Source organism: Ostrea edulis, chromosome 3, assembly GCF_947568905.1.
Source record: "Ostrea edulis chromosome 3, xbOstEdul1.1, whole genome shotgun sequence".
NCBI classification, from domain to species: Eukaryota; Metazoa; Mollusca; class Bivalvia; order Ostreida; family Ostreidae; genus Ostrea; species Ostrea edulis.
This window is the reverse complement of record NC_079166.1, coordinates 59,649,242-59,710,542: the sequence shown is the minus strand read 5'-3', so window position 1 is coordinate 59,710,542 and position 61,301 is coordinate 59,649,242. Positions and strand designations below refer to the sequence as shown.

General features: G+C 36.0%; 1 protein-coding gene across 7 annotated transcripts; it reads right to left on the bottom strand.

Annotated features, from left to right (window-relative positions):
* Positions 1-1,657: 1,657 nt before the first annotated feature.
* Positions 1,658-60,368, bottom strand: LOC125673260 (multiple epidermal growth factor-like domains protein 11). 7 transcript variants are annotated; one of them, XR_007369375.2, is made up of 12 exons: positions 60,238-60,368; positions 17,485-17,733; positions 8,646-8,856; positions 8,040-8,177; positions 7,780-7,920; positions 6,930-7,067; positions 6,459-6,593; positions 6,239-6,376; positions 4,402-4,545; positions 3,872-3,974; positions 3,478-3,697; positions 2,614-2,752 (listed from the first exon to the last, which is right to left on the bottom strand). XR_007369375.2 is itself a non-coding variant. In XM_048909761.2 (11 exons), the coding sequence occupies exons 2-11, from the start codon at positions 17,485-17,487 to the stop codon at positions 2,620-2,622; spliced, it is 1,284 nt and encodes a 427-aa protein (XP_048765718.1). In that variant the 5' UTR covers positions 17,488-17,733; positions 60,238-60,368; the 3' UTR covers positions 1,658-2,619. The 7 variants fall into 7 exon arrangements, 6 of the variants coding, with proteins under 6 accessions (XP_048765718.1, XP_048765717.2, XP_056014344.1 ...); XM_048909761.2 differs by lacking the exon at positions 3,478-3,697 and having other exon boundaries at positions 1,658-2,752; XM_048909760.2 differs by lacking the exon at positions 2,614-2,752 and having other exon boundaries at positions 3,346-3,697.
* Positions 60,369-61,301: the final 933 nt, after the last annotated feature.

Genomic DNA, 61,301 nt, shown 5'->3' with positions numbered 1-61,301 from the left:
ATTTTTATATATAGTTTGTGCACGAAAGACTGTAAAGGAATCTTTACATCACTTTGTGACCTTGATATCGCCCCCGATGTGTATAGTCATTTGGAATAAAGAAAACCAACGCATGTACATATCGACTCGGTACAGGTGAAATATGACGATATTTTATTTCGATCAAGGCATATTCAGAAAGGTAACTAGTTGCAGATTTATGATGTTGATACGGAAGGTACACTATTTTGCCTCGTTTAGATACGATTTGGATGTGAATGTGGAAAATGCCCAACATTTGAGTTGAGATTATGGAAATTGCTATATTTGAGAGGATATTGTACCGATCCGTATCATTCTTTAAATTTACCATATCAATGTCGACATATGAAGCCCAAACTGTAAATGATTTGAATGCATCTTTCACCTGTACTAAGATGATAAATAACTAAAAGTCTAGCGGATAAAAGTAGCTCTACGTCACTTGTATGACGACGTAATAGTTAAGCAAAGGATTTCCCCACGTGATACGTTGTTTGTTTATGTATTGACAAACAATTTTTACTAAAAAATATGCGACGCTTGAAAGAACTTTACTTTTTTATGAATATGCTGTTATTACTTGTTATTTTACTCGGGACACCTTAACTCCGCTGTGAAGGCGACTCGATATATCGCAGTGAATTCGAAATAAAGGACACTCCAGATTCCTCAGCATGTCTTTCATACTTGGATATTTTATTGAAATATAGTCAATGACATACTGAAAGCACGATTTCATAACAAATCAGATGATTTCAGATTTTACATCGTCAATTTCCCATATTTGGGTAGCAATATTACATTATCAACAATATTTCTTTCAATTGATTCAATACCAAAATGATTTACAGATTAGATAATTTTACCAATATCTTCGGTGTGCGATTAATGTTTTAATAGATACAGGTGCTGATGATATAAGACGGGTAAGCATGGAAACTTACTGTATCTAAGCACCTGATCCCACCTCTGGTATGCACATCGGTTCATGTTTGTCATTTCTATAGGATTTGTGATGAAACAAATGGAGTAATCAGTTGTCAAAGCATGTGTAACAGGCCTAACAATTGGTATGAGACATGTCAGACAGCATTTTACCCAATGACAGGTTGTATTGGCAAACTAGATCGTTCAAACAACCTTAGAATTTACGAACTGCTGATTTTAAGCGAGACTCTTCAAACCCCTTTAACAATAATTTGTATTGTCCGTAGCCTTCCTGGATTTGAAAACTGATGATGCATAAAACAGGTTATTATGTATCGAATTAGTTGAGAGACAGAAACACCATAAGCAGATTATAATGGAACACTGCTACATAGATAAGAGAAGCGAACGGTGGAGAGGATAAAATGATTCCGTTGATCATAAAGTCGGATTATTAGTTTACCATTAACATCTATGTTCAATAAAATATCAAAGTACGAATTAGATGTAAGACTCCAAGGTGTCTTTTATTTCTAGTTCACGGGCATACATCGATTCGGCATATGGATAATATGATTATTTTCACTTGACACAATGCCGATATATATAAATGTCGAGTGTAAGACCAGGTCAAGGTATTTTTTCTTCTCATATAGAAGCTTTTAAATGAATTCTGCCTCGTAAGAACATAAAAAAACACATAAACTAATAAGGGAGCATAATTCGTTCTCATTGGATTTAATATAAATAATGCATTTTAATGTCAACACCCAATTGATAACATGTTAAAGACTCATTTCCAAGTACAATAGTCTGTAATTGTCAAAATTGAATTATGGAAAAGTGAAAATAACGAGCAATGTTTAGTCTCATATATGATACAAGGAATGAAAATATGGAAGGGAGATATGGATCCCTGGAAATACCAGATGAGAGATCACGTTGATAGGAGTAGTAATTAGTTTAATTTGATCAGCCAGGCCTGTCATGAGTCTTATATCCTCATCAGGCAAGCAGACTAACCAATAGTCAAAATCGCATGCGAAGAACAGCCTAAGAATTGGTGCGAAACACTTCAGACAGCTATTTCCGAATAAAATCACGGTAACAGTCTACCATTTACAAAATATTGACGCCTCTATTGAAATACTTGTATCATAAACTTACTTGTAAGTAACCAGTTTCATTTTAAGAATTGCAAAAATACATGAGTAGCTAATTTGGAACAGAAATATAGTATTTTACGTCACTATTAGGTCGTTATTACGTAGTTTTCTGTTGATCATAAAGTCAACATGTCCGTCGTGATAAAACACACTTAAAATATTTTTTTTTAAAACTCATTCAGTGACACAATTTTCCTTGATTATATCAGAACGTAATACAGGACGGGATTTGTATCAAGGTACCATTGAAAAGGTATTTATTAGGTCAGAAAAAAAACCCAATCAGACATTATGCTATGCGCTAAATGATATTTTATTAAGAAACTGGAAATTGCAATATTGCCAGTAATTTCATAGTGTCCAGGGTCGATGTATGTTCTTTGGAAATATTACACCCTCACATGTTTCCATTGTACTTTGCTGATGCGAAGTAGAACTGTTCTTTGAATATCCATCGTGATTGTGATGTTTGTATATCAAATGGCATCACTGTTGTGGTTAGTGGTTAGGCTGTCAGACTCTCGACCAAAAGGTCGTGGGTTCGAGTCCTGGCCGCGGCAGGACCGACGTTGTGTCCTTGGGAAAAACACTTTACACGAATTTCCTCACTCCATCCAAGTGTAAAATGGGGTACCTGGCTATAGACAGTAAAATATATTATTAGAATGTTAGTGCTCTAGCGCCTGTAACGGCGGTTTGTACTGTATGCTTCCCAGGAATGTGAGGAAGTTCTAGATTAATATAAGGTCTGGATAATACTGTATTGCTAAGCGCTTTGAGCAGCATACGCTGCAAAAGTGCTATATGAAAACCAATCATCATAATTATCATTACTCTTGACATAGTTCCAAAATAGTCGAATCTGCTTGGCACAACAAATTTCTTTTCTCACTTTGCACTTTTCACTCTACTGGTTTTTAAAATTAACGTCATGCGTTCGATTTTGGCAGTCTAACCGTTCTATATCAAATCAAATCAACACTGATGTAAAATATTTGGTGTCTTCAGTCAAACAAAGAAGTGGCCGTGAAAGTAATTTGTGGATCTAATTGAGCCAAACGTAAAGGTTAGAACGGTAACTGAATTGCATTTCATATCAAATCTACATGGGTTACCTTTCCTTTGAATATACAATATACATAAGTTAACCGACTATCCGATTCGAATATTCGATTACAAGTTTATATTCGAATAGCATTTCGTAGAATGAATAGAATATTCGAATATTACAGCGACATTAGTATTTCTATGTAACTGCTTATTTGTGTTTCCGTGTAACTCATTATGTACATTATATACGTAAATCATTAATATATCTCCACATCAGAAACAAGCAAATGCAATTAGAATAACTGTTCCAAACTGATTTGTTGATATCCCATCTCCAACACGTTTTCTCCATGTGGTATTGTCAAACGATGACTTAAGTAGAGGTCACAAATGACAAATTTTGGTAGGAGTTATCGTTCGTTGTTGCATGCAGTTCAAGGTATGCGTTCGTGTCGTCAGTCGTTGTCGTTCGCTGAGTAGAGTAAGTTGTGTAAAGAGAGGGTGGTTTTTCTTCTTTTTTCATGCATCGCCTCCTACAGAATTTATAGAGGGATATCTTAAACAGTATCATGCGATATATTGTAATATATCACGGTTAATATAACACCATGGCTTATATAGGCGCTGATTCCTGCCTAAGTGTAACCCGTATTATATTATACATAACAAAGTCTTTCAATTAAAATTACATCATTTTGTGACATTACCTTAGGAAGATGAATGCACCACATGTTGATATGTTGAGTGTTATCAATGCAACAATTGCAGCTATGTAAGCATATTGGATATCTTTGTCTGGGGAAATCGAGTCTGCCCTCATTAACAGGATTATAAAAAGAAACAATATAAGAAGCTTGTAATTAATGTAAAAATGTTGCTGTTTCGGTTCATGAGTTTTATGGGTCAATTTTACGGACGTGTGAAAGAAAGGGAAGGAGGGAGATAATACTTAATTACTGCTCACCTCTCTAATAGACAACGAACGGGAGGTATAACACACGTGACACGACTAAGCTAATGTCATGAAATGATATATAATAATCACAAGAAAATATCTCCAAACAAGCCTACATAAGCTAATCAAAACTCTGATTCAATGTTCTTGTAATTAGAATATAAATATCTCTATGATGAATGAATTAAACAAAACCGGCGGCGACACTACCCAGTAATATTTTATAGCATTATTTGTTCACCATTAGGTATATAAAGACAGCGAGAAAGAAGCAAAATATACCTTTGAAATCACAATTTGAACCCTTAAATGGGTGTTGACATCCTCTAGGACAGCTGCCATTTGTTCTGTCACATGTGTCATTAAATGCACAGTATGGACTACACCATTGTTCACAGTTTGCTCCGAATAATCCTAAGGGACATTCTGAAACATACGCATAGTGTCAAATAGATAACCCGTAAAATACAAGTTACCCTGAATCGAGTCTCAATATGGGGACCTGCATTTTCATAGTAAAGTATCTCAAAGCAAACATCTTAGAAGGAACATTAGTGATATACAAGTAGTCTATGAAAGGTGAAGATAACGAACAATGATCAATCTCATATAACTCCTATAAGCAATACAAAATAGAGAGTTAGGTAAACACAGACCCCTGGATACACCAGAGGTGGACTCAGGTGCCTAAGAGGAATAAGCATCTCCTGTCGACCGGTCAATCCGCCGTTAGCCCTATATCCTGATCAGGTAAACGGAGTTATCCGTAGTATAAATCAGTGTGTCAAGAACGGTCTAACTATCGGTATGAAACACATCAAACAGCATTTGACCCAATGATAGCTTGTATTGACGAACTAGATCGTTATAACGACCATAGAATTTACGAAATGCTGACTCTAAACGAGTCTGTTGAAATCCATGCACCATCAACTTGTTTGTCAGTAGCTTGTCTCGATTTAAAAACTCACTATACGCATAAGAAGCTCTTGTGTATCGAATCAGTTGAGAGATATAAACACCATATGCAGGTGATAATTAAATATTGCTACATGAATATGGGAAGTTGACGACGAAGAAGCTGAAATTATCCCGTTTGTCATACAGTTGAGTTATTTGATGATCTTGTACAATATCCTTTATTAATCCAAAGACTTAAATGAAATTGTTTGACAGTTCATATGGCTTTGATAGTGGTTGGTATTTTCGTTGTTAAATACAGTTCCTCATAAATTCAATTTTACATAGATTGATTGATTTTATATTGTGTAACGTCCCTCTCAAGAATTTTGCACTCATATGGAGACGTCATTACTGATGAAGGGCGTTAAATGTTAGGCTTATGCTCGACGTTTACCACCTTTTGGCAGACCGAGTTCTTTTTAAAAAAAAATTTCGTGCTACACCTGCTGTAGCATGGGCCTTGGTTTTTTTATAGCCCCATCCGAACAACCGGCCAATTTAGTTGCCTATTACGGCAAACAAGGAGTCTGAGGACCTATTCTAACCGGATAGAAGGTAAATAAGCACACATATTCCAATAAAATACACAACGCACATTGTGTCTGGAAAGCAGTATAAATGATCTGGTTTTTGGTTGTTTGGTTTTTTTTTAATTTGTTTTTGCGCTGAGGATGAATAATTGCACGCAGCATTGCGATGTCCTTCATATCAATGTATTACACTGTACAATACAATGAACAGTAGGATGTTTTGAGAAAATGCATCACCTATTTACAATGTTGTAAGAATTTTGCGTAGCATGCTACTGAAATGAAAAGAAGGTATCAAAGCAATGACAGATTAACAATTTTGAAACTTAAAAATGGGATTTGATTGGCTGTATCCATTTTGTGCGGATGTAAAGGACCGCATCTAGTGAATCCAAGTGTCCGTGTCTGCCCAACTCTCTATATTGTGTTCCTTAAAGGAGTTACTAAAATGATCATTGTTCGTTATATTCACATTTCATTTCAATCTGTAAACACACATGTTGATAAAAATCAGCACAGCATTTTAATAATTGCTTTATACATGAATGTAGATTTCGATGACTATTGTTAATAAATCTTACACATTTGGAAGGTTGGGATCATGAAACATATTTCATATATTTTACCTTTAGTGCAGTTATGTCCCAACCACCCAGTCAAACATCCACGTGTACAATTACCACGTATGTTGTCACATAACTGGTCAATGCAATTGTCACTACATTTCTGTGAACAGTTAAATCCAAACCAGCCAGATTTGCATGCTTGAAGAGATGAAAAAGGTAAAGTGTTATATCAATGTTATTCATGCACGTTAGGATGCAAATTCGAAAATCAATTTAATACATCGATCACATCCTTTTCCGGCGTATCCTTCCGCACATCCATAAATGCATTCTTTCTTGAAACGGTTACAGGCATCATCTATACAATTGGAACATTTGTATGAACAGTTTGGTCCATAAAATCCAGTATTGCAAGCTAGAAAAATAACCTAAACATATTTATTTATACTGCCACAAAATCAAATTTTAATATTTTGATGTCTAAATTCTGCATATGAATACCAGGTAATAAATGCACTATTTACAATTTCATAAGTGATAGCACAAAAGAAAAATGATAAAATGTATTCTTTTAAGAGTCCCATGACACCATTCAAATTCGCATCTCTATGACAACAGTGAAGTAAAAGAGAAACAGCTAATAAATTAAGCTGAAGAAGGATGTTATAAAAATCCTTACACAACAACGAAACTTTATGCACTTTTGAGGTGGTACATATTGTTATCAGCTTTGAATACATTGATCACTTACTATTGTTACAAAAGTTTCCTGTATACCCAGGTGTACAGCTTTGACAAGTTCCATTTGTCTTATCACATGCCATGTTATTCAGGCAGTTGCCACTACAAGCGTATACACAATTAGGACCATGTCTTCCGTCTTCACACTCTAATCACGAAACGCAAAATGTTAGACAATATACAAATGATTAAAACAATGTAAGCAAAATATAATTCTAATTCTGTAGTTTTACTATCAGCTATGATAAAAAAGGAACATTACGAAAAGTGACCAATTCAACTAACTATGAGAAGAAAACAAAGTTGTGATAAGATTAAAAATCGATAAGTATCGAGGATATACGACCACAGTTGTGCATAGTTGATTGCTTATATTCAACATTACCGTCTTGAACATTTTATAACAGTAATGTCATTCTGCATAACCCATCGTATTAAAAAGGTGTAGCATGGTCGATTGATTGGATATTGTTGAAAGTCCCCCTCGAGAATTTTTCACTCACCATTGTTGATGAATGGCTGTAAAACATAAGCTTATGTTCGGTGCTTACGGACATTGGGCAGGGAGGGTTCTTTTTTCGTGTCACACCTGCTGTGACACGTACCTTGGTCTTTGTGGTACATCCAAAGGACAGACCCATTTAGTCGTTTCTTACTACAAGCAATGGGTACTAAGGACCTATTCCTATCTGGATTTCGACAGTGACCATTGTGTGATCTTCATATTGTATGTATAGCAACTATTATTGAGTATCAATTGATCAATGCAGTGACACAAGATACCTATACATCGAATAATGTATTCACCGTATGATGCCATGTACTTTGCTAAAAATAAACATGTAAAAGAGAGTCCGTGCCTTGATTACAGTTTACTCCTTGCCATCCGTTTTCACATCCATTGTTACATTCTCCACTTGTGTGATTACATGAGACTCCATCCCTGCAATGTCCCAGACACCCAGATCTACATTTCATGCCGTAATATCCATCGGGACAAGCTGTTGTCGAGATTAATTGTGTGTACGTTAGCAGAATTATTTAGTTTTCTTATTGTATTTGAAAGGAAGATAATAAACATAGGAGAATATAATTATATATCTAAAATATATAACCATACTTTTGTTACAGAAATGCCCTATCCAACCAGCAGTACAACCAAGGCAAGTTCCATCAACAATATGGCATCTTTGTTCATCACAGTTAGATGGACAGATCAGGTCACATTCTTGTCCATAGCGGCCAGGCGTTTGACAACCTTGTAAACATAATATCAAAGACGGTACACACAAACTATTTTAATTGGCATATATGAGATTTTATCATGTATATTAGCCGCTGGTCTGTAGGTGCATACATCTACTCATAACTTTATCAATACAGTGATCAAAATTTGTGGCATTTCACCTACATTTAGTTATGTCTCGTTATGAGATAACAATTTTCGAAGGAGTGTTCAGCAAATAAATAATTTATGTAAACAAAACTACATGTAGGTGTAAATTTGTCAATGCTTATAGTTTACTTTGCATAGAGTAATTGTGGCTCAACCTTTTGAAATATTAAATCATTCACATTAAGGAATGTCAGCTTACAATTAAATTCATACATGAACTATTCAGAATAGTTGGTTGCATTATTTCATAAACATATGAGAAGTAAAGGAACTGCATTTACATTTGATAGCGTAAACTTCACCTAGAACGATCACTTCACATAATTTTACCAAAGACCCCAATTCGTAACCAGCCGGATATTGCACTCCTGGTTGTCTTTCGTTGTAAAATATAACATAACGCCGTGACTGACACAGGTGGTGATAAAGTCCAAGGGAGGTAAATATGGTCCGTCCTTATAACACAGATAGCCGTTCTCAATGTTAGATGTGTTTGATAGATACAAAGCAAACCCTGCCATTCTTCCCCTTTGTCGAATTTCTGAAATAAAAACATTGACACTGTATGGGTTCTGTCTAAAATTAAAAAAAAAGATGATAATCGCTAAACATGATAAAAATTGTTGTGCATCAATTATGATTTTATTTCCTTACTGATAACTTTCCTGTAAAATATATTGATCATATATTTAATGACGTATAGACAACTATACACTACAATATTTTTTATATAAAGCACAGAAATAGCAATGAACTCTTCACTTAGGGCAGTTATGTTCATTTAAGAGTTCATTGCTATTTCTGTGCTTTATATGAAATATTTCGAATGCAGTGTGTGTCATGTATGATCCTATTAAATGTACGATAAATAACTGTATCCCATTTCCATTCTCAATTGTGTGTGTGTGTGTGTGTGTGTGTGTGTGTGTGTGTGTGTGTGTGTGTGTGCAGAAACGTTGACATCATATACAGTTGCTTCTTACATAAATGGAAAACGCAAATATTCGTATCTAGTGATCAGTCATCCAAAAAACTACTTTGTTAAACACGACTCTGATTCCACGCAAAAGTTCTCTGAAGTTGAAATAAAAAATATGATAATATATTCGTGGTCTTTGGTGATCAAGTCTTCCAACAGTCTGTTGGAATTCCCATGGGCAAGAATTCTACTCCTTTGTTAGCTGATTTGTTTTTTATATTCATATGAAGCAGAATATATTCAAAAACGTTCATGTGAGAAGAAAAAATCGTTTGCTGTGACCTCCAATTCCATATTTATATATATCGACGACGTTTTATCTATTAGCAATAATAACTTTCATTGATATGTCGATTCGATATATCCCTGTGAACTCGAAATAAAAGACACCACAGAGTCATCTGCTTCTGCTTTATACTTAGAAATTTTATTGAAAGTAGAATTTAACAGCAAAACGGACAACTCAACGTTATGACAAACGGGATGATTTCAGCTTCTCCATCGTCAACTTCCCATATTTATGTAGCAATATTCTATTATCATCTGCATTTGGTGTTTATATCTCCAAACTGATTCGATACGCAAGAACTTGTTCTGTGTACGGTCAGTTTTTAAATCAAGGCAAGCTACTGACACATAAGTTGATGGTACAGGGGTTTCAACAGTATCGATAAAAGTCGGCATTTCGCAAATTCTATGGTCGTTATAACGTTCTAGGTTGTCAATACAATCTATCATTGGGACTAATGCTGTCTGACGTGTTTCATACCGATTGTTAGACTGTTCTTGGAACGCTTATTTTAACTACAGATAAATCCATTTAACTGATCAGGGTATAGGGCTCACGGCGGCTGTGACCGGTCGACAGGGGGTGATTATTCCTCCTAGGCAAATGATCCCACCTCGGATGTGTCCAGGGGTCCGTGTTTGCCCAACTATCTATTTTGTATTACTTGAAGGAGTTATGAGATTGATCACTGTTCGCTATGTTCACCTTTCATGTATCCTTACCTAGACCCCCTTTAATAATGTTATTGTATGTATCTATAAGCATGTGCTCATCTGACATTCGTATTCAATTAGAAAAAGAAATCTACAAAGAGAACTGAAAAAAAAACAACAAGATCATGTTACTTTCAAAATAAAATCGAAGAAAATAAGTCTGAACCAAAGAAATTACGGCAACAACTTATAATTTTGCGGCCTCAATAGAGGCTTAAAAATGGGAGTAACCCCAACCTAGGGTAGATCAAAATACAACCTATAAGATTTTATGCCAACTTTGGTCTCGACTATGGATATGATAGTTTTAGTCTGATAAAATATGTTTTACTTATTTTCTGTCACAAAATCACAATTGTTTGGGAAAAAATAAAAAGTGCATTTTGTACTTTTATGGCCAAATTTATGCAGGGGATCAAACAAAGTTGGTTCTAAACCATGCAGCCTGATCCAGCTGATTGTATCACGCCTTTTAGATGCTAGTACTGTACACGTTTTTTTTTAATAATGAAAGAAATGTGTTCTAAAATTGTCAAAAACGTCTGCATTTTGCGTTCCGCGTACCCTCATTTCTTACATTTGACGAAACCATTCATGAATGAAGTTGGATATACTACAAATCAGAAGTTTTGTTATTTACTCTTCTGTCGAATGGTATAGAGTATGCTTGTGTAGCATAATGTATTAGGCTGTAAAACAGCAAAGTAGTATCCCCCTCTCCAAATTCGAGAAACCGCGTAAATGTTCTAGATTTGCATAAAATGGCAGAGAGGTTATTATATGACAATTATATCTAAGTTAAAGTGGTTAGATATGATATGCAGAACTAACATAAATGTGAACAGATTAGGACATGTGAGTTTACATATACATTAGGTAATACTTACAGGGTTATGTATAATTAACATGGTACCACATTACACTTTATAAGCAATGATTTCAAATCAAGATTTTACAGTTTCGCTGGCCTGATTTTGCATGTTTGTGGATATTTATTAATATGTGTTCATATTCGGACACAGAGGCGAGACTGGAAGTCAAAACCGTTGCCGATATAACAAAGCCTGTAAATAAGACCCAATAGAATTCACTCAGTGGTCTTCTTTCGCCGATTGCAAGTGCGAGAAGTCAACCCTGAAGACGTACATAGACACGAGCTGACCACCATATATCCCTCGCTCCTCTGTGATGAAGGGAATATGAAAAAAATCACTAAGTGAGGCGTAGCAAAGAAGCTAGAGGCATCAGTATATTTCAACACTGGCCAATTCAGTGAAATTGTATCATCAGCATACATACTGAATGAAATGTGATTGATACAAGGAATTAAGGACACTATTTGTCACATTTTTCAACCTTGCTGGTGTCTTGATGAAATTTATTATGAACTACTTTGACAGAAATCAGGGTATAGAATCAGTGGCTGTTAAATTTGACAGATATGGCCAAAAGCGTAGTGTTAAGACAGCTGAACGAAACAGGCGTAAAGAAACAGAACAAGCTAAATACGTTATCCAAGCAAATCGTCATGTTCCGAATTACCAACGATTCCTGATTGTATAAGGAAGCATAGCTGTCTATGTAGCCTTTGTATCTGGCCACATTGTCAGTGTTGCACACGGTATGTCATTAGAGAATCCGAGAATAATTCTAGCTGGAGGGGTTCATGAAGGACATACAGCTAAACTTGTCACATCCACAGAGGCAGCTATCATTCCAAGCCTTTTCAGTTTCCAAGAAAAAGCGGATACAGGAATACTACTTCATGTCATTGACCTGTCCCCCACTCATGATCAGTTGGTTGTTCGAAATTATGATACTGATGTTTTGGTGCTGTTGGGCCAAAAATGAAATATATATGTTTGTTTCCTGATACCAAGGCAAAACTTCCAGGTAGATAGGTAAGATTTAAAATTATTAATATTATTGTTTGATTTATAAGCTAACCCGGATCGGAATCAAAACACATTCCGACCAGAAAATAATTTTTGTCCGAAAATGGTCAGAAACAAATCCAAGTCAGAAGCTTTGAGTCCAGGTACATGTACATGTTGTACCTCTGGTAACAATAATTATTATGCTATCGCAGTGATGACGTGCTCACTGATTTTTTGTACATGCTGACAAGTCATAACAGTCGACAAGCAACAGTACATCCCTGTCCATTCCATTGTGGCAGAACTTGAAGTGGAGTTCTTTGAAAATCTCCCAGCAGCACATGCACTTACGGAATGTGACAGGTGAAGATAAAGAACAGTGACCAATGTCATAATTTCCATAAGCAATACAAAATAAGGAGTTGGGCAAACATGGACCCCTGGAGCACAAGCAGTTTATTCCGAATAGGAAAGCGTGTTGCTGACACAAAACTGTAGGAACATGTTCGAAAGGACTTCCATTCACTGACATTTGGAATGCTGACTAATGTGGAAGCAAATGAAAGGTGAAGATAACGAATAGTGATCAATGTCATAACTCCTATAAGGAGTATAAATGAGACAGTTGGGCGAACACGGACTCCTGGGTATACCAGAGGTGGCATCAGGTGCCTTGGAGAAAAAGTATCCCCTGTCGACCGGTCACACCCGCTGTGATCCCTATATCTTGATCAGGTAAACGGAGTAATCTGTAGTCAAAATAAATGTGCTAAGAACGACCTAACAATCGGTATGAAACACGTCTGATAGCATTTGACCCAATGATTGGTTGTATTGACAAACTAAATCATTATAACGCCCATAGAATTCATAAAATACTTTAAATCAGACGGTTGAATGCTGAAACCCCTGTAACATCGTCTTGTTTGTTAGTAGCTTGTATCGATTTAAAAACTGACCATACACAGAACATGATGTGTTTTTTGCACTTTCTTATGTCCTCAAATTGTAAAAAGAAAGAGAAAGAAAGCGAAGACATGTTCTTCCCTGGACCAGCTTTGGTATTTCTAGGCTTCGGCAACAGATAAATTAACCTGACTCCCATTTGCCACTAACAGAAGATGCTTACAGGATGTTCTCAGAGCAAGGTACCAAACCAGCATCTGACGTCAAAGTCACATCCTCAATCTGATCGGCAACATATGGTATGTTTCATATGGTCAGCTTGAACCAGTACTTTATACCAAAGAATCAGCTGCAGTCGAAGTCCGCAATCTCACTCATGCACATATTTACTGCACAGACCGTGGTTGCCGACAATCCAGTAATTGTCGCTGACTGCTGAACAACATTCACCACACTGAGGTTTATTCATGTCACAGTGCACAGCCACTGTTCGAACATTCTAAAGGCTGCAATTGACTCTTACATTGATGTAATTTTGACTGAGAATCTTGACTTGATATAAATTCACAACTTTACTTTTATTATTCACCATATATCTGTTATTTTGTACTTGTGGTACAAATGGATTAAGCTTTTCACTTATGTGGTCATTTGAGCATCACGTGGAAAAATACTATTGTCAGAGAATTAGTGTCTGTTTTATATACTTTTCAATTAACACAAATTATAGTAATCCATGTATTCATTCTGCTAATTGTCCTGCCCATATATTTAACAATGAGTGAAAATATATAGTTATGAGTTACGACATTGTTTGAATATGGATGTATAGCACATATGACATAAGTAATGTGTAAACTTATATAGTTAATACCACTGAAGGATTTGTTTAAATATTGTACAAATATATATCTATAGTTATTTGAAATACCGTATTGATGACAAAGTGAACATGTCACATCAACAGAGTTACGGATTTAGATTTACTAGTGGTGTTAAGGAATTATTTGGTATATTTTCATGTCACAAGCATTAGGAATTCTTAGCATAACTGCACTAGTTCCTTTGAAGTTGTTGGCGAATTCAAAGTATTATAGTGAGATGTTTGATTAGAATGAATCATTGCTATCAAAAAGACACAAATAAGCCATTCTAAACTTGTTGCTATTTGGCTTAAACTCATAAATGGTTATCTAGGATATGGCTTTTAGCATACCAAAATAACTTTAAAATGTAAAAATCTACCAACTCCATCCACTTTCATGTAACTGTGGAGGAAATGCACCTGGTGACTTAGTAGGTGTGCCATACTTTTGATGAACAGCATTAAAAACAATGTATTTAGGCTCTAATACAGCTTTTTCATGCTACTTGTACATTTCTGTGAATGATTAACCACTTTAGCTTTGATATAATTACCATATTATGCAAATCCACAACATTTACGCGGTTTCTCAAATTTGGGAGGGGATAACATTTTGCTGTTTTACAGTCTAATATATTATGCTACACAAGTATACTCTATATCAGTCGACAGAAGAGTAAATGAAAAAACTTTGATGTGTAGTATATACAACTTCTTTCATGAATGGGTCTGTCAGTTGCGAGAAATGAGGGTACGTGGAATGCAAAATGCGGACGTTTTTGACAATTTTAGAACATATTTCTTTCATTATTAAAAAACACGTGTACAGTATTGGTATATAAAAGGCATGATACAATCTGATGGGTCAGACTGCATTGTTTAGAATCAATTTTGTTTGATTCCTTGCATAAAGTCGGTCATAAATGTACAAAATGTACTTTCTATTTTTCCCCCCAAACAATTGTGACTTTTTGACAGAACATCAAAATTTAAGCTAAGTAAAACATATTGTATCAGACTAAAACCATCATTTCCATAATCTAGACAAATTTCTGCATCAAATCAAATAGGTTAGGTTGTACTTTGTTCTACCTTGGGTTGAAGTCATCTTAGAATTTGACCTACTGGTCACTGCACTATTAAGAATATTGGTTATAAGAACAAACAAAAAAAGTAATGAAAATATTGTTTTAAGAACTGATGGACAGGTTGAGCATGAAGGTAAAAGTAGTGCAGATTTTTTTCAACAGCTTTTTTTTTACTACAATTGCATCCAAACTCGTGAGCAAGTTACTTAGTCCTACAAATACGTATAATGTTGTTGCTATTGTATTTAGACAGTTCTATTTTGATAACCATTCAGAAAACAAAAACTGTTGTACTTCAACCTATGACTGAAGAATTTAATCCCCTTTTCAAGGGTTAAGCCCCTTTTCAAAAAGGGAAGTTCACTGGCAGTTGGCAATTATAGGCCAGTTAGCATATATGTACTAAGTATACTGTCAAAGATACTGGTAAAAATATGTCCATGTACAACGTTTACATTTTTTGAACAGTATCAACTTGTTTTATTCTTATCAATCAGGTTTTATAAGCCATTTTTCTACGGATACCTGTTTAATACATATGTTAGATTTCATTAGAAGCAATATCTCCAAATGGTTTCTTCCTGGTATGGTTATGTTGGACTTACAAAAAGCATTTGACACTGTCGATCATTAAATCTTATGTGACAAATTAGCGGTTTTAGAAGTTTTATCCACTGAGTGATTTGTGTCTTATCTATCTGGTAGACTGCAGGAAGTTCATTTCAATAATGTAGCATCCAATTTTAACCCAATATATTGTGGAGTACCTCAGGAGAGCATTTTAGCCCCTCTTCTATTCCTAATTTATGTCAATGATATGTATATAAGTATTGATAAAGACTGTAAGATGATTTTATATGCTGACGATGGAAAATTGCTCTTCATGGCTTGTAGATAACAAACTGTCTCTTCACCTTGGAAAAACAGAAACCGTTTTATTTGGACCACCCCAAAAATTGAAAAATGTTACCAGTTTTAAAATTCTATGTAATGGTCATGAAATCAAAGCTTGTGATATTGTTAAATGTTTAAGTGTATGTAAAACTTATACGGTACCAAATTTGATGCACCAGATGCGCATTTCGACAAATTATGTCACTTCAGTGATGCTCAACCGAAATGTTTGAAATCCGAAATAACAATGAAGTTTGAGAGCTATTATAGGGAAAACCATTGTGCCAAAAAAGTGGAGTCAAATTCGTCTAAGGATAAGAGCTATGCGTGAGGGAGATAATCCTAAACTTTGAAATGAATTTCTAAATTTTATAACAGCAATTAAATATACATGCGTATTTTAAAGCTAGTAACGAAGTACTTAGCTACTGGACTGTAGAGACCCTCGGGGACTAACAGTCCACCAGCAGAGGCCTCGACCCAGGGGTCATAATGCAAAACTTATACGGTACCAATTTTGATTCACCAGATGCAGATCGTCATAATGTGTATGTATATATAAATTTCTCTCATGTGAAAATGTTGTTTCAAGTATCATATTAAAGGTAAATGCTAGATTTGATTTTTTGTACAGAAATGCATCTTACCTAAATTTACAGTCAAGAAAGATTGTGATTATGCATGTTTTTCTTGGTATTGTGGTATTGGTAAACAAGTTAAACAAAAATTGCAAGTAACCCAAAACAAAGTTGTAAGATTAATTATAAATCTAGGTCCTAGAGCTAGCATTTCTAGTGACAGTATATATTATTTGAGCATGTTAAGAGTGGATGACAGAGCTACTCAACAAAGATTGAACCATGTATTAAATATATTTTATGGTAAAGCCCCACATTATCTCTGTGATCAATTTGTTTTAAACAATAATGATACTAGAAGTGCTACAAACAAAACTTTTATCATTCCTAAGAAAAAAGGCAAAGATCTTCTTGGATTTTTTACCGTGCTATCAAGGATTGGAATAATTTACCTTGAAATACAAAAGAGTTGGCAACTAAGCAAAGTTTGAAAAAAAACTGTAAAGTCCTTATTAGCCAGCAAGGCAAAGGGTATAACCAATTTTGTTTAATACTTATTTCTTAACACTTTAGTATTCTATTATAATATATGTCTGAAGTTTGTCATTTTTCAACACATTATGAAACTATAAATCAAAATTTGCCAAAATTCCAATTGTTAGTCATGTAATGTTTATTCTTTTTCTCTGTTGATCATATCTATTATATAAATATAAGGACCCCATTGGAAATAAGCTAATCTAAGCTTTTATGGGTTATCCTTAGGTTATTGTATCATCATTTGGCATGTTATCCATACAGTTACTTATTATTTATCTGTTATAACAACATAGTGTTATATATCATGCCAGGTTTCAATTCGTTATTTTAGATTTATAATCATGGCATTCTGTGATATTTTATACCTGAATAAAATGAAATGAAATAATACATTCCGTTCATGTTACACAGATTTTCACAAACACAGAATGAATAACTACCATACTGTTGCCCGTAGGTCCTGTACTGTACCCTGATGCTGTAGACACTCTTTATGTCATCGAGGTCTACATACCACCATACCGTCTTGTACGGATAACTAGATACAGGGCCGATCATTTCAGTCCTCATACATGTATTGATGTCTCCGTCTACTGCATTGGTTGGTGAGTAAGTTGTACAAGCTGGGTCATTAGCTGGACAACTCCATGTTGTACTCTGATTAGCTCTGCGATCCTTTGATAGATGTTCTTTGTAAAGAAATATATTAAATCACCATATGATAAAACATCACAGAAGATTTAGGAAATGGGTTTTGGTAAGGTAAACACCGATCTAATAGAAAAAAAATGAAGAAATACATGATAAAATTTGACGTAAATGGATAGCTGTTTGATAATCTTAATTTAAACCAAGTCGCTTTTCTTTAGTGTAATATAAGTCTCAGATATGTTTGAATTGATCAATAATTACGTACAGCACAGATGGCACATTTCTGTAAAATGGATTACGTACTTTATAAAAGAAGAAATATATTTAAGTAGCAGTCCACGTAAGAATCATGCAGAAGGTGGCATACTGATAATCTTGGATTTTCATGAAACTTTCCATAACTCTTCATAATAATGATATATGAAGACATGCAGAGTAAAAAAATTGTGCATCAATGGTTGCTATGGAAATTAAAGCATTTGTGTTTCCATAGCAACCACTGTATTGGGTTTTGTAAAGTGCAGAAATACATACTTCTTAAAATTTGTATAAAAATGAAAATAATAATTTTTCAAACATAATGATAATTTATTTAGGCGAGGTAAAGGTTGCTTCAATATAAAAATGTACAATACTAATGAAATACTATTATATGGTATCTGTAGAGGACTTTGGAATAGGCATTGTTTTAATATTTATCAATTTTCTGTAAATTCGACAATTTTAAGATATTTTAAATACATATTACTTTAGTTATCCGAAAAGTACCAAATTTTGATACATATTTTCTAAACAATCAATACTAAGTGTACTCAAAATCAAAATCAAAAGAGTCGGAAATCCACATAGTAACGGTTGCTAGGCAACTCTTTCAGGCCCATTTCCAACACAATAAAACAAGAATATCTGCAATATATGCATTAAAATGATTCCATTAACTGAAAATAAATACAAATCTTCTGGGTTCACTTTAATTTATTGACATTTCAGACCAATTGGAGAAATCAGACTTCAACCATATCACCATAGCAACTGATTTTCCTTAGCAACGCACATAAAATTTAAAGTTGTATGATTAAATTGCACTGGAATGAGAACCTAATGCAAATATACCAATATATGATTTTCTACTGATATGTTGAATCCAATGAAGACATCAGGTTTAACTATATCACCATAGCAACCAATTTTCCCTAGCAACAAGCAAACATTTCAAACTGTACAATTCCAATTGCCTTCAAATGAGAATATAATACAAATATATCAACATGTAATTATTTACTAACATGTCGGACCCATGGAAGACAATATGTTTACACATATCACCATAGCAACCACTTTCCCTAACAACACTTAAAATATTTATTTGTACAATGCCATTGCACTGAAACGAGTATATAATTGAAAAATATCACCATATGAATCATGATTCTTTACTGACATGCCATACCCATTGAAGACAATGAGTTTAATTATATCACCATATAATTCTCTCTCTCTCTCTCTCTCTCTCTCTCTCTCTCTCTCTCTCTCTCTCTCTCTCTCTTTCTCTCTCCCTACTGTATCTTTATAATTATTCTACATTCATGCTTGAGTGAGTCTCTCTTTATGTACAATTTTGCTGCAAGTAAATTTTCCTGGTACTCCTCAAGCTATGAAATCTTGTCATTATCCAAGGTGAAGATAACGTACAGTGATCAATCTCATAACAATCTCATTATCTGGTTAATAGGCCTCCATGCTTCTCAGAATTCCTATGAGAATTTCAAACCATGCAGTTCCATCTGCAGCCAGATTGTGAAGTCTTTTTAAGCTTGTGATGCAGGACAAGTAGTTAAAATCCTAAATAACATGGCCCTTGAAAGATGATGAAATAAGTGTCTTCACAACAGGACTGGTAAATTCATATATGTACAATGGTTGAATGGCAGGCAGTCCCAATTTCTTGTCGAAAGGTTATAAGTTGTCTGCTGTGAAGGTACATTTCTTTTGTACTCAATGATGTTACCTGAAAATAATTTTGTTGGTTCAGAGACATTGTTTTTAAAAACAAGAGGCCCATGGGCCACATCGTTCACCTGAGTCACCTTGGCCCATATCTGAAGACTTTCCATATATATTTGCATGTAAAACTTTAGTCCCTATTATGGCCCAAACTACCCTTTGCAAACTTGAATCTACACTATGTCAGAAAGCTTTAATATAAATGTCAACTTCTTTGGCCCAATGGTTCTTGAGAAGAAGATTTGTAAAGATTTTTCCTATATTTGTATGTAAAACCTTGACTCCACCCCCCCCTTGTGGCCCCATCCTACCCCCCGGGGGCCATGATTTGAACAAACTTGAATCTGCACTATGTCAGAAAGTTTTCATGTAAAAATCAGCTTTTTTGGCTTAGTGGTTCTTGAGAAGAAGAATTTTAAAGATTTTCCCTATATATTTGTATGTAAAACTTTGATCCCCTATTGTGGCCCCATCCTAGCCCAGGGGCCCATGATTTGAACAAACTTGAATCTGCATTATGTCAGGAAGCTTTCATGTAAATCTCAGCTTTTCTGGCTTAGTGGTTCTTGAGAAGAAGATTTTTAAAGTTTTTCCCTATATATTTGTATGTAAAACTTTGATCCCCCCTTGTGGCCCCATCCTACCACCGGGGGCCATGATTTGTACAAACTTGAATCTGAAATATGTCAGGAAGCTTTCAGGTAAATTTCAGCTCTTCTGGCCCAGTGGTTCTTGAGAAGAAGATTTTTAAATGACCCCACCCTATTTTTACATTTTTGTGATTATCTCCCCTTTGAAAGGGACATGGCCCTTCATTTGAACAAACTTGAAAGCCCTTCACCCAAGGATGCTTTTGGCCATGTTTGGTTGAAATTGGCCCAGTGGTTCTGGAGAAGAAGTCGAAAATGTGAAAAGTTTAACAGACAGACAGACGACGGACAAAATGTGATCAGAAAAGCTCACTTGAGCTTTCAGCTCAGGTGAGCTAAAAATTGCACAATGTTAAAAATGCCTATTCATTGAAACAGATATTTTCCATAAATGTATGTCAGTTGCTATTAAAAATTCATTTTACATTGGGTAATCATGGGATGTATTTTTTCAGAGTGCAGTGCGAGTTATTTCAATGAATGTTAATCATATCCATTGGATGAAGACATAATTTGGCATTGTTGATAATTTATTGTGTACCTGATAAAAAAGCAGGATTTAAAGAAGTCTAGTGAATGCTCCAATTTTTCTTTATCCATCTTCCAACAAATACGCTTCCCCTTTTCCTGAAGTACAACACCTATTTTGAAGAAGAAGAATATATATAACATATTTCGAAATTAATTACAACTCATCATTTGTTGTCAAACAAAGGGGTCTAAAGACATTGAACAATATTTCTAATATCATTATTGATTTGACCTTTGTCTTGATTTTGTGGCCTCAAATACCATCAAGAGGCTCATGGGTTGCATTGCTCACCCGAGTCATCTTGACCCTGCTATAGTGATTTTTAAAAGATTTGTTTCCAATCTTTATTCCCATGAAATTTTTTAACCCTATATTGCGACCCAAATCTAGCCCAAAAAGTTGCGATATAGCCTACTTGAATTCACATATGGGGATGCCTCAAAACCAATATGACTAACATGATCTTGCTGTTATTGAGAAAACATCTTTTTTAAGATCTTCTTTCAAGCATATATGTCCTATAAATGTAAATTATGATTCATTGAGTAACCATAAACCAAGGGTTCATTTTACTGAGGGAAAAAACTTCAAATGAACTTAGGAATGTTGGTGTTGTGATAGGATTTAGTGTGGCTCTGTGACACTTACACTGTCTTAAACATTTGTTTCAATCAATTTTCTGAATAGTCTAATATAAATTTCCAATTGTGTTTCACACCTACCCCTAGGGCCCAGAATTGAACACACAGAAATTTGAAAACCTGTTCATGCATGCATATTGATATGGCTAGTCTAATCATGGTCATCTGTTATTGAGATGAATATTTTTAAAGATGTTCCATACATATACCCAAATAAAACTTAGATCAATTATTGTGCCATACCCTACTTTCTAGGACCACAATTTGAACAAACTTAAATTGTGCAATATCTGTGAGTTTAACCTGACTACTAGTAATACCTGTCTTTTATGAAGATTTATTTAAAAAATGTCCAGTATACTTAGATCCTCTATGGTGATTGAATCTACACTATGTTAAGGAAGGTCTTCAGGTAAACATTTTAAATTTCATATATGTGATATGAAATCAGATATGAGATCAGAGACATAGATAACATGTTACTTAGTCATGTAAATATTCCATATTTCTTGATTATCTCCCCTTTGAAGGGAGCATGACCCTTCATTTAATTTGAACAAGCTTGAATCCCCTTTTCTCAAGGATGATTTTTGCTAGATTGACTGACAATGGCTCAGTGGTTGTAGAAAAGATTAAATTTTGAAAAGTCTACAAACAGATGGACAGACAGACAAAAGCTCACTAAAATGTTCAACTCAGGTGAGGTAAATAGGATAATATGCTCTGTGGTTTATCAGTATACCAAGTTTGTTGTCAACCAAGCAATTGGTGTGACTGATGGGTGCAAACTTAATTAATATTCCAACTCACATAAACAGGACAATATAACAACCTGAACAATACATATATTACATGTAAATATATACATGTGTATATTTACAATGACAACGGTTTTTCATTTTCATACATGCAAAGCAGATATCATGGTGTATACCTTTAATATTGCTACATGACTTTGCATGTATTCAAGTCTGACCCATTCAAGTTCTTATTCTAGGAATCACGTCCATATTCTGTTGTTTGTTGTATGGCAAGCAAGTCATGGAATCTTCTTGGAATTTCAGTGAACAGATTCCTTGTATACTGAAATTTAAGTAAATATATTTCATTCAATGAAGCTGAACTACCAACTATCAATTTGTGGTGATGGCAATGATCTCGATACCTGCAGAGGTGTCAATAATTCAATTTTCAATCAAGTTCACAAGTTACCAAACTCTGTAGACAACAAGTATAACGGACATTATGATCAAAGAAAAATGGTGATCAGGTAAGCTATACAGACTTTTGGTTAAAAGACCCGTGCTAAATCATTACATCCGATACATTTTTGCTGATAAGAAATATTCATTTGATTAAAAATTATGTTTGAAATTGTTCATCTTATGCAAAATTAACTAAAATAGATTCTTAAGGTCTTCATATTTGATGTGATAAAAATTAGCTAATGAAGAGCACTTTTAATATGTATTTTCAACTATGTGGGTTGTGATTGGATTTTAAAAAATGCACCTATACTGGTTATAAGAAAATTAAAATGATTTTGATATAGAATCAGGTGTCACAAATAGTGTTTCCTATTTTAATTATTATTCCATGGCTAAGAAAATCAAAAATCATTAATTTTGAATTTCCACTGTGATGACATCATGATTAACAACTATGTGGAATCAACATTTGTACTTTTCTCAAAAATCAGATACAAAAAGACTCATGAAAATTCATGGGACTTGTGAATTTTCATGGGATTGAGGCTGCTCATAAACCATGAGTCTGGGGCTTATCTTTAAAAAGCCCTAGTAACAACCCTGATGTGTTATGAAATTTGAACCTGCGGTACATGTGTTAGATTAGAGTTGTGAGGATCAAGATACCCCAACATATCACCATATGGCATATGCCATTGACTTGTCTAAACAATGTGTAACTGTTGACCCACCAGGTTCAGTAATCATGGGGTGGGGGTGGGGTTGTTGAATCATTCATTGAAATAACATGAAAAAAGAGCAATGATTCATTAGTTTCATTTTAGCTGATGTGTTTTGATTTTAGCCTGTGGAAGAAAAAGTTACTTTCAACCACTGGTTGGCAGAGGGAAAACAGAAGTGTTTCTAAAATGGCCTACATTTTAAAGTATAATATTTTTACATAGTTTTCACCCCCCCCCCCCCGATACTATTTATTCATTAGTCGACAGCTTATTTATGGTACAAAGCAAAATAATTATTAAAATAAAGTATGGTGAAATTAGCTTAAGTAACCAATACATATTTATGATTTATTCACACAAACTTACCTGCACCGCCACCCATACTGGCCATAGCATTTTTCCACAAGCATGTTGCTCATCCCAAATGTTAATGATATGTGCCCATATCCGGTTCGTATATCCAATACAACTGACCGAGTGATCTGGGAAAACACATGTAGTATTCTTCATCCACTCTAAAGAGCTCTGATGATATGATACAACCGAAAAATTCCAACGTGCGATTGTGAAAATAGACACAGGCACAGGCAGGCCTTGTGTCATGGATTTCCCGCAATGTGATTTGTTTAAGGAGCATAAATATCTAGCTACCGATTTCTTATAGTCATTCACATAAATTGTCTTTGAAACTTCTTCACATGGAGTATTTGTCCATAAAGAAATGTTACAAAACGGCATCGTCTGTCTTCAAACCGCCAACTCGTGTGATTTCCCCAAACAATCGTATCTTTAACACTAAAGAGTTAGCAAAGGGAGATAATAAAATCGTCAATCTGCTAGATCGTACGTAGTTTTTAAAAATATGTAACTAATTTGTAAACATGTTTCCAAATGATGTTTGTTATTTCTTTTACTGTCCATACTATTGACTTTATGTATCTATTAATCTTTAATGACAGAGTGTCCGATAATTAATTTTTATGACCATTTTCATTAGTGCTCTTTATAAAGAAAACAACGGGAAAATATTTTTGAAACCGAATATCCTTTCAGCCGATTAAAAATCTTAAGAAGGATTCAAGGTGAAATTTTTTATTGGATCAAGTTCAAAACATGATTTTCTTCAAAATTAGCCATTTTTCAAGAGATTTTAAATTTATAGCTGTGCCACTTTTTTTTCATTCTGCATGATTCTTACGTGGACTGCTACTTAACTACTCATTTCAATATATCGATATTAGTGTTAATTATTACATACTTGCATCCAGTTGTCATTAGAATGATATTGTATCACCACGATATTATATCTATGATAACGAATTAAGGAAGTAAGCTCTTGAGCTTTCGAGTAAAATTGCGTAGGATGCTACAACTAAGTATTCACTGGTTCAGTATTTATCCCATTGGTGTAAATATATTGCACATCTATTGCTGAACCCTCTCCAGTTCAAAATGTTTGTGTCAATTCAAATTTTGAAAAGGTTTGACAGGTCTATATTTTGTGGCGGACGGATTCACTAATCAAAAAGTTCTAATTCTGCATGATATTACAGTTTCTGTTTCATCCAATGTATCGTCTATTTCCACACCCTATACGTGTATTTTCAGTTTTATGATTTATGATACAGGTAGTTGAAACTTGAAACTAATTCAAATTTTATAATTAACTTGGTTGATATATTTTTCCAAACAGAATTAAAACAGTTTTAAACAATTTACTCGAAATGTTGTATAAAAATTCAGTATTTTCGCCAAGAATTCCAAAAATTGATCTCCAATCCCCACTTTTTAAAGTTGCATTTTAAATTGGAAGATCAGACCTTGAAAATTAAGTAAAATTTTGGAAATTGACATTACTCCTAATATGTCCTTTTAAACTCTCAAATTTGATATCATGAAGTTTTTCGTATATCAAGTGCAAAAAGGTCATTATTTATTTCCTTTACTAGTATTAATTTCTTTTTTCATCTGTAGTGTTAGAGGACATTAATATGTATCTATTTGATGTACTGACTAATTTATGTTGCTTATGTTGTGTTGACACTAACATAAAAATCAAGTTTAATGTAATACATTTTAAGTGCAAAAAGGTCATGTTTAGAACACTATAGCTCAATAACAAGCATTGCGACCCCAGTTTTTCTTTTTAATTTCCCAATTCTCCTTCAATGTAAAAATAAAACATACCCTTCCCAAAAAATTGACATTACTCCTGATGTCAGGTGCGAATCTCTTTAATAAATGTATAGAAAAAACAATAAAGCTTTCCAAATTAGTAATCATGAAAGGTGAAGATAACGAACAGTGATCAATCTCATAACTCCTACAAGCAATACAAAATAGATAGTTGGAGAAACACGGACCCCTGGACACACTAGAGGTGGGATCAGGTGTCTAGGAGGAGTAAGCATCCCCTGTTGACCGGTCACACCCGCCGTAATTCCCATAACGTGAACAGGTAAATGGAGTTAACTGCAGTCAAAATCAGTGTGCCAAGAACGGCTTAACAATCGGTATTAAACATACCAGACAGCATTTGACCCAATGATAGGTTATATTGACGAACTAGATCGTTATAACGACCATAGAATTTGAGAAATGCTGAATTCAATCGCGACTGTTGAAACCCCTGTACCACCAACTTGTTTTTCAGTAGCTTACCCTGATGTAAAACCTGACTATACGCAGAACAAGCTCTTGCATATGGAATCAGTTGAGATATATAAACACTATATACAGGTGATAATGGAATAGTGCTACACACATAGGAAGTTGACGATGGAGAAACTAAAATCATCCCGTTTGTCATACAGTTGAGTTGTCAGTTTGCCGTTAATGTCTACTTTCAATAACATATCTAAGTATGAAGCAGACGTGGACGACTCTGTGGTGTCCCTTATTTCGAGCTCACGGGCATATATCAAATATACATATGAATGAAAGTTATTATTGTTAATAGACAAAACGTCATCGATATATCGAAATGTCGAATTGACGGCCACAGCGAGAGATTCTTTCTTCTCATGTAGAAGTTTTTGAATAAATTCTGCTTCATATGAATATAGAAACAGGTCAGCTAACAAAGGAGCACGATTTGTGCCCATGGAATTCCCAACAGACTGTTGGAAGACCTGATTACCAAAGACCACGAAGGTATTGTCATTGAGGAACTCTAGCATGTTTCTTATTTCGACTTCAGAGTACTTGTGCGTGGAATCAGAGTAGTGTTTAACAAAGTAAGTTTTGAATGATTGATCACTAGATATGGATATTTCCGTTTTCCATTTCCAATCATAATGCTTATCAAATTCAGGGTGAAAAGTATAGATAAACAACTTTATAGTAGACATTGAATGCAAATTCACCACGACTTTTTGAATTCGTTTGTTTTTATATAATCAAGTAAGATTGATGTATTATATTCCTCTGAAGCAGAATTGATTTAAAAAAAATCTTTTACGTAAGAAGAAAAAAAATCTTTCTGTGGTCTTCAATTCGACATTTAGAAATATCGACGACATCTTATATATTAACAACAAAAAATTCCATCCATAACCCAATTAGATATATCCCTGTGAACTCAAATTCGTCCTCTTCTGATTCATACTTAGATAATGTATTGCAAGTAGATATTAACGGCAAACTAACAAATCAACTTTATGACAAATGGGGTGGATTTAGCTTCTCCGTCGCCAACTTCTCATATTTATGTACCAATATTCCATTATCACTTACATATGGTGTTTATATCTCTCAACTGATTCGATACGCAAGAGTTTGTTCTGTGTATGGTAAGCTTTTAAATCCAGGAAGGCTACTGACAAACAAGTTGATGCTAAAGGGGTTTCAACAGTCTCGTTCAAGGTCAGCATTTCTCAAATCCTATGGTCGTTATAACAATATAGTTTGCCAACACAACCTAACATTGGGTCAAATGCTGTCTGACTTGTTTCATACCAATAGTTAGGCCACTCTTGGTACACTGATTTTGACAATGGATAACTCCGTTTGCCTGATCAATATATAGGGCTTACGGCGGGTGTGACCGGTCGACAGGGGATGATTACTCCTCCTAGGTACCTGATCCCACCTCTGGTGTGTCCAGGGGTCCCTGTTTGTCCCTCTATCTATTTTGTATTGCTCATGGGAGTTATGAGATCGATCACTGTTCGTTATCTTCACCTTTCATTATTATCAAAATTAGATAAAATAACCAAAACTAAATGTTTGCGGCAAGTTTACGGGAAATAAATTTCTTTGTCATTACTATTCACCAAAACATTGCAGAAGTTTGCCAACAGTTGGGAATCTAAAAAAGAAGATTCACCACTGGTGGCATACAGTTACGGCAATTTTCTGGCAAACACTACAGATTAAATTTCTTGATCCACCTATCAAAATGTCCTGTTAAATGACGTCACGTCAAATTGATTGACATGTGGAACGCGATCTGTGAATTGCTTCTATCCTACTGTGTCGGATTGAATGGTGACAATGCTCATGCTATGGTACTAAGTTATAACATAGTTTGAGAAAACTTTAAGGAAATAAAAAGCCGCAAATTAATCTGCATTGTCTATTGCATGGCGTATTTTGTGTGATGTCTGAGCTACTCCAAAGTCGGATGTTGCTCTGCGAAGTAAACAATAGGCCTACATCAGTCGCGGATTTAATGGTGAGGAGGGGGGGGGGGGGGGGTGGCAACCGGCACGCGCCCCCACTAAAATTTTCAAATTTAAGGTAAATAGTGGCATCTTGTTTCGAAAAATGTAAACGATAAAAGAAGCAATAATTTCTTCCACTTTCTGAGAAATAAATGGCCAAATCTTTTGATTTATTAAATTACTTTTAGTGGGATAAAAAAAAATTCCCCAAAACACTTAACATTTGCGTCATTTTCTTAATTTCACCCTATCGAAAAATGACCAAAATTAGTAAAAAGGACTACATATGAGTCATATTCCAAGACCCATAAAAACTAATTTGTCCAGGAGCTTCCGGGGGCTCGCCCCCCCCCCCCCCCCACCAACGAAACCTTCGCCCTGGACCCACTATGGGCCTCAAGACGGCCCCACACCCCTGTCTTAAAAACCGTGCACCCCCTCTAACCGAAATTCCTGGATCTGCCCCTGTACATAATGCATGTATATGTAGGAACAACTACACTTTATTCCATATATTTAGCCTACACATGCATTTTGAATACCTACCAAGATTCGTTGCATAGTCAATCTTGCGTTTTTAAATTTGATAAAGTACGAACTCCGGTTATGTGAAGAACCAAGATGGCGGCCTTCGCTTCGTCGTTATGTTGCGAAGTGAATCTTTGCGCGGCGCAAGCGAGTTTTTATCTATCGGTACTTGTTTATGAATTAAGAGTTTCTACAGTGTAGTCTTATCATTTTTCTTTCAAAGAACGAAGCTAATAAACTTTAACCAATGGTAATACAACGTAACCTATCTTGATGCAGAATATCACAGACGGATCCAGGATCTTTTTTAAAAGGGGGGGGGGGGAGGGTTCTACCATTGATTTTGGTTTTCAAGTGGGTCCACCCTCAAAATGCGTTATCTATACCTCTTTTTAAAGCAAAATTATCTGACAATAAAAGGGGGATGTTCCGACCCCCGGAACCCTCTCTCTAGATTCGCCACTGAATTTCGCGGATTTTAAGAGTTAGGTTATATTGCATAAAATAGGTCAAGATTACCTTCAATCCCTAAACAATATAGGGTTATTGAACTTATATTGGTGAATATTGGCACAAGTTGGCTGTCAGAATGCACAAGCTTGCGAGTGCATTTTGACAGCCAACGAGTGCCAATATTCACCAATATAAGTTTAATAACCCTATATTATGATATAGCTAAAGTATTTAGTGTTAAACTATACCACTTTTCACTCAATATACTCTAAAATAGAAGAGAGTTTATCAATATTGGCATTTAAGGTTACAGTGTGCAATATCAGCATGCATTTTTTAACTGTTCAATATTAAACCCGTCATTACGGCTTGTTTACGGTCAATTATTGAACGCTCACACTCGGAATGTTTCGGGCGCAAACAATTTACGCAATGCAAAGTTCTATAAGTTCTCAGGATATCTCTAGATTTTACGCAGATTTTATAATAGACTATTTATTAGCTATATAATAAACTGAATTATATAACCTGAATGCATGTTAAGTTAACAATTCAAAATTAATACATGTAGATTAATGATGACAGTGCTTTCTAATAAACAATACATATTTCCCCCACACGATATTAATAAAGATTTAATAGCTTTAATGAACACTTTCATTTGTGAACAAACAATAAAAAAGGTATACAGAGTAATATTTATACTTGTTATTCGATTAGTTTCAATATTTATTGTACATGTGTTTAGTTTTAAAGGGGAAGTGGGGTGAAAACAGTGAATTTAGTTTTTTGTCATACATTCAACTTTTGATCTCACCCCTTTAAAGTCGTTAGATAGTTTGATAAATCATATTAGTGTTATATCTATTTTTTCATTGGGTAAAGAACGGGGGGGGGGGGGGGGGGGGGTATGTGCATAAGTTCTTTATGTACAGGCTATCCACACTTCGGGTGCCTGTGGTTTCTACAAAATTTGGGGGGGTCACAAATCAATATCTAAAAGTTGCAACTGTTATTACATATACACACACACCAGGTTTGTTGGTCAATTCAATAGCAATCATTGGTGTACTAGAAGCATTTCATTTGGAATACTATATACAATTAATAATTGATTCAGATAAATCACTTAAAGAAATTAAAGACGCTAAGGACGTTTTCTTGACATATGCTCCCCATGAAACTGACCACATATCCATATTGCAGCACATTATTTTAACACATCAAAACTTAATAGTAAATGAGTTACTTTTTGAAGCTCTTGAATATTCCTTAAAATGAATCTCGAGAGGTTTGATCGCGTAATATAACAAAACTGAGAAATGTAACATTTGGGTGTTCCTAAGATACTAAATAACTATGTAAAAATGCAATACATTAAATTTGGTAAACATTTTTGATTACCTTTACATATGAACTCAATTTTATAGATTCTTGGTATGTTTGCATACAAATTTTGCACAAAAAGTGTTGTATTCTGAAGACACAGATTCAGGTAATGAAGACAGCTTTTGTATGATATATACAGAACTCATTACAATGTATTTGTATATTTACATTTTGAGTGCTATAATTGATTGATTGTATCTTGTTTAACGTCTCTCTCGAGAATTTTTCACTCATATGGAAACGTCACCAAGGTCGATGAACGGCTTGACAGGTCTATGCTCGGTGCCTACGGATATTGAGCAGTGAGGGTTCTTTAGCGTGTCACACCTACTATGATACGGGGCATCCGTTTTTAATGTCATCTTCGAGGACCCGCGACATTTGGCGATGGAACTACCATTACCTGTTTTAACGACTTGGGTCTGTCGCGGCCGGGATTCGAACCCCGGCCTTCCACATATAGTTTTGTTATTTGGCCATTCGCATTCCCTAATAGAAATCAAGAATATGCCATTAAATCCTTAACACATGTAAAAGTAAATGTAAACTTAAAGTTTTATACGCTAACCCTGACAAAATTAAAATATATATATATAAGAAAACAAAAACTCGATTCTTTTTAATTATTGATTTGAAATGCTTTGACTCGAAAGAATGGCCTCTACAAATGCAGTATAATAACCAAAGTAACAAGGTTTCTAAGAATATGTTGCAGTGTAGGAATGGAATGAAGAAAAGACGTGGCCTCAGTTCAGTTCAGAGGCTTGTCAACGTTTGAAATGAAAACTGACCGCACTTGGATTTGATATTTCAATGAAATATGATTTCGATTTTACATTAATTAGAATTTTTTTAAAACAAAATGTACTTGGGCACGACGTGTCATTATCAATAACAGTGAAACAAACAATTGGATTATCGCCACTCCGAAACATTTTTGTCATTATTCAACCAAATACTGCCAAAAACTTGATAGAACTTTTTGCTGCGAACATTTGCCAGAACTGTTTGCAGCAAATTTACCATAACTGCTTGCTGCGATTTTGAAGGTGTTGCACGCCTCAATATAGTTTTCCTAAAGCATGAACGATCGATAAAATTAAGTTTTTCAAATATATGATAAAACCAGTTGGAACTTACTAATATTATTTTCAACTCCACCTGTACGTTAATTTTCCTAAGTAATTTATGGTCTACTGCGTGGTTATCGACTTTTATAGGCAACAATGTTCATTTTCTAAAACGACCGGGTTCGAATCCCTCACGAACACAGTTTTTCTATATTTCGTTTTCCAGCTAGATTTTTTTCTTAATTGAAACACACTTCTAGTTTTTATATATGTTTCTTGGCAAATCTCTGTTTATTACAATGTGCCGAGTTTGAAATAAGCTTCTAACCTGAACACTGTTTAGTTTGTGAATATGACTCGCAACAAACACACCGAATACAGCATGCAATACCTGTGTTTTAATAGTCAAAGGTGTGTGTATTTTTAGTGAAAGGTGTTGACAAAGGCATGGTGAATTTTTTTTTTACGAAAAACCGTTGTGATCTCTGGAAAGTTTTGAAAGAAAAACTTTAAAATCAAACAAGGTAAATAACCGTTAAACGGTTTAAGTGGATAAGATAATGTGTACATGTACATGTATTCCAGTAGCAAATTGTTATAATGGTGAATCAATGTTTTCAGATGCATGTACTTCAAATTATGTTAAACTTTATTACTGCGTATTAAACTTCTCATATTTTGTTTTGTGGTCAGAGTTATGTACAGTTGCCAACTGTTGGTTGTAGACAATGATGCATACGAATATAAGAACTTTTAGACTGTAGTATTATATAATATTAAATATTTGATACACTTGTAACATGTAACCGTATACATTGTATCTGATACTCATAAAAACAAAAACAGAGATAATTTAATTTTCACGATTTCAAAACTTATGTTTAGACTCCATGTATAATGTATTGACACATAGCATGTATTCAGCTTGTCCTTAGTACTGGGGCATCCTACGGGTATATAAATGTCAAATACGCAATAAGAGTATACATATGGATGAAGGTCAGTTCTGCGTCATGAGTGCTGGCACGGAGCTCCGATTGGGGATAATTCCCGCCTCGATACAACACTCTCTTTGCCAAAACCAGATTTATATCAATATGCATTCCAGGAATGTTTCCCAGAACTACCACAAGCTTGCAGCAAACCCCTGGCAAACGTTTGCTGCAAGTTTGCTGCAAATTCATAAATGCCATACAAATGAATTGTAGCAAACTTGCAGTAAACGTTTGCCAGAGGTTTGCTGCAAGCTTGTGACAAATTTCCTACAACTATTTTTCAGAACCTCTGTATTTCGGTAAGGCTTAGTTCAGCACAAAACTGAGACACAATGTGTATGTACATCAAACAACATTTATAAATATTCATCTTTCACAGCTACGTTCGGTAACGAAAACGACACGATATTTCAATCTTTATTATACATGGATTTCAATGTTTGGTGGTAAAAATCATTACAATAATTGAAGAAAGAAGGATTTACCTTGCAAAAATGTGGAGTACATTGAGCCATTCAATAATTTCCTTTTTGAAAAACTACATACAATGTAATGTATACTTTGTTTCAATATATGTGTATGGGGCTGTGTTCCATATGGCTATGACAAATTACCGATGTCTGACATTGGTTTCATTGTTTTGCTTAGCTAACTTCGAAGGAGAGGAATGTATAAAAAGGGGGTTAAAACTGTCTAAACGTTCAAATGGAGGATCCCCTCCCCCTTTCCCCGTAGATATCTGTATCTGCATATATACATATCATCACATAGAGAGAAAAATAAGGTTTTAGATTTAAGTATAGCTACTACATGTAATGTTAGAATTATCATGAACAACACGAGCACCATGTAAATATAGTTACTGTACCGATTTCATTACCTTCTTTTTCCACCAAAATCTTCAAACCAACCTATGATTATTTTACATTCAAAACTTTCCCTAATTTTAGGCTGAATTCTGATTCAGTCATAATTTTAGAAAAGGGAAAAAAAACATCATGAAGTTGTATTCTAATGTTAGCCACCCCTGAAAATTTAGGTATATCGCGAAATTATGGCATAGTGTTTCCAGTGCATTTTACACCATGAATACCGCATGTTTCACATGGAAATTTCTGCTATACTCCTGTTGGATGCCACAATAAAGAAATTGTATATGTATGAATAAGAAAATAATCATAAAAAATTTCGACAGGTTATAATTGGAATTGGAACCATTTCTTATGGAATCCGGATAGGGCCACGTAGTTCACTATCGCACCATCGAGGTTTGGGGCGATGGTGCGATGACGCGATAATGCGATGACGATGGCGCGATGACGATGACATTATGGTGCGATAGCGCGATGACGATGGTACGATGGCGCGATAATGCGATACCGATGGTGCGATAATGCGATGAAGCGATACTGCGATGACGCGATGGTACGATGGCGATGATGCAATAACGCGATGCTGCAGGGGCGATGACACGATGATGATGTAGCGATGCTTTATAGCGGCATCGTGTTATCGCATCATCGCCATCGTACCATCGCGTCATCGCAGTATCGCTTCATCGCACCATCGTTATCGCATTATCGCACCATCGTACCATCGTCATCGCGCTATTGCACCATCGTGTCATCGTCATCGCACCATCGCCATCGCATTATCGCGTCATCGCCCCAAACCTCGATGGTGCGATAGTGAACTACGTGGCCCTATCCGGACTCCATAATTTCTGGAGTCCGAGAATGGTTGTTTTATTGCATCCGCTATCATAAACTATGGAATCCGGATAGGGCCACGTAGTTCACTATCGCACCATCGCATCATCGAGGTTTGGGTCGATGGTGCGATGCCGCGATAATGCGATGACGATGGCGCGAAGGTGCGATAACGAGATGATGCGATAGCGCGATGGCGATGGTAAGATGGCGCGATAATGCGATAACGATGGTGCGATAGTGCGATGGAGCGATACTACGATGACGCGATGGTACGATGGCGATGATGCGATAACGCGATACCGTTATTGTGCCATCGCGCCATCGGTATCGCGTTATCGCATCATCGCCATCGTACCATCGGGTTGGTGCGATAGTGAACTATCGTGGTCCTATCCGGATTTTATAATAAACCGAAAGTAACGTAACATTATGCACTGTGCACCGAATGATTTGATTTTGATTTGATGTTTTCCGCCACACTCAACAATTTGTCAGTTATATGGTGGCGCCCAGTTTTGTTGGTGGAAGAGAGAACCCAGATACAATGCACCAGGGAAGAGACCACCGACCTTCCGAAAGTAAACTGGGAAACTTTCTCACTTACCGGCACGAGCAGGATTCGAACCCGCGCCGACAGAGGTGAGAGGCCGTGTGATTTTGAGCGCGATGCTCTAACCACTCGGCCACGGAGGTCCTTGTGCACCGAATGAAGTCACAATATACGCAAAATTAGTTCTTCTATTGTTTTTACCCAAGAAAGCTAGATTAGTTTTGCTATGTAACATACTCAGTTCATTCATTAAATAAGAAAAAAATGTGCGAACTTGATATATGTTAAATGAATTGCGAAGATAACGAACAGTGATCAATCTCATAACTCCCATAAGCAATACAAAATAAAAAGTTGGGCAAACACGGACCCCTGGATATACCAGAGGTGGGATCAGGTACCTAGGAGGAGTAAGCATCCCCTGTCGACCGGTCACTCCCACCGTGAGTCCTATATCTTGATCAGGTAAACGGAGTTATCCGTAGTCAAGAACGGTCTAACAATCGGCATGAAACACGTCAGACAGCTTTTGAGCCAATAATGTGAGACTTTGATATTGTAAACTGTGATATCATGTCTAGGCTAAGAATGTTTTAAAACAAAAATGTACTTATCGCTTTAAAATCAAAATGCTCGACATATTCTAGTCTAGATCATTCCGACGTCTGTATATACGGCGACTCCCCACAAACCTCGGGATGATGAAGACTAGACATATGCACGACCTCAGTTGCCTTAGATAAACATCATATTCCATTACTCACTGAATAGGGGCGAAACCATTCAAAGCAATAAGATAGATGGGACGAACGCACTCAGAGCGAACATGCAATGGACAAAACCACTCGCATTTGGTAACTTGTTTATATCCATACGCAGGGGCGGATCCAGTAATTGCGGTTAGGGGGACGCAACTCTTTAAGGCAGGGAGTCTGGGGGCCGCCTTGAGGCCCCCAGTGGGTCTAGGGCAAAGCTCCTGCACATAACATATTTCATAGGGTTAGAGATATATCTCCTGTGCAGTCATTTTTACTATTTTCTGTCATTTTTGATAAGGTGAAATTATTAAAATGACGCAAATTTTAAGGGTTTGGGGGGGGGATTGTAAGGTCTTCAATAAAAGTAATTTAATAAATAAAAAGGTTTTGTTATTTATTTCACCGAGAGTGGAAGAAATTATTGCTTCTTCTTTATATTTTACTAAACAAAAGACCGTGATTTACCTTAATTTGAAAATTTTAGTTGGGGGTACCAGTTGCGCCTTCCCCCTTAAATCCACAACTGATACGCATACCATATTGTATGTACGCAAGATGATCACTCGTGTCCTTGTAATATAGAATTGAATTAAGAAATGTATTCAGATTTCGACTCTCATTTTATTCCCAATCAGTTTCATCCATATAATTGATAAAATATCGTTTCTATTTGTGACTATTTTTATACCGGAAGTTTCTGCTTTGAGGCTGTTCGGTTTTTGGGAGTTTATCTTATCAACTTCACTGGCTCAAGGTGGTGTGGACCTTAGCATTTTTTTTTTTTTTACAAACATATGTAATTTTCAGCTAAAACCGCTTACGTATTATACGTTTAAATGCATAAATTCTGTAAAATTGACTTTTCTACCGTCGGTCAATTGAATATGAAGATTGATTGTTTCTTGCTTAAAGCTGTATGACCCGATGTTCATGTATTATTTTTGTACATTATTACTTTAAAGCAGATTAATTACTTTATAAAGTTATTAACTTTCCCTTAATAACATGCTTGAAAGCATCTGCATGTAAAAGAAAACAGTGCGAATATTATTTAGAAAGTAAATATAGTGGCTACATATATAAATCATCCCATAATAGACGTCTATAAATAGACCCACGCGCGTCAGGAGAATCCCAACATGATGTATTAACTCATACGCAACTGTCTAGTTTTAAGGCTGAAAGAGCGTAAAACAACGAATTACTAAGAGGTATTTGATATTTTTATTTATATTAATCTTGTGGTACGGTACTGTTATAACAAAATACACAGCTTTACACAGATAAGACCACCGATGATCTGAAAGTTTGAACTGGTCACGTGACTCACTTGAAATGGCAGAGTGACGCGGTTATTTGTAAACATCGATTTAAAATCAACTTATTTGGGTTAAAACAGGTGAAATAATGTATGATATGTCGTACAGTCTTATAACTACATACATGCGATGATTAAATAGCGTTTTTACGAGATGGAAAAAAATATTGTAATTCGGACCATACAGCTTTAACGTCTCGCTCATATGGAGACGTCACCAAGACCGGTGAAGGGTTTGAAATTTAGGCTTATGCTCGGTGCTTAAGGCCATTGAGCAGGTAGGGTTCTTTAGCGTGCCACACCTACTGTGACACGGGTCATCCGTTTTAAGGTCATCTCAGCATTCGCAACTGATGCCGAGCGTTTGGCGATGGAACTGTCACTACCTGTTTTAAAGAGATTCGAACCCCGGCCTCCTGCATGCGAAGCGAACGCTCTAACCTCTCGGCCACCGCAGCGGTTAATATGTAGATTGAAAAATAACTAAACGATCATTAGAAATACAATCAAATGTCAAAAGCGATAGTTCACACATTCAAAAACCCCTACATGCTGACAGAATATCACCGATCAAAATACAGTACAGATAAAAAACACAGGGCCCCGCGGACTGAAAATTCACGTTTTAGCGTGGGCCTAGACAAGTCGGTGTCTTTGAAGTTGCAGTTTCTGCGAATTCTATATAACAGTTGCGTGGACCTTTCAAATTCAAAGGATACATATACATGTACATGTACACGTACACACGTGTACACAACCATAGGCACCTGGAGTTGGAATAGCTTGTATAGATCTTATGTATATGCATGTAAACCCCCCCCCCCCCCCACCCCCCCCATTCTAGAATGAAATTATTTTTGTGCAGAACCAATATTTTATCCAAGATATCTTCACCGATCACCCTGATAAGTCGTTTTGAATAATTAGTTTTTATCTTCTGTGAGCTTTTGAGATAACCACTTGTGAGATATTTATATATGTATACATTAGATAGTTGATACAGGTACAAAAGATTACATCTCAACGAGTTCAATAAAATGGAGTGAATAAAATACATCCTAAATACAGTGAAACTTCTCTAAACCGACCGGCTTTCGGACCGATAAAAACAGTCGGTTTATAGAGATGGCCGGTTTACCGAGAATTTAGCATTTAGAGACATTTGATCTCAATATTGTCAAAGTAGGTACTGTTCACTTTGTTCTGGTGATCTATGATAAATTATCGGTAGAGATCAAATTAGTCCGTTTCCACCTGCAGATAATTATAAATTCTCGCTGAAATCATCTAATTTTAAACTGAATATCTGTAACAGGATACTGAAAGAAAACACAAAAGCCTATTATTGAAATTCCTCTTACCTATAAACACCCTCTTTAGATTCATCGTTTATATCATTAACAAATTTGTTTTGACGTTTTTATAAAGTACAGTAGTAAATATGAAATTTTAATTTGAATATTTTAAAGGAATTTTAAGTCTATGGAAACCAAGAAAATTGATTTATCATTTAAAGATTATCATTAACAGTCATGGGTTTGTTCTTTATCAACTACCGCTTATATCCATGCGATAATATGGTGCAACAATATGGCGTTTAATACTTATTCATTCAATATGTTCCTAACTGTTTTTACACATTGTACAGAATTTAGAAGGGTCGCTTGGATTAGCCAAGTGTCACTTAATACCCATGATAGCACAGGTAAACAATATAAATGAGGGAGACCACTTGTGTTTTTCACACCTCCGGTAGATAATTTCCCACCTGGCCGGTTGGTCAGACAATTTGCGCACCTGGCCGATTTTGATCACCCTCTGGCCAAACTGTTCTAGTCTTCAAAACCTTATAAGAGTAAATTACACATGTTTGTTAACAAGTGTACTTTAAAAAGTGGCTGATGTCCGGTTTTCAGGGTTGGCCGGTATTGTAAGACTTTCTTTGTAAGGAAATGTTAAGATTTCTGCGAGGACTTTGAAAATCGGCCGATATTCAGGGAGAACCGGTTTTCTGAGGGCCGGTTTGGAGAAGTTTCACTGTAATGCGTAATCACCTTAAAATAATTCCCCAAAACATGAAATATCTGTCAGGACATCGCTTTTAAATTTTTTTTTTTTTGAAAGTGTTTGTCAAATGACCAGCAATTGTTACTTGGCAGTATACCTGCGCATACATCAACACAAATTTCCTGAAGGAAAATATGTGCATCAGTACGGCGGCGTAGAAAGGCCAAGTAAAAAAATATATTATTCGTTCGGACGAATTAGCGATTTGTTCGGACAAAATAAGAATTCGTTCGGACGAATTAACAATTCGTTTGGACGAATTAGCTATTTGTTCGGACGAAATAAAAATTCGTCCGGATAAATTAGTAATTCGTTCGGGCAAATTAGCAATTAGTTCGGACGAATTAGCTATTTGTTCGGACAAATTAGTATTCGTTCGGACGAGTTAGCAATTTGTTCGGACGAATTTGGTATTAGATACATGTATAAGGCAACGCCAATGCCGTAGTTAAAGATCGTAAAGTGTAGGTAGGGGAGCACAAAACTTAAAATGTGGCACATGCTAAAATGGGATTCAATTCCAAAATGTTCCATATAAACATCATGAAGATACGGTAAACTACATAATCACCCCCCCCCCACCCCCACCCCACCCCCCTCAACCCCAACCCCTGAAATAACAAGCTAAAAATGGTGGGAATCCCTACACATTGTTCAGTCTTAAAAGTTTGAGGTAGGCCTCAACTCCCCCCCCCCCCACCTCCCCGGGCAAAAGTATATTAAATGAAAATTTTCTGTACAACGGAGTATAACACATTCAATAAGGAAATATTTTTTGTATAGGACGACAATAGTATGCGCCAATCATACTTCGAACTTACCAAAGTTTTGTGAACTGGATATCTAAATTTTATAGCAAGCTTATGGTATACTAGTAGGCTTACCTTTCTCTATAGCAAATAACAATTTTAAAACAGGAGTTTCTAACTCTAGAATTAAAGGGGGGGGGGTGTTATGAAACAACATTTATTATAAAGATGAAGATCTCGTTTGGGATCCCAGAAGTGTAAGAAGGGGGCACAAACATACTCTTGTCCCCACCTCCTACTTTTGAAAGTGTTAAGGGGACACGAGCAGCTAGGTGCGTACCATCGTTTGTGAAAGGGGGAATCTGGGAGCCAGTCAAAAAGGAGGGGGGGGGGCAGCCGGACCAAAACGAATTTTAACATGTAAAAAGAAAAAAGGGAGGGTTTTTGAAAAAAAAAAGTAGGGAGGGGACCAGGTCCTTCCGCTCCCTCCCTCCCTCCCTGTTGCTACGTCCCCAGACGAGTATCCGCTGCCAACCCTCCTTACAAGCTTATAGATCGCTGTATATGTATGTATGCCTATATCTACAAAACTCCCATAAAGACACGATGAAAATGTCCCTGAAATTCAGCATATATCATTTTGTACTATCGAAAAGCTTTTTTGTCCGAACAAGGAATTTTTTTGTTTGGACAAAAAAGAAATCTTTCGAGCAAAAACTATTTTTTGTCCGGACAAAAAACGTTTTTCGTTCGGACGAATGGCTATTTATAACTGTGTTTGCCAAACAATGGCGGAGAGTAATCGTGATGATGGTAGTAGCATATAATTGTCACGGATTTTTTGATTGAAAGAGGATACAGCCAAGAATATATATGAAAGAGGTTGAGGTGTGGAAACCGCCTTAAGGCCCCCATTATATTCAGAGCAAAACCTTAGTGGTGGCCCAGGAAGCGAAGCCCCCGGAAGCTCTTGAGTTCTGATGCGTATAGAAAGAAGTCTAGCCATATAATAAAAATAAACTTTGGAAATTGTAAGGGGGCAGGCTCGTCAAAGAAATTAATAATCTAAAAAAAAAAACCTACTTTTATGAGGATGTTACTTACAAAATTTATTGATTTCTGCAATAATGTAAAGGACGGGTATTATAAACTTAGCAAAGGTTTACAAATGCGTTAAAAATACACGAAATGCTAACTATTTTTTCTAAAGTCAAAAACAGAGAGTAAAAAATAAAAGGCGAGGGTTGAAAGTGCGAGGTCTCCCACATTCTCAACGCTGGCCTATTATTTTTACACTCTAATTTTTTTATTTTTTTTATTTTTTTATTTTTTTTATTTACATCTTACAATCTCGCGATCTCTACTTTGGTGTTTTAAACGCTTAATGTACAATACAATATTTTATTGTGTCACGGTATACCCGGACTGTATACATTGAAGATGCATTCATTTCTATCCATGAAGTTTGTCTGATGTCTCTATTTTTCCTTCAATGAATAAAGCCACTTCTATATATATTGCTTTCTTCTAAACAGTGCTTTCTTCTAAACAGTTGAGTGGAAGAAAGGACTCAACAGGCCGTCCTTGAAATTGAGCCCGACTTGATCACATTAATTTTTAAACCAGCAGGTAGGTTTGAGCTTCTAGAACACGTTTATGATAAAAAAAAAATTTTTTAAAATTCTTAAGATTTTGGGGGTGGGGGGCCATTTTTCAAATTTTCTTTAACAAACCTTACCAACTTAAATCGGCCGTAAAAAATTTATTCCGCGTGATATTTTAACAAACTCGGTGTCAAAACGTAGGTAGTTATGTGTACTATAGATTAAAAAAAAGTTACATTAAATATTTTGGGTATTTCGAGGGGAGGCCAGGTCTTTTTTACAGCCACCCTCCTTTTTTTTTTTAAAAATTTCACTTTTGACCCCCCATAACATTTTTATTTGGTATAGTACAATTAAAAACTTTATATCAATGGATAGATATGTTCAATACCTATCTAGCAACACCAAGTTTGTAAAGATCGAATAATAAATACGGAAGTTATAGGACCGCAAAGTCCGAATTTGTACGAAAACCGAAAAATTTCATATCGATGTCACTTTGAGTGGCTGTATCTCAGGTATCGGATGCGACAGAACATTGGCACCTATTTTCCTGTCTAGGTACATCCTTCGGACATTTTATGTTAAAATTTGAAGGCGATATCTTTTTGAGGCCTATTTTTTGCTAACTGTTTTCTTAGCCCTACCCCGTTTTTTTTTGAAATTTTCGGCTTTTGGCGGACCTTGGTCAACTTTGCATGCAACATTTTATATTTTTTTTTCGATAATGATGTAGATCTATTCAATACCTATCGATTGATACCAAGTTTGTTTATTTCTATGCATAAATACGATACCCAGAGCGCGTGATATCGGGGCTTCCGCACGAAAATTAATTTTCAAAAATTTGTCCGTTTTCGCGCGCGTATATCTCCGTTCAATAGGCCCCAAAAATGATCTACCTAGTATCAAAAGTTTCCAAATTTATTAGGTAACGTTGCATTAAAATTGTAAGGCGATATCATTTTGAGGCCTACCCCCTTCCGACTGTTTTCTGTAGACCACCCCCAATTTTTTTTTCCGGTAATTATTTTGACCGCTTATAATTTGAGCTAGGATGCTTGGATTTTATTGAGTGTTATATCAATGGAAAGGCCTTGTCAATACCTACAATTAGACACCAAGTTTGTATAATTCCATTGATAAATGAATATTTTATAAAGGATTGAAAATGGAAATTTTCGAAAAATTAACGGAAGTGTCCTATATAAATCTGCTCTTTGTCCGATGTTTGATATCATATTGGAAACAAATAGCATACAATTATAGCCCAATAATGTATGTTTGTGGGGAAAAAAAAATTTTGAAAATCGGTTAAGAAATGGAGGCACAAATTGAAATTCATTACAGCGAACAAATCGCAAAAACGAATAGCCGCGGAATTCCGGCTCTGTGCCATATTTAATCCCTTCTGGTACCCATACCAATTAAGATATCGTCATTTTGAAAATTCTAATGGAAAGAGCACCCCATTTACTACTAAATAGCAGTTCTAAACTTTATTTTACTATTAAAATTAAGAAATCGCAGACGCCCGGAAAAGGGGACAAATTAACGGCGATATTGACCAAAAGGATTTTTTTCGCATTTTTGACACGAGTTAAAAGGTTCATTAATGTAATTACTAATAATGTTTTGATATTAATCAAGAGACAGGAAACATGTGAAAAGATTAAGAGAATTTCAAAGACTACTTATAAGAAATAAAAGTTTAACTGCCGTTCAAAATAGCGAATACATCAAAAATTCAATGAAAAAATGTTTATGGGTACCCCGGTATTTTAGCTCTAGGGAGATTACCCAGGAAGGTAGAGACATGTTCTACCCCTCAAAATACTCTGAAAGAATGTATCTATTTGCTAAAACTAAATTAATGTCGATTAATTAACCCTCCGAGGTAGAAATCACCGTCCAATATGCCGCATCTACCGAAAATACGGAAAATGCTTTCCAGGTCCGCGGGGGTCCCGCATTCGCTCTGGGGTGCCTATACGGAGCTAGATAGAGCAATGCTGATATTTTTGTTAGAAAGAGCATGAAATTCTAAGCAGGGTACCATGTTGGATTGTTTTTTTGAAGCCCCTTTAGGGCCATAGAAAGGGCGGCTCTATATAGACTCTAAAGCGGATTTCTATATGAAAAGGGTAGCCCTCGGTATTTTAGCTCTACGGGGACTATTCCAGTAAGTATAGACATGTTCTACCCCTCAAAATACTCTAACAGAATGTATCTATTTGGGAAAAATAAATTAAAGTCGATTAATTAATCCTCCGAGGCAGAAATCACCGTCCAATTTGCCGCATCTACCGAAAATACGGAAAATGCTTTCCAGGTCCGCGGGGGTCCAGCATTCGCTCCGGGGTGCCTATACGGAGCTAGATAGAGCACTGCTGATATTTTTGTTAGAAAGAGCATGAAATTCTAAGCAGGGTACCATGTTGCATTGTTTTTCGAAGCCCCTTTAGGGCCATAGAAAGGGCGGCTCTATATAGACTTTTAAGCGGATTTCCATATGAATGGGGTAGCCCTCGGTATTTTAGCTCTACGGGGACTACCTTAGTAAGTATAGACATGTTCTACCCCTCAAAATACTCTAAAAGAATGTATCTATTTGGGAAAAATAAATTAAAGTCGATTAATTAATCCTCCGAGGCAGAAATCACCGTCCAATTTGTCGCATCTATCGAAAATACGGAAAATGCTTTCCAGGTCCGCGGGGGTCCCGCATTCGCTCCGGGGTGCCTATACGGAGCTAGATAGAGCACTGCTGATATTTTTGTTAGAAAGAGCATGAAATTCTAAGCAGGGTACCATGTTGGATTGTTTTTTTGAAGCCCCTTTAGGGCCATAGAAAGGGCGGCTCTATATAAACTCTAAAGCGGATTTCTATATGAAAGGGGTATCCCTCGGTATTTTAGCTCTACAGGGACTACCCTAGTAAGTATAGACATGTTCTACCCCTCAAAATACTCTAAAAGAATGTATCTATTTGGGAAAAATAAATTAAAGTCGATTAATTAATCCTCCGAGGCAGAAATCACCGTCCAATTTGCCGCATCTATCGAAAATACGGAAAATGCTTTCCAGGTCCGCGGGGGTCCCGCATTCGCTCCGGGGTGCCTATACGGAGCTAGATAGAGCCACACCGATATTTTTGTTGTAAAGAGCATTAAATTCTAAGCAGGGTACCATGTTCGATTGTCTTCTTTAGCCCCCTTAGGGCCACAGAGAGGACGGCTTTATAAAGACCCCAAGGCGGATTTCTATATGAAAGGGGTAGCCCTCGGTGTTTTAGCTCTACGGCGACTGCATAGGTATGTATAGACATGTTCCACCCACCAAAAGAATTATAAAGAATATATCTATTTAGGAAAAAGAAATTAAAGTCGATTAATTAAGTCTACGAGGAAGAAAAAGCCGTCCAATTTGCCGCATTTGCTGAAAATAGCGAAATTCGCGTTCTGGGCCGCAGGGGGTCCCGCATTCGCTTCGAGGTGCCTATACGGAGCTAGATAGAGCCACGCCGATATTTTTGTTGTAAAGAGCATTAAATTCTAAGCAGGGTACCATGTTCGATTGTTTTTCGAAGCCCCTTTAGGGCCATAGAAAGGGCGGCTCTATAAAGACTCTAAAGCGGATTTCTATATGAAAGGGGTAGCCCTCGGTATTTTAGCTCTACGGGGACTACTCAGGTAGGTAGGGACATGTTCTACCTACCAAACGATTTCTAAAGATTGTATCTATTTGGAAAAAATAAATTAAAGTCGATTAATTAACTCTCCGGAGAAGAAATGGCCGTCCAATTTGCCGCATTTACTGAAAATAGCGAAATTCGCGCTCTGGGACGCAGGGGGTCCCGCATTCCCCTCGAGGTGCCTATACGGAGCTAGATAGAGCCACGCCGATATTTTTGTTGTAAAGAGCATTAAATTCTAAGCAGAGTACCATGTTCGATTGTCTTTTTTAGCCCCCTTAGCGCCACAGAGAGGACGGCTCTATAAAGACCCCAAGGCGGATTTCTATATGAAAGGGGTAGCCCTCGGTATTTTAGCTCTACTGCGACTGCATAGGTATGTATAGACATGTTCCACCCACCAAAAGAATCATAAAGAATGTATCTATTTAGGAAAAAGAAATTAAAGTCGATTAATTAAGTCTACGAGGAAGAAAAAGCCGTCCAATTTGCCGCATTTACTGAAAATAGCGAAATTCGCGTTCTGGGCCGCAGGGGGTCCCGCATTCGCTTCGAGGTGCCTATACGGAGCTAGATAGAGCCACGCCGATATTTTTGTTGTAAAGAGCATTAAATTCTAAGCAGGGTACCATGTTCGATTGTTTCTTGAAGCCCCTTTAGGGCCATAGAAAGGGCGGCTCTATAAAGACTCCAAGGCCCCTTTCCATATGACAGGGGTAGGCCTCTGTATTTTAGCTCTACGCGGACTACTCAGGTAGGTAGGGACATGTTCTACCTACCAAAAGATTTCTAAAGATTGTATTTATTTGGGAAAAATAAATTAAAGTCGATTAAATAACCCTCCGACGAAAAATGGCCGTCCAATTTGCCGCATCTACCGAAAATACGGAAAATGCTTTCCAGGTCCACGGGGGTCCCGCATTCGCGCCGGGGTGCCTATACGGAGCTAGATAGAGCACTGCTGATATTTTTGTTAGAAAGAGCATGAAATTCTAAGCAGGGTACCACGTTCGATTGTTTTTTTGAAGCCCCTTTAGGGCCATAGAAAGTGCGGCTCTATAAAGACTCTAAAGCGGATTTCTATATGAAAGGGGTAGCCCTCGGTATTTTAGCTCTATGGGGACTACTCAGGTAGGTAGGGACATGTTCTACCTACCAAACGATTTCTAAAGATTGTATCTATTTGGGAAAAATAAATTAAAGTCGATTAATTAACTCTCCGGGGAAGAAATGGCCGTCCAATTTGCAGCATTTACTGAAAATAGCGAAATTCGCGCTCTGGCACGCAGGGGGTCCCGCATTCCCCTCGAGGTGCCTATACGGAGCTAGATAGAGCACTGCTGATATTTTTGTTAGAAAGAGCATTAAATTCTAAGCAGGGTACCATGTTGGATTGTTTTTCGAAGCCCCTTTAGGGCCATAGAAAGGGCGGCTCTATATAGACTCTAAAGCGGATTTCTATATGAAAGGGGTAGCCCTCGGTATTTTAGCTCTACGGGGACTACCCTAGAAAGTATAGACATGTTCTACCCCTCAAAATACTCTAAAGAAATGTATCTATTTGGGAAAAATAAATTAAAATCGATTAATTAACCCTCCGAGACAGAAATCACCGTCCAATTTGCCGCATCTACCGAAAATACGGAAAATGCTTTCCAGGTCCGCGGGGGTCCCGCATTCGCGCCGGGGTGCCTATACGGAGCTAGATAGAGCACTGCTGATATTTTTGTTAGAAAGAGCATGAAATTCTAAGCAGGGTACCATGTTCGATTGTCTTTTTTAGCCCCTTAAGGGCCACAGAGAGGACGGCTCTATAAAGACTCCAAGGCAGATTTCCATATGAAAGGAGTAGGCCTCTGTATTTTAGCTCTACGGGGACTACTCAGGTAGGTAGGGACATGTTCTACCTACCAAAAGATTTCTAAAGATTGTATCTCTTTGGGAAAAATAAATTAAAGTCGATCAAATAACCCTCCGACGAAGAAATGGCCGTCCAATTTGCCGCATCTACCGAAAATACGGAAAATACTTTCCAGGTCCGCGGGGGTCCCGCATTCGCGTCGGGGTGCCTATACGGAGCTAGATAGAGCACTGCTGATATTTTTGTTAGAAAGGGCATTAAATTCTAAGCTGGGTACCATGTTCGATTGCTTTTTTGAAGCCCCTTTAGGGCCATAGAAAGGGCGGCTCTATGAAGACTCTAAAGCGGATTTCTATATGAAAGGGGTAGCCCTCGGTATTTTAGCTCTACGGCGACTACATAGGTATGTATAGACATGTTCTACCCACCAAAAGAATTATAAAGAATGTATCTATTTGGGGAAAAAAAATTAAAGTCGATTAATTAACTCTACGAGGAAGAAAAAGCCGTCCAATTTGCCGCATTCACTGAAAATAACGAAATTTGCGTTCTGGGCTGCAGGGGGTCCCGCATTCGCCTCGAGGTGCCTATACGGAGCTAGATAGAGCCATGCCGATATTTTTGTTAGAAAGAACATTAAATTCTAAGCTGGGTACCATGTTCGATTGTGTTTTTCAGCCCCTTCAGGGCCACAGAGAGAGCGGCTCTATAAAGACTCTAAAGCGGATTTCCGTATGAATGGGGTAGCCCTCGGTATTTTAGCTCTACGGGGACTACATAGGTAGGTACGGTCATGTTATACCCACCAAAAGAATCATAAAGAATATATCTATTTGGGAAAAAAAAATTGAAGTCGATTAATTAACTCTACGAGGAAGAAAAAGCCGTCCAATTTGCCGCATTTGCTGAAAATAGCGAAATTCGCGTTGTGGGCCGCAGGGGTCCTGCATTCGCCTCGAGGTGCCTATACGGAGCTAGATAGAGCCACGCCGATATTTTTGTTAGAAAGAGCATTAAATTCTAAGCAGGGTACTATGTTTGATTGTCTTTTTCAGCCCCTTTAGGGCCACAGAGAGGACGGCTCTATAAAGACTCCAAAGGGGATTTCCATATGAAAGGGGTAGGCCTCTGTATTTTAGCTCTACGCGGACTACTCGGGTAGATAGGGACATGTTCTACCTACCAAAAGATTTCTAAAGATTGTATCTATTTGGGAAAAATAAATTAAAGTCGATCAAATAACCCTCCGACGAAGAAATGGCCGTCCAATTTGCCGCATCTACTGAAAATACGGAAAATGCTTTCCAGGTCCGCGGGGGTCCCGCATTCGCTCCGGGGTGCCTATACGGAGCTAGATAGAGCACTGCTGATATTTTTGTTAGAAAGGGCATTAAATTCTAAGCAGGGTACCATGTTCGATTGTTTTTTTGAAGCCCCTTTAGGGCCATAGAAAGGGCGGCTCTATGAAGACTCCAAGGCGGATTTCCATATAAAAGGGGTAGGCCTCTGTATTTTAGCTCTACGGGGACTACATAGGTAGGTATAGACATGTTCTACCCACCAAAAGAATTATTAAGAATGTATCTATTTGGGAAAAATAAATTTAAGTCGATTAATTAACTCTACGAGGAAGAAATCACCGTCCAATTTGCCGCATCTACCGAAAATACGGAAAATGCTTTCCAGGTCCGCGGGGGTCCCGCATTCGCTCCGGGGTGCCTATACGGAGCTAGATAAAGCACTGCTGATATTTTTATTAGAAAGAGCATTAAATTCTAAGCAGGGTAGCATATTGGGTTGTTTTTTACAGCCCTTACGGGGCCAGAGAGAGTGCGTCTCTATAGAGACTCTAAACAGAGCAGAAGGGGTAGCCCTCCATATTTTAGCTCTACGGGGACTACCGCGGTAGTTAAAGACATGTTCTATGCACCAAAAGATTCATAAAGAATGTATCTATGTGGGAAAAATAAATTAAATTCGATGATCTAACTCTCCGAGGAAGAAATGACCGTCCAATTTGCCATATCTACCGAAAATACCGAAATTCGCTTCCTGGGCTGCGGGGGGTGGGGCGCATTCGCGTCGGGGTGCCTATACGGATCTAGATAGAGCAATGCTGATATTTTGGTTGTAAAGAGCATTAAATTCTAAGCAGGGTAGCATATTTGGTTGGTTTTTTGGCTGCCTCTTTAGGGTCATAGGGAGGAGCGGAGCGGCCATCGAGGACAGCTCGTTTTCTCGGCAGCAGCAAAATCAGAGACATCATTTGCCGAGGCGAGGAGGGGAGCGACCGTTGAGGACAGTTCGCTTTCTCGGCAGCAGCAAAATCAGAGAAACATCATCTGCCGAGGCGAGGAGGGGGGCGACCGTGGAGGACAGCTCGCTTTCTCGGCAGCAGCAAAATCAGACATCATCTGCCGAGGAGCAGGGCGGCCGTCGAGGGGAGCGCTGATCTCTCAGTGGTCTACTGCGTTTTTCGTATTGTAGGTGTATTTGTATTATTAACAAAAATTTAATTCTATATTCGATTGAATTGGTATATTAATGATACTGTAAAAAGTGTTTCCTCATCTAGGCACGAGCGGGACGATCTTGGCACGTGCCAGGTAATTTACAGGTAGCGTTGTTTATTCTGAGGCACGCGCCCTTGTGTATTCCAGGTAAATCCACCTCATGCAGGCACGTGCCAGGTAATCCAGTGGTAAACTTTTATTCTAAAGCACATGTCCTCTTTTATATCATGGAAAACAGTACGAAATACTTTTTAGATTAAATAGCTAGAATAATATATAGCTTCACATATTTCTATTCATCTTTTTATTGAGAGGGGTAGACTATCCCCACTGAAAAATCGAATTTTTTATTTATCAAGGTATGTTTAAGTTCTTTATATCATTTTATTCCACGTGAGAAGACGAGAAAAATGATATCAATATCATAATTATAGCTTTAAAAATAAAAGTTCCAGCTCTCAACATGTGTCGGAAACCTGGAGTCGGTTTTTTTTTCATGGCAGATTCTGCCATAGTTGAGGCCGACTCCAGGTTTCCCAATCCAAAACCCAGATATCTATACATTAAATTGTTCGTCTCGACGAGACGAGAAAGAATATGTAATCAGAATTTTGGTGGCTCAAAAAATAAAAAAGTTATTGACTGAAAACTTTAGGAATTGGACTTAGACTTTTTGTCGACGAGTAAAATGCAATCCTTATAGGGGGTGATTGTCTTATTATACACACTACAGCATTGTTTCTTACACCATTTTTCTCGTCTGAAAGAGACGAAGACAATGGTATCAAACACAAGGAAATTGAACAATAAATAAGAATTTCACAGGCAAATAGGTAGTCATTTTTATCGTTCCTAGCAGAATATCCTCCTGTCAAAAATCGAATTTTTTATTTATTAAAGTATGTTAAAGTTCTTTATATCATTTTATTACACGTGAGAAGACGAGAAAAATGATATCAATATCAAATTCATAGCTTTATAAATAAAATTTCCAGCTCTCAACATGTGTCGGAAACCTGGAGTCGGTTTTTTTTTCATGGCAGATTCTGCCATAGTTGAGGCCGACTCCAGGTTTCCCAATCCAAAACCCAGATATCTATACATTAAATTGTTTGTCTCGACGAGACGAGAAAGAATATGTAATCAGAATTTTGGTGGCTCAAAAAATAAAAAAGTTATTGACTGAAAACTTTAGGAATTGGACTTAGACTTTTTGTCGACGAGTAAAATGCAATCCTTATAGGGGGTGATTGTCTTATTATACACACTACAGCATTGTTTCTTACACCATTTTTCTCGTCTCAACGAGACGAAGACAATGATATCAAACACAAGGAAATTGAACAATAAATAAGAATTTCACAGGCAAATAGGTAGTCATTTTTATCGTTCCTAGCAGAATATTCTGTCAAAAATCGAATTTTTTATTTATTAAAGTATGTTAAAGTTCTTTATATCATTTTATTACACGTGAGAAGACGAGAAAAATGATATCAATATCAAATTCATAGCTTTATAAATAAAAGTTCCAGCTCTCAACATGTGTCGGAAACCTGGAGTCGGTTTTTTTTCCATGGCAGATTCTGCCATAGTTGAGGCCGACTCCAGGTTTCCCAATCCAAAACCCAGATATCTATACATTAAATTGTTTGTCTCGACGAGACGAGAAAGAATATGTAATCAGAATTTTGGTGGCTCAAAAAATAAAAAAGTTATTGACTGAAAACTTTAGGAATTGGACTTAGACTTTTTGTCGACGAGTAAAATGCAATCCTTATAGGGGGTGATTGTCTTATTATACACACTACAGCATTGTTTCTTACACCATTTTTCTCGTCTCAACGAGACGAAGACAATGATATCAAACACAAGGAAATTGAACAATAAATAAGAATTTCACAGGCAAATAAGTAGTCATTTTTATCGTTCCTAGCAGAATATCCTCCTGTCAAAAATCGAATTTTTTATTTATTAAGGTATGTTAAAGTTCTTTATATCATTTTATTACACGTGAGAAGACGAGAAAAATGATATCAATATCAAATTCATAGCTTTATAAATAAAAGTTCCAGCTCTCAACATGTGTCGGAAACCTGGAGTCAGTTTTTTTTTCATGGCAGATTCTGCCATAGTTGAGGCCGACTCCAGGTTTCCCAATCCAAAACCCAGATATCTATACATTAAATTGTTCGTCTCGACGAGACGAGAAAGAATATGTAATTATAATTTTAGTGGCTCCAAAAATAAAAAAGTTATTGACTGAAAACTTTAGGAATTGGACTTAGACTTTTTGTCAAGTAGAAATTAGTCCCTTCAGGGGCTTCATGTCATTTATACTCGACCTACAACAGTGTGCTTTACATCATTTTCTTTGTCTCATTGAGACGAGAAAGAATATGTAATTAAAAAATATGTAGGGTGGATAATGAAAATTTTATGCCTCAAACCTTTTACAATTTGGACTTAGTCATTTTACAGCGAGTGATAAAAAATGCTTTTTGGGGCTGATTTCCTTATTTATTGTCACACCTTAATGTTTCTTATATCATTGTTTTCGTCTCAATGAGGCGAATCAGGTGATATCAGGGTCTTATTTCTAGCTTGATAAATATAATGATGAGCCCCCAAAAGCATTTTCAGTCATTCGTCGGAAAAAGTCTAAGTCCCAAATCAGGTTATATGGGGTCAACATTTCTATTATTCATGTTACATAAAATATGATTATATATTCTTTCTCGTCTCTTCAAGACGAAAAAAATGATGTAAAGATCTTTTAAATATCCTGAATAATAAAGTTTTAGGACATGAATATGTTTTTCTTATTTACCCTCTTAAAAGGGACATAATCTCAATAGGAATGTCAAGTATTTCAGGTGGCAAAATTTTTATTACTTGAGCTATGACATTGTGCTTTATATCATTTTCTTCGTCTCAAAAAGACGAGAAAGAACATGTAATTAAAATAAATGTAGGATGAAAAATGAAAATTTTATGCCCTAAACCTTTTACAATTTGGACTTAGTCATTTTACAGCGAGTGATAAAAAATGCTTTTGGGGGCTCATTTCCTTATTTATTATCACACCTTAATGTTTCTTATCTCATTTTTTTCGTCTCAATGAGGCGAACCAGGTGATACCAAGTTCTTATTTCTAGCTTGATAAATAAAATTATGAGCCCCCAAAAGCATTTTCAGTCATTCGTCGGAAAAAGTCTAAGTCCCAAATCAGGTTATCTGGGGTCAAAATATTTATTATTCATGTTACATAAAATATGATTATATATTCCTTCTCGTCTCCTCAAGACGAAAACAATGATGTAAAGATCTTTTAAATATCCTGAATAATAAAGTTTTAGGACATGAATATGTCTTTGTTATTTACCCTCCTAAAAGGGACATGATCTCAATAGGAATGTCAAGCATTTCAGGGAGTAAAAATCTTATTACTTGAGCTATGACATTGTGCTTTATATCATTTTCTTCGTCTCAAAAAGACGAGAAAGAACATGTAATTAAAATAAATGTAGGATGAAAAATGAAAATTTTATGCCCTAAACCTTTTACAATTTGGACTTAGTCATTTTACAGCGAGTGATAAAAAATGCTTTTGGGGGTTCATTTCCTTATTTATTATCACACCTTAATGTTTCTTATCTCATTTTTTTCGTCTCAATGAGGCGAACCAGGTGATACCAAGTTCTTATTTCTAGCTTGATAAATAAAATTATGAGCCCCCAAAAGCATTTTCAGTCATTCGTCGGAAAAAGTCTAAGTCCCAAATCAGGTTATCTGGGGTCAAAATTTTTATTATTCATGTTACATAAAATATGATTATATATTCCTTCTCGTCTCCTCAAGACGAAAACAATGATGTAAAGATCTTTTAAATATCCTGAATAATAAAGTTTTAGGACATGAATATGTCTTTGTTATTTACCCTCCTAAAAGGGACATGATCTCAATAGGAATGTCAAGCATTTCAGGGAGTAAAAATCTTATTACTTGAGCTATGACATTGTGCTTTATATCATTTTCTTCGTCTCAAAAAGACGAGAAAGAACATGTAATTAAAATGAATGTAGGATGAAAAATGAAAATTTTATGCCCTAAACCTTTTACAATTTGGACTTAGTCATTTTACAGCGAGTGATAAAAAATGCTTTTGGGGGCTCATTTCCTTATTTATTATCACACCTTAATGTTTCTTATCTCATTTTTTTCGTCTCAATGAGGCGAACCAGGTGATACCAAGTTCTTATTTCTAGCTTGATAAATAAAATTATGAGCCCCCAAAAGCATTTTCAGTCATTCGTCGGAAAAAGTCTAAGTCCCAAATCAGGTTATCTGGGGTCAAAATATTTATTATTCATGTTACATAAAATATGATTATATATTCCTTCTCGTCTCCTCAAGACGAAAACAATGATGTAAAGATCTTTTAAATATCCTGAATAATAAAGTTTTAGGACATGAATATGTCTTTGTTATTTACCCTCCTAAAAGGGACATGATCTCAATAGGAATGTCAAGCATTTCAGGGAGTAAAAATCTTATTACTTGAGCTATGACATTGTGCTTTATATCATTTTCTTCGTCTCAAAAAGACGAGAAAGAACATGTAATTAAAATAAATGTAGGATGAAAAATGAAAATTTTATGCCCTAAACCTTTTACAATTTGGACTTAGTCATTTTACAGCGAGTGATAAAAAATGCTTTTGGGGGCTCATTTCCTTATTTATTATCACACCTTAATGTTTCTTATCTCATTTTTTTCGTCTCAATGAGGCGAACCAGGTGATACCAAGTTCTTATTTCTAGCTTGATAAATAAAATTATGAGCCCCCAAAAGCATTTTCAGTCATTCGTCGGAAAAAGTCTAAGTCCCAAATCAGGTTATCTGGGGTCAAAATTTTTATTATTCATGTTACATAAAATATGATTATATATTCCTTCTCGTCTCCTCAAGACGAAAACAATGATGTAAAGATCTTTTAAATATCCTGAATAATAAAGTTTTAGGACATGAATATGTCTTTGTTATTTACCCTCCTAAAAGGGACATGATCTCAATAGGAATGTCAAGCATTTCAGGGAGTAAAAATCTTATTACTTGAGCTATGACATTGTGCTTTATATCATTTTCTTCGTCTCAAAAAGACGAGAAAGAACATGTAATTAAAATAAATGTAGGATGAAAAATGAAAATTTTATGCCCTAAACCTTTTACAATTTGGACTTAGTCATTTTACAGCGAGTGATAAAAAATGCTTTTGGGGGCTCATTTCCTTATTTATTATCACACCTTAATGTTTCTTATCTCATTTTTTTCGTCTCAATGAGGCGAATCAGGTTATATCAAGTTCATATTTCTAGCTTGATAAATATAATGATGAGCCCCCAAAAGCATTTTCAGTCATTTGTCTGAAAAAGTCTAAGTCCCAAATCAGGTTATCTGGGGTCAAAATCTTTATTATTCATGTTACATAAAATATGATTATATATTTCTTTTCGTCTCAAAAAGCCGAGAAAGACTATGGTAACAAAATATTTTTTGGATGACAAATACAGGACTGAGGGCTAACCCTAATTTTAAATCTCGCAGAGCTAGGGTTATGGCCCGTGCCTAGGTTTGGGGGTACCCTTTGGTCGAAAAAAATATTTGATGGCATATTCTTTTTCGCCTCATTGAGACGAAGAAAATGGTATAAAGCTCAATGTCATAGCTCAATCAATGAAAATTTGGCTCTCAAAAATCTACTAATTTCCTTATAAGGCATAAGCCTTAATACTCTTATAAGGAAATTAATAGATTATTGGAAGCCATATTTTTATTTATTGAGCTATGATATTGAGTTTGATATCCTTCTTTTCGTCTCAAAAAGGCGAAAAAGACTATGGTAACAAAATATTTTTTGGATGACAAATACAGGACTGAGGGCTAACCCTAATTTTAAATCTCGCAGAGCTAGGGTTATGGCCCGTGCCTAGGTTTGGGGGTACCCTTTGGTCGGAAAAAATATTTGATGGCATATTCTTTTTCGCCTCATTGAGACGAAGAAAATGGTATAAAGCTCAATGTCATAGCTCAATCAATGAAAATTTGGCTTTCAAAAATCTACTAATTTCCTTATGAGGCATAAGCCTAATACTCTTATAAGGAAATTAATAGATTATTGGAAGCCATATTTTCATTTATTGGGCTATGATATTGAGTTTGATATCATTCTTTTCGTCTCAAAAAGGCGAAAAAGACTATGGTAACAAAATATTTTTTGGATGACAAATACAGGACTGAGGGCTAACCCTAATTTTAAATCTCGCAGAGCTAGGGTTATGGCCCGTGCCTAGGTTTGGGGGTACCCTTTGGTCGGAAAAAATATTTGATGGCATATTCTTTTTCGCCTCATTGAGACGAAGAAAATGGTATAAAGCTCAATGTCATAGCTCAATCAATGAAAATTTGGCTTTCAAAAATCTACTAATTTCCTTATAAGGCATAAGCCTAATACTCTTATAAGGAAATTAATAGATTATTGGAAGTCATATTTTCATTTATTGAGCTATGATATTGAGTTTGATATCATTCTCTTCGTCTCGAAAAGACGAGAAAGAATATGTAATTAAAATAAATGTAGGGTGGATAATGAAAATTTTATGCCCTAAACCTTTTTCAATTTGGACTTAGTCATTTTACAGCGAGTGATAAAAAATGCTTTTGGGGGCTCATTTCCTTATTTATTATCCCATCTTAATGTTTCTTAGATCATTTTTTCCCTCTCAATGAGGCGAAACAGGTTATATCAAGTTCATATTTCTAGCTTGATCAATAAGATGATGAGTCCCAAAAAGCATTTTAAGTTAATTGCCGAAAAAAGTCTAAGTCCAAAATCAAGTTTTCAAGAGTAGAATTTTCAATATTCAAGCTACAGCAGATCTGATTACATGTTCATTCTCGTCTTTTCAAGCCGAAAAAGATAGTATAAAGATCTATTACATTACTTGAAAAATAGAGGTTTTTTTACTTTAATAGGATATTTCTTATTTCACCTGTTAATGTCAAAGTATATGCATAGATATTTGGGGGTCAACTTTTCATTTCTTAAGTTATATGAGTGTGCTTTATATCATCGTTTTCGTCTTAAAAAGACGAGAAAGAATATGTAATTAAAATAAATGTAGGATGAAAAATGAAAATTTTATGCCCTAAACCTTTTACAATTTGGACTTAGTCATTTTACAGCGAGTGATAAAAAATGCTTTTTGGGGCTCATTTCCTTATTTATTATCACACCTTAATGTTTCTTATATCATTTTCTTCGTCTCAATGAGGCGAACCAGGTGATACCAAGCTCTTATTTCTAGCTTGATAAATAAAATTATGAGCCCCCAAAAGCATTTTCAGTCATTCGTCGGAAAAAGTCTAAGTCCCAAATCAGGTTATTTGGGGTCAACATTTTTATTATTCATGTTACATAAAATATGATTATATATTCCTTCTCGTCTCCCCAAGACGAAAAAAATGATGTAAAGATCTTTTAAATATCCTGAATAATAAAGTTTTAGGACATGAATAGGTCTTTCTTATTTACCCTCCTAAAAGGGACATAATCACAACAGGAATGTCAAGTATTTCAGGTGGCAAAATTTTTATTACTTGAGCTATGACATTGTGCTTTATATCATTTTTTTCGTCTTAAAAAGACGAGAAAGAATATGTAATTAAAATAAATGTAGGGTGGATAATGAAAATGTTATGCCCTAAACCTTTTACAATTTGGACTTAGTCATTTTTCAGCGAGTGATAAAAAAAAGTCCCCCACACCAGCGTACTGGTGCAGAGGACAAGTTTTTGGGAGAAAAAAAAAGTCCCCCACACCAGCGTACTGGTGCAGAGGACAAGTTATTGGGAGAAAAACTATCTTTATCAGGAGACTTAGTGATATAAAGAAGTTCCTATTTGAGCTATATGTGCATTCCGGAAGCTAAAGTCCAAAATCAATTATGGCCACCTAAAATTAATATTTTTCAAGATAACCCAAAACTGATTGCATATTATTTGGGCCTTTTGTGAGACGAACAAATTGATATAAAAAACTTTGATGTACTCCTATAAATAAAGAAAAAAAATTTTCATGGCAGATTTTACCATATGCAATGAATTATATAGGAAATACATGGTTTTTCGGGGACAAAATCTATATTAATGGTCCTATCCCATGATATCTTATGTCATTTTCTTCGACTTAACGAGACGAGAAAGAATATGTAATCCAATAATTGTTAGGGTGATAAATAAAGATTTTACCTCCCAAAAACTTGTGATTTTGGACTTAGAGTATTTTCGACGCGTGAAAAATACAAGTTTTGGGGCTGTGGTTTTCTTATACATAGACCTAGCCAAATGAAGTTGACATCATTCTCTTCGTCTCATTGAGACGAATAAGATGGTATAAGATACTTTATGATCGAGTAATAAATAAAGATTTTACCTCCCAAAAACTTGTGATTTTCGGACGCTAGAGTCCAAAATCAATTATGGCCACCTAAAATTAATATTTTTCAAGATAACCCAAAACTGATTGCATATTATTTGGGCCTTTTGTGAGACGAACAAATTGATATAAAAAACTTTGATGTACTCCTATAAATAAAGAAAAAAAATTTTCATGGCAGATTTTACCATATGCAATGAATTATATAGGAAATACATGGTTTTTCGGGGACAAAATCTATATTAATGGTCCTATCCCATGATATCTTATGTCATTTTCTTCGTCTTAACGAGACGAGAAAGAATATGTAATCCAATAATTGTTAGGGTGATAAATAAAGATTTTACCTCCCAAAAACTTGTGATTTTGGACTTAGAGTATTTTCGACGCGTGAAAAATACAAGTTTTGGGGCTGTGGTTTTCTTATACATAGACCTAGCCAAATGAAGTTGACATCATTCTCTTCGTCTCATTGAGACGAATAAGATGGTATAAGATACTTTATGATCGAGTAATAAATAAAGATTTTACCTCCCAAAAACTTGTGATTTTCGGACGCTAGAGTCCAAAATCAATTATGGCCACCTAAAATTAATATTTTTCAAGATAACCCAAAACTGATTGCATATTATTTGGGCCTTTTGTGAGACGAACAAATTGATATAAAAAACTTTGATGTACTCCTATAAATAAAGAAAAAAAATTTTCATGGCAGATTTTACCATATGCAATGAATTATATAGGAAATACATGGTTTTTCGGGGACAAAATCTATATTAATGGTCCTATCCCATGATATCTTATGTCATTTTCTTCGTCTTAACGAGACGAGAAAGAATATGTAATCCAATAATTGTTAGGGTGATAAATAAAGATTTTACCTCCCAAAAACTTGTGATTTTGGACTTAGAGTTTTTTCGACGCGTGAAAAATACAAGTTTTGGGGCTGTGGTTTTCTTATACATAGACCTAGCCAAATGAAGTTGACATCATTCTCTTCGTCTCATTGAGACGAATAAGATGGTATAAGATACTTTAAGATCGAGTAATAAATAAAGATTTCACATCCGAAAAACTGTGCATTTTTAAGTTTTTCCGTGGGCGTGGCCAAATATATGTCATCGCATATATTTTTTTTATTTATCGTCCTATCTCAAAGTTCTTTATATCATTTTCTTCGTCTTAACGAGACAAACACGAATATCTAATCCTATTTCTGATCGGATAATTATGAAGCTTTTTCTGAATGAATAAGTGATATTTTCCTCGGTTTCCGGATTTCCCGGACTCTCCTCCGGATAGGGGTGGGGGCATATAATTGGAAACCCCCTCTCCGAGGTGGGACTAAGATGCCCTTATGATATACACCCATAATAATACCTACTACCCTCGTTAAAGGCCTCCACGGGGCCTATGGCAGAATCCGCCATGAGTTTTTTCCGATTTTGTCCGGATCATTTCCGCTCCGGGTAAGGAAATTTCCAAAAACCAAGACCATGGTCCGGTAGCCTACCTCCAAGTCACCCCATATACCAAATTGGGTTGAAAAATAATAATAACTAGTATCTTTTTCAGGGGGCTGAAAATGGCTATATTTTAACTAAAAAGCCCTACCCCCGGGGTGAGGGTGGGGGGAGAAAATCGAAACCCCCCCTCCGAGGTCGGACGAAGGTCCCCTAATGATATATACCCATACTAATACCATACCCCATACCTGAAGGCCTCCAGGGGGCCCATGGCGGATTCTGCCATAAAAATATGGCAGAATCTGCCATAGAAATCCTAAGGACGGCCGACTCTTTTAAGTGTTCTCTTGCTTATCACAATGTTATTAAACTCTGCCAAATAATGTAAAATTTCACCTTGATTCAATCCAAGAAAATGGCAGAACTGTACCTTTTCCAGTAATTCCATCTTTATCTTATGTTTCTTTCATTTTTTCAACACAAAAGAGTTCTAATTAGTATTTCGTCCAAACAAATTCTATATCGTGCGAACAAATTGATAAATCGTCCGAACGAATTTCTATTCCGTCCGAACTCGTCCGAACGAATTACTAATTCGTCCGAACAGATAATTATTTTGTCCGAACAAATTGCTAATTAGTCTGAACGAATTACTTATTCGTCCGAACAAATAACTTATTTTCCGAACAGATTGCTAATTCGTCCGAACGAATAGCTAATTCGTCCGAACGAATTGCTAATTCGTCCGAACGAATGCTAATTCGTCCGAACGAATTGCTAATTCGTCCGAACGAATACCATTTTTTTAAATTTGGCCTTTCTATGCCGCCGTATATCAGGATTAGATTGCAGGAAATGAAAATAATTTGACAAATCAAGCAATAAAACAGATTTACTTACCGTAGCACAGACTTATCCCTAGTGATACATTCAGCAATGCTACAGTCTGAAACCACATATTCAACAAGTCAGCTAGAGCAAGATAAACCTACAACCCGGAAGTAAAGCTATGTTGTTAAAGGTTTTAAAGTCCTTTATTTCGTAATAGCATTCCATATATGTCCCAGTTACAAACGTGTACAGTCTTTTTATTTAAATATACGTCCTGTGGATAATATTCATAATAAATGAAAAGAAGTGCAATATTTAACCGATGTATTACTGGTTTAAAATCTTATTTCTTTGTTGTACATTAACTCAATGAGCATTCGTTCTTGCATGTGCGAAATTTCAAAATGATGTTATCACCGCAAATATTTGCAAATAAAACACTGGAACTTTCAAGGTGTGTTTTTATATAAAATCTTGCATCATCTGTTTCATATCAGTTTTGTTGTTTGGACAGGACGCTAAAAGAAATGGTGCCTATTTTGCACGTTGGTTATAGTCATGTCATCATATTCTTTGTATCGAACACTACTTGGATCATTACATAATAATAGTTAAAGCTTATGCACGTGACAATGTATATAGGTAAAAATCAAAGTACTTAAATTACTGAAAGCCTGGCTTTTATGATGACCTACTACATGTACACTGCATAGCCCAAATGAATAATAGCAAAGTTTTCTACCTCTTCATTGCTTGAGTTCCTTAATTCAGTAGAACAGGGTTTGAAGCAGAAACCTTTAAAACTTGTTCCCGTGACTTTTACTTAAATTTACATTACCGTAAATTCCATAGTAATTACTAATAGATGTATCTAAATCCAATACGACATGCAGCAGTAATATGTTATTTAAGAATGAACTGGAACGTGATTTTGAACAAAGCAATAGTATCTATAAAGATTCTAGAATCTTTGGGTAGTACTTGCGCTTTAAAATATCAACGTTTTCATGTTCAAACCCCTTACTTATTCTCATATGGTGTAGAAATTTGCACATAGAGCTTTGAATTTAAAATTTAAAATGAACTGTCAAGTTTGGTCATGCTAATTCCATAACATTGAGGAATTTAATCGA

Coding starts and splice junctions, on each gene's coding strand:
- LOC125673260 (XM_048909760.2), bottom strand. Junction 8,178..8,645: donor GTTACGAATTGGGGTCTTTG/GTAAAATTATGT, acceptor TATGTTTACAAG/GTTGTCAAACGCCTGGCCGC. Junction 6,377..6,458: donor CGGAAAAGGATGTGATCGAT/GTATTAAATTGA, acceptor CATCTCTTCAAG/CATGCAAATCTGGCTGGTTT.